This window comes from Lingula anatina, chromosome 5 (genome assembly GCF_051362555.1).
Source record: "Lingula anatina isolate TDL-2025a chromosome 5, LinAna3.0, whole genome shotgun sequence".
In the NCBI taxonomy this organism is placed as follows: domain Eukaryota; kingdom Metazoa; phylum Brachiopoda; class Lingulata; order Lingulida; family Lingulidae; genus Lingula; species Lingula anatina.
Window position 1 is genome coordinate 23,887,806 of NC_141771.1, and position 71,573 is coordinate 23,959,378.

Sequence of the window (71,573 nt, forward strand, 5' to 3'; positions counted from 1 at the left end):
ATTTTACGGATAGATAATTACAAAAATTAATTTCTGATATAATACCCCCTATTTCAGCGCCTATTCCTGGCTGCGTTAATTATGGGGGGGGGGTTGGAAAGTAATCCATTCGGACGCGGATGTGATGATTGCTACTCTTACCAACGGTACTTCACCGATCAACTACACTCAGCCACCTGAAGCAGAATCACCAACAAAAGACAAATTGGACTACATCTGCCTTCTTGATGAAACATCTTATGTAAAAAAGGCGATGACGGTCAAAACATACGTTCCTCGTGGTGTATTAAATGTTCATCGTATTTTTTCGTTCATTATTCTTATGAGTTAAGCAGCTTCACCTCCGTGACACCCTTTTTATTTATTTAAACCATTGTTAGATAAACCAAGGGTTTCACTCCAGATTTCACGATCGAGCAAGTGATCATGAGGAGAGTGTAGCATGCTATAGTAAACTACCCCAAATATACCCAACACCTCCAGGGTTTCACGAGAGAGGAGAGGAAAGAGTGTAGCAGAGAACTTCATTAATGGTCGTCATAATTGGTGGTTGCCTTGGGAAAATGAGTTACATGATTACATAATACAGATACGTGATAACATAAGATTAATACTAAACTTTTCCCTGATACAAAATCCCCTATTTCAGCGCTTCTTCCTGACTGCGTTAATTACGGGGGATTAGAAAGTAATCTGTGAGGACGCAGGAGGGATGATTGCTACTCTTACCAACGGTAAATCACCGATTTACTTGACTCCGCTGCTTGAGCAAAATCACCACGAAAAGACAAATTAGACTACGTTCGCCCTCTTATTAAAACAAAGAATGTAAAAATTTGATGTCGGTCAAAGAAGAGGCCTGGGCTACGTGCTTCATGGTTTATTAGATAGGCCTATTCATCGGATTTTAGTTCATTATTATAGCTTCACCTCGCGAAACCCCTTTTATATATATTTAAAACACAGCACCCCACGGGTTTCGCGATCATAAAGAAAGGGAGTGTAGCAAAGAACCTCATTAATGGTCGTAATAATTGGTGGTTGCATTGTAGGCCTAACCTTGTTCATTTTAGTCGACAGACTAAGCTAGAAGAAAGAACAGATCATTATCGCCTCTCTTTACTTAGGAACAATAACTGGCTAGTGGCAGCATTTATAAGTTCTTTTATTTAGAAACTTCCGATCCTTTGTCTGGGACTGCCGTTCAACGCCGTTTAAATGACGTTCGAGAAACGGCGATATATATATTATAACGACAGAGACGTCCTCGAACATTTTTGGACTCAGTGAAAAAAAAATCCGTTAAGAAGTAGCCTTTTAATGTCCTGGCAAATAACTTTGCGATGGCTCAGAGAGTTCTAGAATGAATGACAAGAAACGACATTAGGGTTAATAATAGACTAAAACTATCAGAGTGTAGGCCTGTCTTACTGCAGTACTTCATTTCTAAGACCATCTTGTGATACGAGTCATGCTACACTACAATAGAGGGGGTAGCAGTGGATGATTTAATACAGGGATACCATCGAAAGTTTATCAATAGAAAATCGCGATTCCCAAATGTTTTTTTAATTCATTAAATATAAACGGTTTTTTATCGTGCAATGGATCTGGTATAGTTGTATTGGCCTATCAGTTGGAAACACGTGGTTCGTCTACAATTGCAAATGGCGGAGGTGCCGTGGAAGTTATTGTCGTAAAATTAGCTGGATACGTGCACGTAAGAAAATTATTCATTTAATTTAGTTTTCAAGCGTCAGCTTAATCTGGTAAAATGCCGGACGAAAAAAATCATAGATAGAGCCTTATGGCCCACTGTAGAAGGATGCCAAAAAATACATCAACGACGAAGTTTATCGGCAGATAAATGTGTTTCTATTCTCGGCTGACTGAGGAAAGGTTTGAGAGAGCATTTAAAGAAGAGGCGGGCGAACCAATAGTGAGTAGGAAGTGTGCTGCAATCAAGACGAACAATACCGATCATAAGTGGACAGCTAATAACCCCTAATTAAGCCCGGGTTACGCACTGCTGTGTTGACTCCTTGCTGGGGAGCGGTAGCGGCCTCCTACTGCTGTTAGTAATCACGCATTGTCTTCTAACTTGCGGCTTAGTTGACTCCTTGCTGGGAAGGGGTAGCGGCCTCATACTGCTGTGCGTAGTCACACATTGTCTTCTAACATGCGGCTACACGTCGGTTGCATTGTATTATAAAGTAATACCTATTCATAAGGAAGGGGGCGGATGGTAATGTGACGAGTATTAAATCAGTTATCGATTAAACGCGTACCAGTAGTCGTGTTTTTTAATAGCTACACGGTAGTTATATATGTACTTGTGCTATTTCTTTCCGAGGGTTAACTTTACAAATAATATTAAACTCAATGCTATGTGCGAAGCAAGTCATATGTTAGGCCCCTACAGACCACGAATCCCACGAATCGCCAGGAATTGACAAATTTCAGGATTGGGGAGGATTCGTGAGATTTTGCCAATTTTCTGGTCTAATTCGACACACTCACCATTCAGTTACGATACAAGTACGATAGTGTTACGAATATTCGTGGAATCGTGAGGTTTTGCCAATTTTCTGGTCTAATTCGACACGCTCTACGATTCAGTTACGATACAGATGCGATAGTGTTACGAATATTCGTGGGATTCGGTTGGAATCGCACGAATATTGTCCAGAAATTCACTACGATTTTTTGGAATCTGGAGTTCGTGGCCAAAACTTTGAACAGCTCAAAATTTTTGCCACTAATTCCCGATTGATCAAGAATTGCAATAACTGACTACGATTATATACGAATCTGCTAAGAACTTCACGAACTGATTACGATTCAACCACGAATCCTGAAATTTTCAATTCCTGGCGATTCGTGGGATTTGTGGTCTGTGTGAAATAGGGGCATCAAAGTTTTTTGCCACCAATTCCTGTTGGTCAAGAAGTGCAAGAGCTGACTGCGAATAGATACGAATCTGTTAAGAACTTCACGAACTGATTGCGATTCAACCACGAATCGTGAAATTTGTCAATTCATTACCATACGTGGGATTCGTGGTCTGTGTGAAATAAGTGCTTAACATGGACAAAGCCTCCCGATTCTTGTTTTATTCAACAATTGTTGATATCTGGAATGTTTTTTAAAAATCTGAATGGTGTCTGGACATTAGGTTACATCCAAATAAACTCTGTGACTGTCAAATAAAGCCAAAACTTACCTAGCTATGTACATGTAGTATAGCAAGATTATGATGAACACACCCAATATTTTCTGTGTTTACAAGTTACTATCGACGTTGTTTTACTGAGTAGCCGATATTGATGTTTTGTTATCATCAGTTTAACTCGAGCATTAACGGCTGTGTCATGACTTTGTTAATAATGTTAAAGCAAACAACATTACGAAATTATGTCTACAGGCAATGGCAAATGAAATAATTAGTATTATTTTGTATAAAGATACCCGTATTCTGCTTAACATTTTTTTTTGTATTTGTATTTAAACCGTTTAAGATTATGCAGGCTTCTCTGAAGTAAATCATATAATTGTGTGTCTTTTTATGTACAGACACACAGGGTCGGATCCAGGATTATTCGGCCCATCCACCCCCCCCCCCTTCTTGGCGTGTGGTTCAGGGCCCGTTTAAGGGCCCAGATAAATGATATGTTAGAGGGCGAACGGTGTCTTTTTGTACAGTTTAGAACTATGATACAGCTAGTCAAAATTCTAATTTCAGGAGGGGACCAAGAGTGTGTGTTTATTTTCGACATCGAAGGGGGTTCATGGTTCCCCAAACACTGGCAAAATAGTGTTTAGCTCCAAAATACATGTCTTAGTGCCTGATCTCATTTTTACCGCGTCACTTGTTAAGCAAGTTTTACGCGCATTTAGCCCGAATGACGGGTTTAACGGCTTTATATTTGTTAAAACGGTACAAATTTCCAATAACACAAAGTTTCAACTCCACGGTATTTTGCTAGTGGGTGACCCTTTTCATTGATACACTGTCTTTTCTTTTATAAAAATGCATCTAGTTTCAACTAAGAAAATAATGCAAGAAAAGCAATGTGTAAGATGTGTTTGATGATGTGTTAACTAGTATTATGTAAAAAAAAAAAAAAAAAAAAAAAAAAAAAAACCTGGAGATTTTATCTACTTCTATAATTATGTGGCACTTTCTTTACTTTCTAGATTTGCACCGGGATTTTGCACTACTTTTACAATGGCAAACCGTTTACAATCCCGTCTACCCCATTTCGGCGTGACACGTGCTTTGACCGTATTATTCCTTGCCCTGGCACTACCCATGCTTGTGGACGGTTTGTGTTCCCTTCGACCAGGTTCCAAGGAGGAACAGTGTTGCCTTGAAAAGAACAATGATTGTAGTTATGGTGATAGTCCTAACAGGTGTTACTGTGATATTGGATGTTTCGTCAATGAAGATTGCTGTTCAGATTATGAGGAGTATTGCTTAGGGGACGCCGGCAGTCAGACAGGTAAATAGGGGAATTTCTTTGATTAATCTTATTTATTTATACATGAATCGCGTTCTTAAGACATATATAGTATGTAAAGTTGGCAATTCACTATTAAAGTATTATATGCTCACCTTCAGAAAACCATAATACGAAATACAGCGTATAACATGGGGAAAAAACATTCCAATTATATATATATATGTGGAGAGATTTACAAAGGAAATTACAAAAAAAGCTCTAACTCAGTTGTGAAATACAACTTCTTGTTGTGTTTACAGTCTTATCATAAACACTAATTACATGTATGTAGGCTACAATGTGCATCTCTAATTATGTGTAACATAGCATTGCGTTATTAAGATTTACAAAGAATGCACTAGGAGTTATCAAGTGGGGTTATTACCTTATTTCATTTCTTAAACGGTTTTATAAATTGAAAAGGGACTCAGATTATATTTGCTGTCACTATTAAATAATTTTCCATTTACTTGCTGGTGATCTTGTATCAACTTTAATGAGTGGTGTTTTACTAGAAAAAGGTCTCTTGGTCTGTTGTATACATTGGGCATTGAAGAATAAAGTGGTCCTCATTTTCAGTCACCCCTTGGGTACAGGCGATAGAATCTTTTACACCGTTCATTTTCCGGGTGGTGTACCGTCCACTTTCTGTTTGTAGATTATGATCACCAATACTTAGTTTAGTTAGGACTGATTAATTGTCGTTATTTGTACGACGTTGCATCAAGCAAGGGTGCTCCTTCACAAGCTTGGTTAAGCATTTACATCTTACTGTTGGATTTAAGTTTGCTATTGCTCACTTGGGTGTTGTGGCCTATTTGTCTCTGCAGTAAAATCTTGTTTACATTTTTAGAGGTGACTGACACAATAAACCACACAACCCCATGGTCAAATGTAAAGAGGAATGTTTGAATCCCCTTGGGGCACGACATGGGGCGTGGACTGTAGTTAGAACACAGGGTGTCAGCTAGTGATCTCATATATCTATATGCCTGTTTCATGAATGCGTCGTCAGATATTTACATAATCTTGTTCCAGATATTGACAGAAGCATACCGGATTGTAATAAAGAGGGGAAGGCGGCCTAACTCAGTGTACACATCATTGTTTGATGCGTTTCACTGGAGTCCAATGACTTGAACTCAAATGATATGGCTGACTGTATAACAAATGCAAAATGACTAAGCTGTTACACTAATATTTTACACGCTTTATTCCAGGTTGATTTTTATAACCAAGCATATGAACAGTTTATTCAAGCAGAACATGTAAAACACATGTTTACCAATTTTAAATTTTACATGCTGTAGATAATAAGACATCATAATTTACCAAACAAGGCCTATAATTCTTGTAGAGGTGTAATGAATACCATTTTACAATTTCCAGCGGGACAGTGTATAATCAGAGGGGACCCTCATTTTGTACAATTCGATGGGAATCGCTTCCTTTCGAATGCACTCTGCAGATATTTACTGTCAGAAACCCTGGCAGGAGCAGCCGAGCATTTCAACATAACCGGAAAATTTGTCTCCTATAAACCTGGGAGTAACAGGACCATGATCCAGCAAGTTTTGATGACAGTTCGCGGTGTGACCATTGAGATAAATACAGATGGAACAGTGAAGGTGTGTTTGAATGGGTTTAATTAACTGTTGTTACTAAAACCACCTGGATAACACACGCAAACCCTAGCAAAGTACTAATCAATGTAGAAGACGAAATAATACGTATACGCCAAATGCCCTTTGGTCAGTGTAAATCAGAGTTCATCAAACCATTTTTCAAGTATCAATAGAACTAATACACAAAATATGCAACGGCTACATATTGGACCATAAATCGGCCATAAAATGATAAAAATATAGGTTGCCATAAATATCAATGAATCTTTTATTATGTCCTGGATAGTTAACGGGCCATTACTTGGTGCCTTTCCACTCCAGGTTAACGGTGCAATAATTGTTGCAACAACGACCCCACAAGACGTAGGCAGTGGCGTGATGTTGTCTCAGGACCCAGAGGGCTTTCCAAGGACTGTTGTGGAGGTGTCTGGTGTTGTGAAAGTTGAACTCACCACCCCTGTTGGCGACACAAGACGTAAAGGACATCGAGCCATCATAACCGTTCCAGGTAAAATGGCAAACATGCAGGCGCTCATATAATATCATTAACAGGGACAAAGAGGGGGTGAGGGTGGGAAAAGATAATATGTAAAAAGTGACTGAGAGGTGACTAAAATGTCCATAAAATACCACCATGTAAAAAAAATGCGTGAGCGGTTTTGAAATGTTTTACTAATTAAAACAAATTCAATTTCACATGAGGGCTCATTTGTGGGCCTCATAAGAAGCAAATGTGTTCAAGTTGTTTGAGTTTGCTGCCCATAACTTATTCCCATGGTGATTCCTTTTCAAAGGCTACTCATTTCTCCAAAAGGTCCGAGTGAGTCTTTTTTTATCCTTTTAATGCATTGAGATGACTTATGGACTTCATTTTCGTGATTCCTACACCAGACAGGCACGTAGGAATAAATACTAGAGGATGATAATTGTTTATGTCAATATTGTAAAATTATCTAACTGCGTCACATGTTGTTCAGTTGTATTAAAATGTTTTTCTTTACAACAGAAGCATATGCTGGGCAACTAAATGGGCTGTGTGGAGATTACGATGGTGATTCTACTGACGATGCCAACCCCTGTTCTGGAGGCCCTCCTGCAGATTGCTTTGTGGATGACGGCAGGTAAGATATTCCCCCACTGTACCACCGCACTTTAATTATCAACACCAGGGTTGTACTTGAAAATTGACTATAGAAGTATCCATGTGTCCCTCTAAACCAATTGATTTTTTCATATAGAGTAAGACAATATGATGCCAGGAAAATGTCCAAATATGATGTTTATTTCTGCCTGTATCATATTATGATATTCAAAAGACATATTTTCTTTTGAATACAAGTTTTACTTTGTTCATTTAAGTTGCGGAGCCTAGAAGGAGACAAGACTATAAACACCATCATCCAGCAGAGTAAAACAAAGCCAAGAACAATAGAACGATTTACAGTCAAGATCTTAAAAAGTATAGGGTGGCGATTATTGATCAAATTGGGTTTTATCTTATTATATCTTAATTAATTGTACTCTACCTGTATTTAATCAATATTAATGGGTATCGTGCACTTTTATCCTAAGGTTAAAATAACCAGTTTTAAATAACGGTGAAATGCAGGTCTATATTTACAACTACAAATGAGAGCTTTTCTTTGTTTTTTAATTGCAAAATGTCAGGTAAATTTCCTTTAACTAAATTGTTATAATTGATAGCTTGAATGAAAACTGCACTTTGCTTTTAGATAACATGCTGCATATACTTTAATTGATTTTTTTCATATATCTGCATACCAAATGTGCTGCATTATTATTACTTGGAACTATTCAACAGACTTATGTGGTTATCATTCATTCACTTTAATCTGTTAGTGTTATTTCTCACCAAGGTGATGACGAATTATCTCGTTTGTTTAGACTTCAATGAAATGAAAAAAAAAAAGAACTTGTAGCTAATTCACATTAATAATTTGGAAAATAATTTAAAAACAGCGATGATGCTTTAGAATATTTTGTTCAAATACTATTACTGCATCGTGTTGTGTAATTAGAGGGACAGTACAAGTAAAAAGTCACAGGAATCATATTTAAATTAAATTTTATTTTAATTGTGTGTTTTGGAATATTTATATTTCGATGTAACAATCTTTTAAAATTTATGCAAACATCATGTTAATTGGAGTCTGTTGCGGATCCCACATCAAACAAACAAACAAATGACGGGAAATGTTCACACTTTATTTCACGCACACTGACATGGATATGGTGAAACTAAAAATAACAAAATAATGAAATATAAATACCAAACTAATTATACAAAATACACAAATATAACATAAATTGAATACAAATATAAAAAGAAATAATAAATTAATTATAAGAAACGGAAATGTTGTGCAAATGATTAACAATAGAATTGAATACAATACGTACAGAGAAATGTGGCTTTCCCGTCCAAATGTTGATCCACAAATTTTGCCTACTAAAACTTCAGACTCGGCGACCTGAGCCTTCGCTCGTCAAATACAACGTGGCCGCGCCCAGAACTGCTGCATACAGTATATATACAGAGTAAATGATTTGCATAATAATACAAAGCTGACTAGTGATACGATTGTAAACGCAAATTGTTGTCATAAGCGACAACACTCCCACTTAAACAAACAAAAAAAAAAAAAAAAAAAAATTATTTGTACAAACACACAAAAAAAAAAAACATTTATCTACCTCACTATATACTCAAACAAACACATATTCACTATATTATCTGTCACAAACAAACAAACAAAAATAAACAATATTGCTTATTCTTATTCAAATTTACTTACAATTTATTGTTTAAACAATGCCACTTAAACAATATTGTAACAATATAATACATATCTTTATAGTCTACTTATTCTTATTCAAATTTACTTACAATTTATTGTTTAAATAATGTCACTTAAACAATATTGTAACAATATAACACATATCTTAACAGTCTCCCTCTAAAAATACTAATTTTGTGATGGGTCTATTATAGCGAGACGATTTAGTACGAACCGTCGCGCTACGCACTAAGCTATCTCTCCCAATCTTAACATTTTCTACTACAGCTAGAGGCCATGAACCACGGGGCATAGAAGCATCAACAATAAGGACAAGGTCCCCCCTCTTTAAATTTCGCTTGATCTCCCGCCACTTGGGTCTAGACTGAAGCAAAGACAAATATTCCCTAGTCCATCGCTTCCAGAACTGGGAAACAAGAAATTGACAATGTCTCCACAACCGTCTATACGCATCTGCTATTTCAAAATCACCCCAAGGAAGAGAGGGATTGTTACGGAGTAGTAACAGATGGTTAGGAGTAAGAGCGTCACAGTCATTTGAGTCAGTGCTGACTTTTGTCATGGGTCTTCCATTTATAATGCTTTCGCACTCACATAAAATTGTTTGTAATACCCAATCAGATAATGACTTGGTAGACACATTTGACAACAGTGCTGTCAGGATTTTTCTGACAGTTCTTATCATGCGTTCCCAGATCCCTCCATGATGGGATGCATGTGGGGGGTTAAAATTCCACTCGACGCCTCTGCGTCTTGTTTCCCGAAGTATTTTACTCTTGTCAAGCTGACGTAAGCTTCGCGCTAGCTCACTTTGAGCACCAATAAAATTCGTGGCATTGTCACTATAAAGTTTGGAAGGACATCCTCTTCTCGCGACAAAACGGAAAAACCCATTGAGAAACGCGTCGGTACTCAAATTTTCCAACACCTCAATATGCAACGCCCGTGTTTTGAAGCAAGTAAAAATGCATCCATAACGCTTTACGTCAGAACGTCCTACTTTCACAACAAGGGGCCCGAAAATATCGATGCCGACAATATCAAAAGGAGCCCCCCCTGCGCTACACCTGTCCTCGGGCAAATCCGCCATTTTCTGCGACATAGGTAACGCGTAGAGCTTTTTGCAGATTATGCAGTTTTTGACGATTTTCCTCACCAAATTTCTTCCATCGACTATCCAGTATTTCCGCCGGACAATACTATGGGTCCACTCAGTTCCCATATGTGCTCCACCGTGAAAGTCGCGAATGATTGAAGAGCAAATTTTGTGAGATCTGGGCAAAATGGGGGGCTGTTTACATGCTAATGATGAATGAATAAGCCGACCGCCAACAACTAAAATCCCGTCCTTCACAATAGGAGATAACTTGTAGATTGCACTCGATCGCGAAATAACGCCGGACTCACTCAAAGATTGAATTTCACGACCGAATACTTCGCTTTGGACTGCTCTGAAAATGGAATCTTCAGCTTCTTTCAACTCGGATGCCGTTACGTTCGTTTTTATGATGTCTTTTCCACGAAGATGTCTTTTGAATCGTAAAAGCCACGCCACAGCTTTGCAAAGCTTGTAAAAACTGGAATAATGATTCCATAACTTTTGTAAAGGTGAGACATCTCTTTCGGATACAGCTTCCTCAAGTTGTTCACTGACAGTGCATGTGTGGATTTCAAGATCATTAGAAATGTCCCGAGAAGACTTTGGGCAGGACCATTTTGATCTGAATTCCGATAAAAACGCGGGACCGTTCATCCAAATTTCAGGCATTTCATCAACATTGCTTCCTCGCGATAAAATATCGGCTGGATTGGATTTGCCGGGAATCCGTCGCCATTGTTGCTCACTGGTATTTTGTCTTATGTAAGACACCCTATTTGCCACGAACGTTTTGAAACGCGTAGTTTCATTTGCAATATAAGCCAACGCGACCTCACTATCACTCCAAAATGTAGTAGGCAACAAAGATACATCCATTTCTTCGCGGATTAACCGATCAAGGTCAACAGCGACAACACATGCAGTAAGTTCCAGTCTCGGTATAGTGACTTGCTTTAAAGGCGCTAATCTGCTTTTAGCTACCAATAACGCAATACGGATTTTGCCATCACTACAGACTGATCGAAGGTATGCACAAGCTCCGTAAGCCTTTTCACTAGCATCACAAAAAATATGCACCTCGGAAGCATAACTCGTCTCCGAAATAACACACCTTGGAAAATGAAGAGTGTGTAAATCTTTCAAAGATTCAATCCAACGTTGCCATTCAAGACTCAAGTCACCAGGCACCGGTGTGTCCCATCCTTCGCGCAACCGCGTTACCTTTTGAAATATCATTTTACCGCGTGTGATGACAGGAGATATCAATCCAAGAGGATCATACATCGAGGCAACTGTACTGAGAATGATACGCTTGGTAACAATCGCGCTTTCTTTGAGTCTGAAGATGTAATAGAAATAATCAGGCATGACTTCCCATTTAATCCCGAGAGCTTTTGCATGAGAATCGAACGCTAATTCTTTCACCTCTTTAGCTCTGTCATCAACAGGAATAGCTTTATTTAATTCGAAGTCATTTACTACGAATTGAGTGAGATCGAATCCGCCGCGGCTCACCGCGCGTTTTGTGCCTTCAATGACCTCACGAGCCTCTTTTCTGGTTTTCACGGATTTGAGCAAATCATCGACATAAAAAGATTTCAACACGGTGTTTCTGATCAATTCTGTGACTTCATGGTCTTTTACTGTGCGTCTTAGAGCATAACAGCTTGCGCTCCCTGACCACTTTCCACCAAACAAATGGACGCGCATGCGATAGTGAACAAGATTTTCCCCGTCGCGCCATAAGAATCTGAGCGAATTTCTATCGCATTCGGGCACCATAACTTGATAGTACATGGCCTTGATGTCCGCCATTATCGCGTATTTATGTTGACGAAATCGTAACAAAATACCTAACAGCTTGTTTATGAAATCTGGGCCTTGTTTGGTCTGAGAATTTAGACTAACACCCTGACATTTGCACGCACAATCATAAACAACTCGCAATTTCTCAGGTTTTGAGGGATTCAAAACATGTCTGTGCGGAATATACCACACTGTGCCGTCGCGCAGATCAATTTCATCATCTGGGACTTTCTCAACATAACTATCGGAAATCAAATCCAATATGTTGTCGTGATATTTTTCGTATAACCCGTCTTTCTCCAGCTTACGTTCTAAACTGTGTAAGCGGTTGATCGCCACGTTCTTGTTATACGGAAATTTCGGACACCCTGTTTTCCACGGTATCGGTAACACGTAATGACCGTTCTCCTCACTAACAGTCGATTCCCACAGGGCCAAAACTTCTCCATCTTCTTGCGAGAAAGAAACCGCGCTCTCATTTTCGAGTCGCCATAAATTCTTAATATTTTCTTCAACCGAGAGAAAATTGACTGAAATGTCAGATGCCAACTTTTCATTCAACGGACCGTTCAATGTCCAACCTAAGCGCGAACGAGACGCGTAAAGTTTCAAATTTCCGCTTTCATCGCAACGTGTTTCTAACGGCATGATCAAATGCGCGTTGTCCATTCCAATAATAATATCTGCGTGACCCGATCCTGTGTTACTGAAAGGTATATCTTTCAAATACGGATACGCATCAGTGTTAACTCGCGAATTCGCTCGCACACGAATTTGTGGGATAACTAACACATTTGACAAACAATAGGAGACATTCAAATCATGAACAGGTGACACCTGAAATGACACAACGTGAGATTTTGTACTTTGTGAACAACTCAACGTGTTCATTTGATAATTCAAGCTTTGTGAGTGTTTGAGAGAAAGTTCATTTGCAAGACGTTCAGAAATAAATGTTGAAGTAGAACCATTGTCCAAAAGAGCGGAGGCTATCACGTGTCCGTTTACTCTGACGGACACAATGGGCAGATTCACATGATTGGAATTAGAGTGAACACTAGCGTTCGTCACGGTGTCTGAAATGCCGTTACTTGCGGTTTTGGAGGACGACTTCTCACTTTGACCGAAATGAATAAACTTTGAGTGTTTACGTCCACAACCTGGCACAGTACACACAGTATTTTTCCGACAATCTTTAGCAAAATGTCCAGCTGAAAAACAATTGTGACATAAGCGATTTTGCTTTATGATATCAAAACGAGCTTGAACGCTTTTTGCCTTGAAGACCTCACAATGAAACAAATCATGCGGCTGATGACAGACAACACATGGAGGGAGATCACGCTGAACAGGGGGTTCAGAAGGGGGGTCAATGGGCCCTTGGGCGGTATAGGTAAAAGTACTAGATGACTTACGGCCAGGATGATATACAGGACTGTCCCCATAAACCGGGTCATTGGCCTCTGTTGCTTGTTGTGACACAAAATCTACAAATTGTGAGAATGTGGGATACCTTTTCTCAACACTTTTGATTTTGAGTGCTTTATGTCGCCATTTGTCTACTATCTTTACTCTACACCTTTTCACAATATCTAAGATTGTTTTTTGATTCTCAACCTCGCTTAGCATGTCTAACTTTTCCAAAGTGACACTAGCAACTTGCAAATCATCTGCCAATTTTTGTAATTCATCTGGCGTATTTACAGTTTTGCCTGATTTGAGATCATTAATAATTCGCTGGGCTACTAAGTGATCATTACCAAATCTGGCCTTCAAAATTTCCCGTGCTTTATCATAACCCGATTCACCAATTAAAACACAATTTTTTATTGCATCTTTGGCAGCACCAGACGTGTATTGCAATAACCTGGTCAACTTGACATTTTTATCATCAATTTTGCTGTCAATAGTTTCGTCAAATACTGCACAAAAGCTATAGAAATCAGATGGATTTCCAGAAAATGTGTCTATTTCTGCCTTTGCTAATGAAAGTAAATTGATAAGCTTTTGCTCAGATAATTGTTCAGATTCACTTTCTGGTTTTAGACTTTTCATGTAAGTAACACCTGCTCCAATACCTCTTATGTAGCTATCTTGTACCTGAGAAAACCAAGCTTCACTGGTTTCAATGTCAGAGTCAGTTTCAAGTAGAGAATGATACGCATCATGACAGTTTTCAAAGCTTGTAAACACTTCTTTCAACTTACTAACGTTTGCGTCGACAGTCTTTGGTTCATCCGCGGCTATAGCACGCTCTATCACCCCAATCACTCGTGTAACAGCGCCCTTCCGTGCCCTACGTGCGAGTCGCAGCTTCTCGATTTCTTGATCCTTGCTTTCACTCATATTGTAGTTTCTTACATGGAGATGGTGTCGTCTTAGGGGAATTCAGTTGTCCAATGTCTAGATTTCTCTTTTCACTGTTGCGGATCCCACATCAAACAAACAAACAAACGACGGGAAATGTTCACACTTTATTTCACGCACACTGACATGGATATGGTGAAACTAAAAATAACAAAATAATGAAATATAAATACCAAACTAATTATACAAAATACACAAATATAACATAAATTGAATACAAATATAAAAAGAAATAATAAATTAATTATAAGAAACGGAAATGTTGTGCAAATGATTAACAATAGAATTGAATACAATACGTACAGAGAAATGTGGCTTTCCCGTCCAAATGTTGATCCACAAATTTTGCCTACTAAAACTTCAGACTCGGCGACCTGAGCCTTCGCTCGTCAAATACAACGTGGCCGCGCCCAGAACTGCTGCATACAGTATATATACAGAGTAAATGATTTGCATAATAATACAAAGCTGACTAGTGATACGATTGTAAACGCAAATTGTTGTCATAAGCGACAACAGAGTCCTTCTTTACTTTAATTCTGTTTTTGGATGCACCTGTAGTAATCCGGGAACATGTTAAATTTTCATGTTAATTGGTGGTATCTTAATTACTATAATTGTGAGTTTTGGTATATTTCAATATAGCTATCTGGGAAGATATTAATACTATTTAATATTTATTGGGGTTCTTTTCATTTTAATTGTTTGTTTTGGGATATTTTAGCGTAGAAATCTTGGAAGATATTGTGAAAAGATGGAAATAAAAATGGTGATGGAACAGCTTTGCATTTCTTCTTTCATTACACATATTTTTTTATAACAAATTGTGCGAGAACACAAAAAATAATGATTAATTCACACCAAGTTTACTAAGTAAAAAATATGCTTAGGATAAATGAACAGGTACTCACTCATTCTGTTCATCATATTTTTACCTAAATATTTGCTCACATTTAAAATATCGCTCAGTCATATTTACCAAATATTTTCTTGCTAATTTTTCCAATTTTAAATTTATAATTTAGACTTCAAAAACGTTTAAACCCTTGATGTTGTTATTACCTTATCAGCCTCGATGGTAACCAACGTATCTTGCATCTTGAAGAAAAAAAAAGCGTGTATATTATGCACAATACCAAGCGGCGTTCGAGCGTCTGAGTTGCCCTGTTTTAAATTCCCCACTAAGTTTGAGGCACGTACAAAAATCTGACACAAATCTTAAGAACTTACCTTGATACATTTTGAGAGATTTAAAAAACTTCCGTGCGGCTTTAAACAAGGTGGGTGCACCTGACACACTGACAAAATGAGGCCCAATCGGATTCTAAGGAAAAAAATTCTGAAGTAAGGTGATGCAAACCCTCAATGCTGACAAAAAAAGATGCAACCAAGTGTGCATGTGTAGATGTCGGAGGCAGAAAATTAAATACGCACGCGTGCCGGGAGAGGGGTGCTACGGGCTACTATGCATACTATAAGTTTATGCAATGATATGTCACTGGCCAACACCACAGCCATTCGATGCCCAACTTCAAGAACGTGATTTTGGCCTTTACGCCCGATCACCCCGTTTCAATTTTCATCCGAGCAATGTGGTATTTTGTTGTGGTTATATCCCCCATCTTTCTGCTACCTCAAATGTTACTTCCTAACTAGTTTTCTAGCTGAATTGCATTCAGTTGAGAAAAAGGCGATAGCTACTAGTGTGATAGTTGAGACGTAGATTTAGAGCGACAAATGGGTTAATGCTAACACAATGACATCGGGTCAGAAAAGGATAAACGGCACAAGCTTATCAGTTCATCGATATATATAATTGAAAAGAGAGACGCCTTTTTTAATTCAAAAGGAACGCTTAGCAAAATTCGCAACGTGTCTTCCGGTGTAATGCAAGTGTAAATTAAACCAAATGTTTCTTTACCATTATATTCAACTTGTCGCTGTTGGTCGTGTTTAAAGGAAGTAATCGAAGGAAATGATCGATATAGAATAAAAACGAGACATTGCCTGTAATGCAAGACTAAAAAGAGCGAGCATCTAATATATAATGTGAGGTGGCGCAAATCTTTGACAACAATGAAGGAACTATGTCCGCCGAGTAAAAAACTTCACAAAGCAGAACAAAAGTAAGACACAAAACACAGTTCATAAGTACTGCTGTGCAAAAGCCAGTGACAAAAAGACTGTTAATGTAGGAAAAACAACGAAAATAAGTATTATGAGTGCTATCATTATTTCTCATGAAATCTCACTTGATAAAACGTTAGCACGTGAGACATGTGATTGTCTAGTGTGATTCCAATTACACACCGATCTTCCTTAATTAAAAAAATGGGGATTACAGAAAACATTAAGGAACAAAAGCTCTGTCATTAACCTTTTTCCGACATCTGTTCACCTCTTCGTTTACAGGCGTTAACCCCACATATACAGTTCATATCTCTCTTACCCCAAAGGCTCAGAACCGCATATATGCGTATCTTAGTAATATCTTTTTTTTTCTTCTTTGAGCAGTTATTTATAAAATGGTTAAGACGTTTATTTCGATCTCTTTTTTTTTTTTTTTTTTTTTTTTGCCCTTATTTGAGCTATTTTCTGGAATGATAACATGTAATACCCCCGTCACACTAGAGGCAGAATGAGCAAGAATGCCGTCGGAAATACAATTATTTGTGCGTTCCTGGATATTCAAAGAGCATTCTAAAAATTCCGAGTGCATTTCAAATAGTTTTACCCATTCTTGTGGTCGGCCCGAATGTAAAAAAACTTTCGAAGTTCATTCCAAGTAGAAAATTATTGAATGGCATTTGAATAGTATTCTAACTACACTATAACTGCATTTTAAATATTCTCACGGTATTCTGGCAACATTCAAAACATTGTGATCACATGCAAGGGGTTATTCGAACTGGTACGTGACTTAAGTCCCCTGTCACACGTATCCGGAACCAGCAGGAATCAAGCAGAACCAGCTGGAATAAATTAATTGAAAAATTAGTTTGTCTAGAATGTAACACGATGTCCAGTGTGTATAAATAAAACAACTGAAATGGTAACTGATCAGAATGTTTCGAACGCTGTCGGAATGCCGTGAGAATATTTAGAATGCAGTCATAGTGCAGTTAGAATACTGTTCAAATGGCATTCGATAATTTTCCACTTGACATGAGCAAAACATTCGAGCCGGCCACAAGAATGTGTAAAAATATTTGGAATGCACTCGGAATTTTTAGAATGCTCCTCGAATATCCAGGAATGCACAAACAATTGTATTTCCGATACCAATCTTGATCATTCCGCCTCTAGTGTGACGGGGGTTTAAAATCCCTCCAGAATGTTTCGAATGTGCCTCGAATGAGCTGAAATATTAATTTAGCCAGCAATCGAACTACACTAGTACGCCATTCAAAGTATATTCTAAATATTCTGACTGCCTTCTGACAGCATTATATACACTATAGCTAATAAGTCCCCGGTCACTTTAATAGCACACGCTGTCTACATCAGACGCGCTAATGCGCACGTCCCCGACAGTGTTAATGATAGGGGGATTACGATGGACAGCGCATGTTGCTCACAGCAGTAGGCACTGCCGCCGAAGTTAAACCGGTAATTAAGTCTTTAACTTGACTAAACATGTTTTGCTTTGTAACTTGCGTCCTTCAGTCTTGCTGTTGCGGAAGCGCCGGCGGGACATATCTCCACCTTGCCGATATTTATCCCGACTCTCGACTTTAAAAGTATTATTTGTTTTGATTTTATCAAAGTCTTATTATATCAGAAAACCTGCATATTTTCATACGTTAAGAGAATTGTAGAAACTGTAGAAAAAGCTACTCGTACATCAGGGATAAAAAACAACACCTTGCAGCACTATTACCTATTATTCATCACCAGAAGTTACTGTTTCACTTTTTTCTCCCAAATTACAAAGTCTGATGACAACTGAAAGCCTTTAGCCATACCTCAGGGCAGTGGGAGATAGTCTGGATTTGATTAAATGTAATAAAAGTATATTTTGAAGAATTTTCCTAGCCTTCGGCAATTTCCGCAAAGCTTCGGCATGCGCGGCAATACAGAGCTGTCGATATCTGAATGCATGAACAATAGAATTGGTGGAACAACGGTTAACGTCGTTGAGTAGTCTGCAACCTACCCGACGGGAGTTCGTGTCCCTGTTGGTACTTTTGAAGATTTTGAAATTGTCATTATTATAAATATCTATTAATATATAAAACAGTCGTGGCTAATTGTTTTTGCAACGGAAAGCACAGTAGGAAGGTTTGTTGTTATTGTTAAAGTTATTATTACTGGGGACATAAATTAGTATGCTAATCTCTTATCATGGTATAATGATTGATACGATGGGTATCAAATAGTTTTCCTTTGATATAAACAACAAAAGAGCGGCCTTCCAAATATCTTTGCTGAATGTTTATAACGTAGGTACTATTATGCGCAAAAATATTGATACATGACGCAAACGACATTTACTAATTTTGGTAATATCAATTTTAATTAAAATCAAATTTAATTGAAATTAAAATTAAAATTTGTCTAAACGTGCATATTACCATTCACCTTGTTTAAAGGGTTCGCAACACTTTACATTCTAATACATTTTGCCAATTTTCATGTTTGCTAGTTTATTTTGATTTGAGAGAAAGCGAGAGAAGACCCTCTACTAGGGCCGCAAATTAATTATGAGTATTTTTCTTCAGTGCAAGAGACTGTGTAATGAAAAATCAATCTGTAACTCTGGTATAGGGTGGCCTTGTGTGCGTAATAATATACAAGTAGGGGCAGGGGTACAGTTTTATAGTACAAATAGTAATTTTATACATCTTATTGATCTCATCGTCGGGTCATTGTTTACAGTAGCGCTTTGTCGCTGTGCGTACCTTTTTGCATTTGAGTTAGACTCAGTCAGTAACAGCTGGTGATTTTGTCTTTTTTGCGTTTCATTGACAATATTTTGGCCACCTAAGTAGGGAAATGTGGCTCTTTGTTTTGAAATGACATTTCCATTGTTCCTTTGAACATGCAAAAGTCAACACACTTACGTCAACATACTTACTTTGTAATACCAACCCAGGGGAAGAAACTAAAGCCTCATAAGGTGTCGTCATTCACACTGTAAAAGGTGTTAATATCATGCTTCTATTGTTTGCCCATGAATCATTATGACAAATTTGAAGGGTTGCCAGATCACTGGCGCTTCATTCAATTCTCTATATCTGCCCTGCAGCCTGGGATGAGTGATACTTGACTGACCTTTGTTTACATCTGGAGATTTTCTTTATAATTCGATCAGTGTGCATAAATTATGATATTTTCCATCAGGAAAAATACGTGATAATGTTACGATTCTTATTTTATGGATACATAATTACAAAAATTAATTCCTGATTTAATACCCCCTATTTCAGCGCCTATTCCTGGCTGCGTTAATTATGGGGGGTTGGAAAGTAATCCGTTACGTTAGAACGCAGGAGTGATGATTGCTACTCTTACCAACGGTGCATCACCGATCAACTAATCTCAGCCACCTGAAGCAGAATCACCAACAAAAGACAAATTGGACTACATCTGCCTTCTTGTTGAGACATCTTATGTAAAAAAGGCGATAACGGTCAAAACATACGTGCTTCGTGGTTTATTAAATGTTCATCGTATTTTTTCGTTCGTTATTCTTATGAGTTAAGCAGCTTCACCTCCGTGACACCCTTTTTATTTATTTAAACCATTGTTAGATAAACCATGGGTTTCACTCCAGATTTCACGATCGAGCAGCTGATCATGAGGAGAGTGTAGCATGCTATAGTAAACTACCCCAAATATATATACAACACCTCCAGGGTTTCACGATCGAGCAAGTGATCATGAGGAGAGAGTGTAGCAGAGAACTTCATTAATGGTCGTCATAATTGGTGGTTGCCTTGGGAAAATGAGTTACATGATTACATAATACAGATACATAATAACATAAGATTAATACTAAACTTTTCCCTGATACAAAAACCCCTATTTGAGCGCTTATTCCTGACTGCGTTAATTACGGGTGATTCGAAAGTAATCTATGAGGACGCAGGAGCGATGATCGCTACTCTTACCAACGGTAAATCACCGATTTACTTGACTCCGCTACTTCGAGCAAAATCACACACCACCAAAAGACAAATTAGACCACGTTCGTCCTCTTATTAAAACAAAGAATGTAAAAATGTGATGTCGGTCAAAGAAGAGGCCTAGACTACGTGCTTCATGGTTTATTAGATAGGCCTATTCATTGGATTTTTTTATTTCATTATTATAGCTTCACCTCGCGAGACCCTTTTTTATATATTTAAAACACAGCACCCCACTGGTTTCGCGATCATGAAGAAAGGGAGTGTAGCAAAGAACCTCATTAATGGTCGTAATAATAGGTGGTTGCATTGTAGGCCTAACCTTGTTCATTTTAGTCGACAGACTAAGCTAGAAGAGAGAAAAGATCATTATCGCCTCTCTTTACTTAGGAACAATAAGGATGGCTGGTGGCAGCATTTATAAGTTCTTTTATTTAGAAACTTTCCGATCCTTTGTCTGGGACTGCGTCCGAGAAACGGCGATAACGACAGAGACGTCCTCGAACATTTTGGACTCAGTGCAAATAAAAAAAAAAAATCCGTTAAGAAGTAGCCTTTAAATGTCCTGGCAAATAATTTTGCGATGGCTCAGAGAGTTCTAGAATGAATGACAAGCAACGACATTAGGGTTAATAATAGACTAAAAACTATCAGAGTGTAGGCCTGTCTTACTTCATTTCTAAGGCCATCTTGTGATACGAGTCATGCTACACTACAAAAGAGGGGGTAGCAGTGGATGATTTAATACAGGGATACCATCGATAGTATATCAATAGAAAATCGCAATCCTCAAATGTTTTTTAATTCATTAAATATAAACGGTCTTTTCTCGTACAATGGGTCTGGTATAGTTGTATTGGCCTATCAGTTGGAAACACGTGGTTCGTCTACAATTGCAAATGGCGGAGGTGCCGTGGTAGTTATTGTCGTAAAATTAGCTGGATACGGTGCACGTGAGAAAAATATTCATTAAATTTAGTTTTCGAGCGTCAGCTTAATCTGGTAAAATGCGAGACGAAAAAAATGATAGATAGAGCCTTATGACCCACTGTAGAATGATGCCGAATAATACATCAACGACGTAGTTTATCGGCAGATAAACGTGTTTCCATTCTCGGCTGACTGAGGAAAGGTTTGAGAGAGCATTTAAAGAAGAGGCGGTCGAACCAATAGTGAGTAGGAAGTGTGCTGCAATCAAGACGAACAATACCGATCATAAGTGGACAGCTAATAACCCCTAATTAACCCCGGGTTACGCGCTGCTGTGTTGACTCCTTGCTGGGAAGGGGTAGCGGCCTCCTACTGCTGTGCGTAATCAAACATTGTCTTCTAACATGCGGCTACACGACGGCACCCTGAGCTTCAGAACTAACTTGACACCAACCTTTTCACTGTAGCCTATCTCCATCGTGTCAAGTAACCTCTGACCAGATTCGATTGCCTCCGCCGCCCGCCAATCAAATTTAAAAGCCCGCACTCAATGACTCATTAAACGATCTAGCCAATGAACGCGAACGAGTCAAAGCGCGCTTTGTTAAAATCCGGACCAATCAAAGATAAGGCTGAATATCAGGGACTTGCCGTAACCTGTGGGCAGCAGGCAAATAACATCGTCTCTCAGTAGATAATGATGCAGGGCCTCAAACTGCTAGACCCTATGGTTTCAATTCCGATTTACTCATATTTTGCAAAGAATCAAGAGATAACTTAACACATTCTTTTTCGTAGTCACTCGCCTTGCTTTCTTTGTGTACGGTAATACACTCGGAACTACTCGGATGTCTCCGCACTCGACAATAACTATGTTGTTAGTATGGAGCTTGCGGAATCAGCCGAAGATTGCCGATTGACGGTTAACTAATCAGCGTTTTCACCAAACTTTGGTGAAAAATTTTGAAACATGGATTTGATTGGCTTATATAAACTAGGTCAAACTATTTTCGTCAGAGGTTACTTGACACGATGGAGATAGGCTACAGTGAAAAGGTTAGTGTCAAGTAAGCTCTGAAGCTCAGGGTGCACGACGGTTGCATTGTATTAATAAAGTAATACCTATTCATAAGGAAGGGGGCGGATGGTAATCTTACGAGAATTAAATCAGTTATCGATCATACGCGTACCAATAGTCGTGTTTTTTTTTTAGCTATACGGTATATTCCTAGTTTTCCAACTAGATTTGAACTGCATTTGAGAGCTAATACAGCCGAAATGTGCACGAATCATTCCATGCGAATTCAAGCGCATTCTGAGTATTCCAACTGTACTCTTACAAGAACTAAGGTCAATTTGAACTTTTTTGCCGAATGTGGTGCGAGTTTTAAAATGTCTTCATTCGGGCTCATTCTGCTTAATTCCTGCCGATTCCGAATAAGTGTGACGGGGGCTTACGAGGAGTGAAGAAAACATGCTGTTATAGCGCTTTCCTGCAAAAATTAGTGACAATATGGCGGCTGCTGACTACCTCAAATTTTACACAAAATACCAGATTGTTTAAAAACTACAAGGAGGATTATAATGAGCTTTTTGAGAAAACGAATGATTTAGGACCAAAGAAGTTAATACGCCCACTCCATAGAGGTCCTGTGCAGATTTCTAGGTCAGCATTAAATGCAACAAGTGATTTTATTCCAATACAACCTGCATAAATACATTGCAAGAGAAATCAGCAAATAATTATCATTTCAAACTATATGCCATTCAAACTCTGTTAGAATAATGATACCCAAAACTTGCTGTCGTAAAAGTAGGAACGATTGTCTTGTACTCTTAATTTTCTTAAATTCTCTACTTACTATACATATAATTTTCCATCAAAATAAGAACGATTGTAAACAACAATAAACAATTTCAAAAGTGATGATTTTATGTATGCATTGAACTGATTTCAAGTCATCGCTTTGTTCCAAAAATCACGCCTGTATTGTATGGATTACAATGTAAATCTTGGATGAAACTATTCAAAAATCGACAAATCAGGTAAATTAAGAATGAGTGTTTTCTATCGCCCGTGGAAGTTCGTATGAATTGCAATCGCTGCTACATATCGGGGGTACTGCTTTTGAAGTCTACGCAACACGTGAAGCAACCTGGGTGGTTCTATGGTACCGGAAGTGGATTAAAGCTGAAACTGCTATAAGCTGGCGTTAAAGTCATCCTGTTGAGCTATTTTACTTTAGCTCGATGCCAAGGAATCTACTGCGCAAATTGAGGTCGGGAGCTGCACTTTCCTAAAAAAAATTAAAACGAGAAAAACGGGTTAACAAGAAAGCTAAAGCAGACATATGGTTCGTTAGTTAACACTAAAATAGGTCCATAAGTAAACTCAGCACATGCGCTATATTGTATGTACACATTTGGGATGAAGCAAAAGACAAGATATGAATACACTCCATGCGTATATATTATTATTAAGTATGCTCTGTCCAACCCCTTGATACTTTCTTCAAAGGACCAGATTGACTATGGTGCGCATTTTTACATAGTGTTACTTACATCGTGTATTCTAACTACACGCAGGCCTGTAGCTCCTCCTTGAACACTGTCCCCAGGGGACAAGGTCTGAGGATAGCCACGGGCCGAACGTGACACTGCCAGTAACATGTCTCGTCTTCAGAGTAAGCGAAGTACAGCTTTTTACTCGGTCCGTAGGTGACAGTTTCAATTCTGTATCTGAAAAGTGTTAATTACCAAGCGACGATGAAATATGAAATGTTGGCCAACTGAAGTGAAGGGTTAAGGTAATACACACAAAATATGGTGTGTTCAAATAAAGTTTGTTCTGCATTCTTTTATTAAGATTGTCCCAATACCCTAAGCCGATTGTAAAAAGACTTCGTTTTTTTTTCTCTTAATAAGATCACATTTGAACACTATGCACACTTGGCTGTAATATTTTTACTTTGGTAAAAAAATAACTTTTTTATATTTAATCAGATGATATGACGATAGATGCTACTTCGGTAAACAAAACTCGGCCTCTTAGTCACGAATTAAGAGAACATGACTATAGAAGATATGTTATCAACCAACCCAGCTGTCTGTCCATGATAACCCTTTCCTTTTATTGGGACTTTCTGTGTAAAAGACCCCCCTGGCAAGTACTCGTCACGGCACACGGCTAGAATGGAATAAAATAAATACATATACTGATATATCTAAACAAATTGGCAAAAATACCATGGGAAAAATTACTTTTAATTCACTAAATTGATTTTTTTCATTAAAGGGATAATAACTCTTCGAATGAGATCTATGTTTCACAATAAAAACATTGTAAACAACTCAAAGAAATATAATATATTCCGTTTCACAACAAAAACGGCAGTTACAGCTATTATTCTGATATCTGAGCTCCATTGATGGCTATACTCTGTTATAATATCTTAAGAGATTATGAAAAAAACAAGGAATGTAAAAATGGATTCATTAACCATTGGTAAGTATGAGAAAAATTGTTGTTTACTCCAGGAAAATTCAATTTTTGTCCACAACGAAGAGTTATTATCCCTTTAAACTTTAAGACTTGTTGGCATTTTTGAATGTACACATTTATTAATAGCTAAGTGTGTGGAGTTATATGTGTAATGAGTATATAAGTCGTGTTTGTTTTTGTCCTGGTATTTTTGTTTGAAAATATTGAAAGTGGGAATCCAGTTCTAACACTGAAATTATAAGGTCTACAAAACTGCCACAAACTCGGTTCTATAAGTTATGCTTATAGTGATAAAGTATGATTTAAAACATATACCGACACTCTGCAGATAGCACTGCAGATTAAAATGTTTATTATATTCTTACTGAATTTCCAGTTGAGTAAGCTATCACACAAGTGGAGGGCACAGAACTAAGATAGGTGTTATAAGTAGAACGGAACACTGGGACTCCTTGTATGGCTGCGTGTTGTGGTACACGGGGCATATTGCAACCAGGAATGCGGCGTTTTTTACAATATTGTGTATGTGTGTCGTTGTGCTTATGTGTGTGTGTGTGTGTGTGTGTGTGTGAGAGAGAGAGAGAGAGAGAGAGAGAGAGAGAGAGAGAGAGAGATAACGTACATGGTTTCTTTGTGTGAGTTCCAGCACATCTTTTGGTCATCATCGGTTTTTGTCTGAAAAACAAGACAAGGCTTTTTAACTGCACCTACTCTTTTACAGATGAGCATATGAAAATGTCCCGATGCCGATCAATATTTATGAGGCTGTTTCGAAAACAGCGCCTAACAAAGACACCTTTTGAACAATGGCTACTAAAGTAGTAAATTGTTATACATATTTATCATCCAACCATTCGTCATTCAATGCTTATATAAACTTAAATTATGAAAAAAAGGTATGTTCTCCATTATTACCTAAAAAGGTATTATAAATACTATGAATAAAGTTGTAAGAAATGCATGTTTATTTACATCGTAGGGTGCTATCACTGACTGAGCCTGCCAATACTGAGTGTTACTTAACATCAAAAAAGCAACCAATTTAAACAGTACAGAAAAGAGAATATGTAATCACATACCCGGACATAACATTTGACGAAGCACTCAAAATGTATAACAATGGGAAATCTGTTGGCAGAAAGGATTAGCAGTCGAAAAAAAATCACCCCACAATGTACTAAATACCCCACACTACAGCATCTGATATAAATGGGATATACTTTGCGTCTAAGGCAAAATATACCGTACCAAAAACTGAGAACTATAAGTTCTTAAAAATGCACGGAAAAACCTTCAACCTTTTACTGTGTTTTCAATTAACCAGCCATTGCAAATAAATTAGAAATATCTACAAGGCATTTTATATCTACTGTATTATCCCTTTTTACTGTAAACCATCCCAACGACAACAGGTCATATTGCATCTTGTGCATTGATCCCGATTATGGATGAGCGTCATTCTCAAAACCAAGCGTTCGCAAACCGATATCGAGGTTTCTTAAAGTCTGGGTCAGGCTGCGCTTGCAACCTTTTGGCAACCTCTTTGCAACCTCAGTGATCGCATAAGGTTGCTAACAGGTCGCCTGCGATCGTTGACACATGAAGGCCATTTTTGTGCACCGACAAGCAGTGCGACTAAAGATGAAAAATATCGGTATCCTAAAGATTGCCAAACGGTCTCTGCTTGGTTGTCAGTAGGTTGCTATAACCAGTAGCATACCACTTGCAACTGCACGGTCGATTTACAGTATTTTGTCGACTGCTCGCTTACAAGTTTTTTTTTTATTTTTCAGTCGCAAGTAGTCGGCATGAGGTCGCTAGGTTGCAGTTGAAACTGCATGGTCGATTGACGCTTTTTAGTCTCTTGGTCGCTAACGTTTTTTTTTTTTTTTTTTTTTTACCGATCGCAGGCATTCGAAACTATGTCGCAGGAAGGTTGCAAGCGACTACAATAAAATTGGGGTTGAATGGTGGTCTGTTTGGGCAAATACTTTTTTCCATAACTTCTCATGTATGCCTTCTAAATATAAAGATCTTAAATTATATTATTTTAAACAAAGAAAACAAAGCATTTGCTGGCAAGATTTTATACTAATTGCCAAGGTTTTCATATACCACGTATTTCAAACTTACGAAACCGAAACAAAAAAAAAAAAAATAATAATAATATGAGGCTAAAAAGCAATGTACGGTTTTTTGACGCTACGCTTATTTATTTTATCACTTTGCGAAAATCATAGGTAAAATGCCGAAAACCTCAATTATGAATCGCTGGATGTCATTAAAAATTTGTGAAGCCATTTTATCAAAGTAAACAATGAAACAAATTCACGATGCAGCGAAAACGGAAAATTATTTAATCAGCAATGTATAATTGCTATTTAATATCATAATTTTAACCATCAACATTATCCCATAACTAATTGAACAGATTGTTAAATGTGTCCAATATTCTTAAACAAAAAGTTTCAACACAAACAATTTAACATCTTTCCAGTGCTTGGTATCCTCAATAAAAGGATGAGAGTATAAAAAAGGACACGGTGCGCACGTAAAAAAGGACACGGTGCGCACGACCTATCACGATTTAATTAGACTGTATTGTAAGTGGCAAACGCCCGGGGTTACAAAGACAAAGGGAAATCACACATTCGGTTGCAAATCAGTTACAAAGCAGTCGGCGACCTGTACAGCCACGGTAACAACCGGACGAACGAATTTTAGGCTAATGCGTCCCCTGCGGTCGTAGAGGTAGACGAAAGTTTGCCTTGCGAGTTGCAAGGGCCAAATGAGATGTTCTTTTTTTAGCAGGAACGCTTATTGCAAGGTGCAAGGTACAGGGCCGTGAAAATTGTACTCATTTCTTGAGTTTGTTTTGCTACCTGTACGTAGCTCTCACTCACCACTATTGAGGAGAAAGCAACGCACGGCGAAAGTAGTTCCATTTCGCTTCACATTTGCCTCACACCCTTGTGATGACCGCGTACGTCAGTTTTGCCTAGCGTTCTCCTCTTCTTTCTTCTTCTTCTTTCTCCCTTCTTTCCTGCTCTCTAAGGTTTTTTTATTCTTGTGCGACCTTGTTGCTACCAGTTGACAAGCGATTGCTACAGTCCGGTTTTCAATCACCAAGTGGTTGCTGAGAGGCTGTATATGGGTGTGCGACTGGTAACATGTAACTTGAAGATGGTCTATAAGAGGTTGCAGATACCATACTGCAACCTTGTTGCAACCTGTTTGCGACTGCTTGCCGATCAAATTTCGACATAGCTTCATAATTAGCTTGCAAAGTGATTGCAAGCAACCGCAAGATTTTGTGGTTGCAAAAAATGTTGCCAAAAGGTGGCAAGAGCAGTTTGACACAGCCTTAACACAGCACAAAAATTTATCTTTCTGAATTTTCGAAATCTGCAGAGTGACGTGGGGATAGTGCAAGCTGGGCTTTACAAAAATGTGACTGAACAAATTCACATTGTATCCTGGCCCCAATAATTCATAAGCGTTATTCTCAAAACTGAGCATGCGCAAGGTCAATATGGAGTGATCGTCCCATATGACATCACACTGAAGAAGATCACGAATGTGATCGAAAACTCTGTCAGGTACAGCTCTATTTTAAAAGTGTAGAAATTGAAAAGTTTAATACTTGAATCAAATCTGCTAGATGTTAATTCAAAACTGAACAAAAGGTCTTTTATTTCTCCCATTGTTGGATATAATATTTTAAAGTCCCATGCAATATATAGAAAAATCAAGACGTACATGTAGGTCCTGCAAAAAAGAAGCGTGTCTTGATTTCAGCTGTTAATATCTCTTAAGTTAAAACTCATATATTTAGAGTGCACGGCACTAACGGTTTGATTTCATGGTGATTATTCGGGTACGTTGGAAATAAAATTTATGCTTCATAAACAAGACAAACACACACACGCGTGTGTTTATGTGTGTGTACATGTATGTGTGTGTGTGCGTGCGCCATGGCTATTTAGTACAATCGGCGATTGTCCATGGTCAGTTGCTGATTATACATACATCAATTTGCATTTCTCAGCTAGTATAAATGCAAAACAGGCGATGGTATCAATAATGCCATTGTTGTTAAAATGAATCTGCACATTTTAAATCAAAGACACCCAGGTGTGTCATTCATTTAAATTAAAACATTTAGCACGTCAAACTGAATATTTTATACAGTATGTTTCTACTCACAGGCGTAAATCAAAGTCATGTCATGTCATGTCACATGTGTTATTGTCCTATCCTTCGAAGTCATCAAGACATAATGGAAAAGTAATCACCACAATATCTCCAGATAACACAACGCCTCTTTGTTCACTGTCACAACACCCAGGAGATATAAATGTAATGACAATAAGGAATACTTACATGGAAACTGCCAGACCTACAAGACATAGAAACAATGCAATCTTCAACATCTTGGCGTCTTTGTGTCGTCGTGAGTTCTCCAGTCTTTTCTTGATGCTATGAAGTGTTGCGTCGGGCAGCTTTCAGTCCCCTTTTTATTGCAAAGTTCGTTAAGCGCTCCCTCTTTTTTGTTAGTTTTATAGCTGTGTTAACATGTTTATCTTGCAAAGCAATTGCGCAACATGAATAAAGATACGTTTTTAAGCCACCTAAGGGTTCTGTTTTATAGCATCCAGTTCCACATAAAATGTGGCAGGCAGGATCTCTGTCGAGTCAAGCAATCATAAAGCAATTTCACTGTAGATCGGAATGTTTCTGTCTTTCATTCGGAGTCAAAAGGTCGTTTGGTAATAGATAACGACCTTTTGACTCCGGAGGCGTTTCTGGTTTCTTTTACATTACAGACATCCCAACATTGAATAGATGAAGATTATTTTTTTTAATTTGACTCTTCTTTCTGGCTTTAAACAGATAACATGGGCCTCAAATCGAATGATTAAAATACGCTCAAGTCATGCGACTTCAATATTTTATACTTGTTGGGATAGAGGTATTTAAATGCTAGATTAAGAATTGTGTATACAGGCACCTGGCTTCACGAGAATTTAAACTTCTCAGGTACGAGAGGTGGATGGGTATAAATTATTATCAGGGGTTTGAAAAGTGATCTTACGGGTACAGTGCTTGTAGATAATGGTAATTTAGTTTGACCGCTTGACGAGCTGGTTCTCTCCTCCGGGAGGCTTGTATGTCGTCACCGGTCACATGTGATCAAGTAGCTCATTACTTCCAAGACTTGCGAAAAATGATTTTTAGCTCAAAATTTATTAAATGAGTTTCCAATTTGTGCATTTTCATTAATATATCATTAGTTGGGCGTTTATTTCTGATGCGTCCGCTCCGTTTAAGCCATTCTGTTGCAAAAATTTTAAGGTCAACAGCTTAATTGTTCATATGTGAGGCTTGTTATGTTAAAAAGTCGTTATGTCTTTTACAGGAGGTGACATTGAGCCCTTGGGGAATTAATAGAATGACAATTAGAAAAGCACTTCGAGAGCGCAGACCTCCGCCAAGACAGTATTCTTTTTATTATTGATAATAGGTTGATTATTGATCCGGATCACCACCAAAAACTTATCACTTCTAAGTTAACCCATTTCTGACCTAACCTGAAAATTTCATCAAAATCGGTCCATAACGTTATGAGTTATGTTGATGATTGATTTTTTATTATTGATCATTGATTGATTTTTGATCCGGATCACCACCAAAAACTAAATATCTCTTCCTTGGTCCGTGCGACGCATTGTTATACATTGATCCTCTTACTTCCTATCCATTACTTCCGGTGACGTGATATATAGGGCAATCTACATGTATATGCTACTTCCGGACTTGGTTTCTAGATAAATATGGGTGCATTTGGCAGTGATAAAAGATATGACGGACACTATAGTGTGTTAGTTGCGCCTCATATTTTCTCCTCATAACATCTCTGGGGGAGAAATGCCATTTTTTTTAAAATAATAATTGCTCAGTAGTGGAGTGCTGTATAAATGTGAAGGAATATCAACGTATAAACATATATGATCGCATGTAGGCAGACAATTGCATGTTAGATAGAATAAAGCGTCTCACACGCAATGTAATGCCGTAATATTTGATGCGCTTGACGTCACTAGGCCAGGCATATCTTGAGCAATATCGTTTTAAATCGGTGTTTTAGAGTAAAGGAAAAAAATCACCAAATAACTTTACTTCGGCACAAATTTCATACAAAAAGATTATTCTAACCACCTATGAAATTTTTAATTTCCCACTTCTTTTGTCACATAAAAGATCGCATAGCAAAAATAAATGGTTCTCAGCTGTGTTAAAAGAGATGCTTTAAAATAAAATGGTTTGTAAGTGCAATGCGACTTAGAATAGAGGGTATTTTATCACTCATTATGTTTCTGAAGGCTACAGACATTGACATCATGCACCATTTGTAGAAGCAGTGTTTTATTCCAAGACGTGAATACAAACATTATATGAGAAGCTTAATGAATCAAAGAATTATTATAATTTCAAGCTGTTTTACTCTTTGTGTTTCCTTTCAACCAGCTATGTAAAGGACGACACCAGATACTCTTTATCGACACTAAAATTATTGCAATCATGTACTGAAGAAAAATTAATGATTTTTCTGCAAAGCAAATGTCATCCATTTTAGCCAAGAAAATTTTTCAAGTCGTCCTGTGTGAACCATTGTCAAGTCTTCATTTTGTTCCAGAACTAATATATAATGTGTAGTAGAGCGCCTTTTTCTATTTTGACTTCATCTGTCCAAATATTCGACCTCAACTTATATTGAACGTTTCCTGCTGTCCACCGGATGCCGATAATTTTACTGAATAAGTTCTGTTTTGTAAATTGTGTTTCATCTTTCCTAGAAATAATGAAGCCAGAAATAATTAGCAAGCAAGCTAAAGGTGACACGTGTACAGGTAGTTCGAATCTTAGCTCAGTTGGTAAAACATTGCTTTAAGGTCGAGTGTAACAGATAACTAAACTGTTGTCAATTCCTGTATTTCACGCCTATGATTAAAAGTAAAAATAACATATCTTCCTATTTCTTGACTTGGGTAAAATGTTTGGTAAAATATTTGCAATATACACAATTGTCACCCAAGACTCCATAGACTAACGGAGTTCAACTTGGATGATTCAGGACCCAAGACGTCACAGTTATTGAAATATTGAAAAAAATGTCATGAATAGCAGGAAATCGTCCTGTTTCAAATTTGATCTGTATTTAAGGATAAGGATGAGTAATTTTTCATAACGAAACCTGATGAAATGCTAACGAACCTAGCTTAAGTAGTCCAGAGAGAGAGAGAGAGAGAGAGAGAGATCCGGATATCCGGAATATGTTCTACCTACAATATATCATATATAAAGCAATATACATTGTATATAATGTATAAAGTTAAATTGTTGGTGGCATCCAAAACGCCAATGTTACTTACATAGCTTCTAATATCGCAGACAGGTCTGCAGATTCTCCTTGAACACAGTCTCGGCGGGGCAGGGTCTGAGTGTGGCTACCCCCTGACTGTCACACTGCCAGTAACATGTCTTGTCACCATCGTAAGCAAAGTACAGCTTTTTACTCGGTCCGTAGGTGACGGGTTCAATTCTGTAGCTGAAAGGTTTTGAAGACCAAGTGATGATAATATGTAATAATGGTGCAATTGTAGTGCACTTGTGCGAACTTTACATATAATGGGTCTGTTTGCTGAATTGCAGTGTATCAAGAACCACATCAATATTCGTTTTTCTCCAAACATTCACTTTTATCTATAGTTATATTTAGTTATATTCCTAGACGGAGCGATCTCAGGTTACACAAATCTTATGCACCGTGAAGCAAATATTTTCGTCTTGTGAACGTCCCACTGATCCAAAGCCGAGATTTTCTTTTACATGGTATTTTCAGTGCTGTCCCAACACCATAATTAGGCTATACATTTGGTGCGTGCTATATGACCTCTCCTTTTTCTTCCGACTAAGATTTTTTCCGATTTAGAGCACATTCAGAGCAGATGATCCTCGGACTAACTGATTCGCAAGCTTGATATGGCCAACCCCAATTAAAAGCGATGTCGCTGAATTTCTGATGGTATCCCTGCATGATATGGGCTTTTTTCTATTAAGAAACTCAAATTTCACCAAAGGTTTGTTTTGGTGAAAAAAATAACAAATAAATAAATAAATAAATAAATAAATAAATAAATAAATAAATAAATAAAAAGAAACCTCTTTGTTCACGAACTGAGAAAATAGACGATATCTTATAAACCAACCTGGAATTATGTTCTTAACCATTTGGAGATATGTAGACAATCTGATTCTATCATACTACTTATCTACCGCATTATAAAATGTTCCTCTCTGTACAACCGTATTTTGGCGTAGAAGTGCTGTAGGCTTTACTGCATCTGTATAATAAACTTGCTCCACATCACTGCTGCACTAATTCTTTTTTACGCTACCTCGATACTACTGTATTTTCGCTTGGGTAACCATTGGGATTTTTCACTGGAACCTTTTGGGTAAAAGAACCGCCAGGCAAGTATTCGTCAGGGCAAACAACTAAAATGCAATAAAATACAAATGTTTTTACCTTTCCCAATAACATGACAAGGAAACCATACGATATTCACCTATACAGAATAAAAATAGGTTATCGTTTTTTTAACAGTATGTGCCTTTCCTGGTAGGTATAGTTATTGGTATTATTGTCGAAAGATCGGGAATTACTAGGTCATGATTTTGGATATGCTGAAATTATATGCTGGCATTTGATCGGTTTTTGTGGTAAAAAATTGACTTTTATGTATATTTTTATATATCTTTAAGTGTATATTTTCTGCCACTTGTCGGGTATGCGCCAATGACCAATAACTACTATTTAACTCTAAAATAGGACAGACAGAAGAGAGAGATAGAGAGAGGAGGGACAGAGATAACGTACATGGTTTACTTGAATGATTTGAACCACATCGTCTGCCCATTACCGTAGCACCTGTGCATTGTCTGAAAACAAAGAAATACGCATACTTGTATATTTCCATTTCCTTCCAGTTTAACACATTTCATATACGTAGATTTGTGAGTTCAATAGTGACATTGACTTTCCAACAGAGAAGTTATTGTGCATTTCATCCAATTCACAGACTGTGAGCATATATAATCAAAATTATATGGAGCAAAGGTTTATAATTATTCATCATTGTTGTTGTTGCTCAGCCTAAGGTAAAATACGTAAAGAATGAATTCCAAACGCAAAGCCAAATGCTACTGCATCTTCAAGTGAACTTCCAGTATAGAGAGTGTATATAAGACCCACTGGTCTTAGTGACTGTCACACATGCAAATAAACAATTAAATACTAATTCAGGCCAAGACTGGGTTCCCATCCATAGATCGATCTAACAGGATCGGTCCATCTCCACGGGGACTCTCGCTAAGTTGCTTTCAGCTCAAGTGGCTTAGACGTCTGTGACGCCTACTAAAGCTGCTATAAAATATATTGCCCCCTATCAGCTTCAGTAGGCGTGACAGACATCTAAACCGCCCAATGTAATTGCAATTAAGCGAGAATCCCCTTGGAGGTAGTTCGATTCAAAGTTAGTACGATAGGGTCTGGGAATGGCCTCTAAGTCTAGCCCCTTACAAACTTTTTAATCCATGCGTGCCTCTCCAGAAATTAAATTGGTAATTACACGCTGTAGTATAAGTCTGTGGTAGTACCATATAGGCCTACATGTGTATAGCATATAATATCCGCAGGATAACATCACAAACATCCATTCAGATATAATTGAAATATAATAAACAATTCACATTTACCCAGCAGCTAGAAACAGGCATTTTTCTTACTGAAATGAATATTATACTTAATTTGCCAATTTTTACAGGCTGTATAGTAATCGAAAAGAAAAGCTTTTTGCATTTAGAGCAGCGTTTCATTAATGAAGTACGCTGTAAATACAGTGTTTAGCATTTAAATACATACAACACACGTTAGGCACGTATACGCATTTAGAAATATGTGTGAAAGCTAAGCACGTATAGCTTTTCAAGCGTTTCACAGAAGAAAAAGCTAGACACGTTGGCGGTGTTACACGTTCAGATACGTGTTAAGCTTCACCAGCATATGATTCTATAACAAGTCTATCACAAGCTAAGCACATTGGCTAAGCAGTTCCCCTGCTTAGCGCGTGAGGCTGCTAAACATATGGAGCTGCTATAGGTGTGGAAACTCCATGTGGAGCTGCTGAACAACACGTTTAGCTTTTCAAGCTTGTCATAGAAAAAATATATACACTTCACAATCCCATGTATACGATCCCATAACAAGTTTATTACAAGACTCAACAATTTGGCTTAACACTTCCCCTTGTAAACGTATGGAGCTGTTGGAGGCTTGGAGCAGCCTGCTCGAACGCGTTGTGTCCTTCCTTGCAGTAACGTGTGATTATCTAAAATAGGACTATTAAGTAATAATCCAAATAACAAATTAACGACGTTATCAGCTGGTTACATGATAGTGATGGTATAGAATAACGTTATGGTAACGTTATGGATGTTTTTAACTCCATGCAAAATGATGCCCCTGCGGTTTTATAAGCGTTTTATAACATTCTAGAAAACATTATTTAATGTTTTGAAAACCTTTTTTATAAATAACCAAAACACGTCTTATGCTGTACTAAGATCTAATATATCCGTTTATTAGATCTTAGTGCTGTATGGACTACAGTTAGCGGTTAATTCCAAATTGGGCTTGTTAAATATATGGACTATCTTTACCAAATTAACCAGCATGCGATGAAAGCTTAAATAAACCATTATAGTGAATACCCCACCATCATCCTGATGTTCTATTGTTCATTACTTCCGGAAAAAATAAATAGACACCAATACCGTAACGCATTTTATCAAAATATGAAAAAAATAATAGCAGTTAAACGTGACCGTGACTTCGCTACGACTTAGGAAACTCACAGGTAAGCTGCCACAGCTACAACACAGAGAAACAGAGGAATCTTCATCTCTAGAGTTTCCGGCAATCTTCGTTGATTCCTTTCGCAGTGAACACCACAGCTCTAGCTGATCCCAATAAGTATACATCAGGAGGGTGTCTGTTTCCCTTTTATAGGGGATCTTTTAGACCCCTTCTCTGTAAAACACTCCCTTGGACGTCAATTTCAAGTCTCGGCTCATGTCTGTCCTGAGGTAATTTACAATTTAAATATCGACATCGATGTTGCGTAGGGCACAGTCTGGTCTGTTTTATGGCACAGAATATAAAGAAGCGTTAAATGCCGGGAGCTAGATAAAGAAGAAGCAGAAAAACACTTAAAAAACGATTACATAGTTCGCATTGCCTTTTGTTTTGCCCTTCATGGGCGAACTTCATTTCCTGTGACCGTAGATAAAAATGTCCGCAGATCGTAGTGACGTCCCTCTGTGACTTCTTTTACATTACAGTCGATAAGGCATTGAGGTACCATTCCCAGACCCGATCGTACTAACTGTGGATCGATCTATCCCCGAGGGGATTCTCGCTTAATTGCAACTTAAGCGGTTTAGATGTCTGCCACGCCTGCTGAAGCTGCTATGTGGTAATTAACTATCGTTAAGCAGCTACAGTAGGCCTGCCAGACATCTAAGCCATTTAAGCTGAAACAGTTTAGCGACAAACCTCAAGGAGATGGGTGGATCATGTTAGGTCGATCTAGGTATGGGAACCCAGTCTTAGTCTCACATCGGTATCTTCGGGCTCATTTCCATTGAAACTATCGGTTTTTGTAGATCGATCCAACTCCGCTGGGAATTTCCCTAAATGCAATCAGTTTAATAGATTAAAGGGATAATTACTCTTCGTTTCGGTCAAAGAATGAATTTTCCTGGAGTAAACAACAATTTTCCCATACTTACCAATGGTTAATAAATCCATTTAGTCCCTGTTTTTTTTTTTTTTTTTTTTTTTTCTAATGTTTGTTTTTCTGTTAAAATATAGCCATCAATGGAGGTCATGTGGTCTAAAGACAAGTTCAGATATCAGAAAAATAGCTATAACTGCCGTTTTTGTGGTAAAACAGAATATATTATATTATTATGAGTTACTCACAATTTTTTTTATTGTGAAATATAGATCTCATACGAAGAGTTATTATCCGTTTTTCTTTTTCGTGCCGTTCGGTACATGTAGAATCGTAAAAATAGCTGATGAAATAGTAAGTTGAAACCATGCTGTCTTTGTCTTTACATACAGATATTAACATACTTTTAACATTTTATTGTCCTGAATATAATTAATGGCCCTAAAATACAGAATCAGTAATTAGACATACAATTTAAAAGCAATTGCACGTTTCATAACATTGTTAGAGACTTGTGTGTCTTCCGCCGGCCCACTCTGTGTCCTGTGGCAGAAAATATAAATTTCTAACATATTCTGGAGCCGTTTCCGACTTTCGTCACTTTACAATCGATCGTTCTGACATTAAGTTACCTTCCTGTAAACATACTAATATCCCCATTGTTACAAGTGCTTGTTACTTAGGGCACATTCGGAACAAGTTGATCCGAACCACATGAAAGTAAAGCCGCATAATCCCCTAATGACCTCCCCGCCCCCACACATACCTCACTGCATAAGTACAGCGATTTGATTTTTTTTTTAAATTTTAATTTGAAAAATTCAACCTCACTTCGATCATGGAGTAGGGAACAAAGCATCAGAACGAATTTTACCCTGTTATGTAGCTCTTGCGTTGTGTATATGGTGCAACGTTTTTTTTTTTTTTTTTTTCGCTTCTGTTATGTAACTATAAAACAATTGAATAATAAACGTTAATTGGACAATAAAAAAACTTTTGCAACCTGTATGCATATATTGTAAAATATGCCAGTATGATTGGGGTAAACAGCCTCACCACTGATGATTTCAATAGGATCTTTACAGTTTTATTCCTGCTGTAGTCGAGCCTGGGTGACATATTCTGCCCTATTTAAGTATACAATCTTGAAATAAAGGGAGTCATGAAGACTATTGATATTAATAACTTATGGAACGAACCAACGGAATGGTTCATCCTATTCGTATTCTTACTTAAATAAGATTTTAAAGGACGTTTCTTTGATTTACGTACCGGTGCTTGAATATATATATATCATTATTTTTATTTATATCAAGGTGTGCTACTAGACAAATGTTGAGCATGTAATGTTAGTAAGTGACAGCCACGAATGAACAAGGAGCAGGGAGTGTTTAGTAGTGTAACTTGACTTGATTGACAATACTGGCATTTGAATGGTTTTTCTCCACTGTGAATCATTTCATGCCGTATACAATTGTTTAATAATAAAACTCTTATCACAATACTGGCATTTGAATGGCTAACCATGGCCTCGTAAAATTCGCTGCTACTATGCACTAACAGCGTCGCTTTCGTTGCACAGTTCTTATAGATTATCGCCAGACGTCCAAACTAATATTATTTGTGCACGCAAATTTGATCTGTACAATTTGAGAAAGGCTTTATTATTATTATTATCATTTTTTTTTTTTTTGTTCCTCAAGCTCCGCCGGCCTCAAAATGGCCAAAATAGAAAATAAAATTGAAACCAATTTTTTTCACCGACGTCCGACTGATCGTACTGTTCGAGAAGAAACACGAAACCTCTCAAGTTTCACAGGACTCCCGCGTCACATGACTGCCTACAAGTTCAAAACGAAGGGTATTTAAACCAAACTAATCGATTGGTTCATATACCCCAGCCTCCGGTTTTTAAGCCAATCAGTGCTTTGTTGATATTTTTCAATGCATGTGTCAAATTAATGCTACATGGCGGGAAAAGTTTACTTAAACAGGAATTTGACCACTGCCGTGTGGCTCAGTGTTATAGTGAAGGAAGGACCAAAGATATTCAGGGCCGTAGCCTGAGCAAAATGCCAGGGGGTGGGGGCAGTAAGCGGACAGGAGGGGGGGAAGGTGTGGGAGGGGGTGTCCCACTCCCACGGTGTGGAAAAATTAAAAAAAACTGTTATATAATACTGCATTCTGGTGCATTTTAACTGTTAATCATTTTAACGATTATTTTTTGCACCTCAAATCCCAGGGGGGGGGGGGGGGGCAGATGCCCCCCCCTGCCCCCCCGGAGGCTACGGCCCTGATATTATGCAAAAAGGTCTGTCCGGCCATTGTTACAGACGTTTTAGGCTGTTTTGACTGGTTACTGTCAGAAATGAAAATGTCTACTGCAACACTTGCCACGTGTGGAAGGTTTCAACAGTGAGCCAGCAGCGCCAGGAGCAAGAAAAGGCCCTGAACTGAATGTAAGAATGCCGGTCACTACTAGATATTGACATTAAGTACATTCAGATATAATAACAGTTGGCAGTGAACACCAAAGGAGGCAGGCTCAACTAAAGTCTCCGAGAGCCTCCAAAAACAGAGCCCATTGGATGTTTTTATGCAGCATTCGCGTACTTCTGAAAGTCTCCGGAAATGATGTGAGTATTTTTTTTCATGGGGGAATCAGATTTTCATTATGTGCACATTTTTAATTTTCTTATTTTTTCATTAAAATTTTCACCTGAAAACTACAAAAAGTGCCAATGTATCCTCCATTTTACATACTACAAGATCACAGTCATATACTCAAAATAAAATAAGATTAATGAAGTTTTGTGGAGGGGGAGTCAAATTTTCATGGGGGGAGTCAGATTTTAATCATGAAAATCTGACTGGAGGAGTCAGATTTTCAAGGGAGTCCGATTTTCATGTTACACCGGGCCTAATCTTGAAGCTTTTCGTGAAATGTCAACTTTTCGTAAATATCCATATTTCACAATAAATACATTGTAAACAACTCATGGAAATATCAATATTCTATTACTACCAAAACGGCAGATGACCCAATTATTTGAAAATTGTGCTTGCCATTATGTCACGTGACCTCCATAGCCAGCTACGCTCTGTGGTAATCTCTTAAGAAAATATTACAAAAAGCACACTTTTTTTTTTAGAAAAAAAGGGACCAACTTTGAATTTGGGGATGGATTCATTAACCATTGGTTAGTATGGGAAAATTGTCCTTTACCCCAGGAAAATCCATTTTATTTTATTTATTTATTTATTTATTTATTTATTTATTTTGACCAAAACGAAAAGTTGTTATTTCTTTAAATTATAGAATTTCAGGACATTCAGTTAAAAATCATTAAAGTTTTCTTTACACCGTGCTCCTCCAGCTTAAAGTGGTCAGCTAGCTCAACTTCCTAGAAAGTTTTTTTTTTTTTTTTTTTTTTTTTTGAAAGCTATAGGTAATGTCTCGCAAAGTTTGGGGCTTGTGAAGGAGTTTTTAAAATTCCATTAACTGAATTGCAGGCCATTACAATATTGGTTCAATAAAATATTTTCAGTGTAAAGATGCTCCCGTAGTTAAGGTGTATGTGATTCCAGAAACGTGACTTTGGAAAACATTGGTGTATTGTTTTCAATATTGCTAAATGTGTGGAACATGAGAATTGCATATAATTGCATGTGGCAGTAGGACAGGTCCAATTTTATAAACGTCTATCCATTTATTACAGACGCTGTGCCACATGACCACGACAAACTGTTGGAGGGAAGATCCCATAGAGAAGATACAACAGAGGATGCCTTGAGCTCATTGACAGCACCAACAAAAAGTGGCAGATTCGAAATTGTGCAAGCGGAGACCGCCACAGGTTTAGAAGAAATTCAAGATGAGCGCAGTAAAAGTAGTACGGGTGATGTGTCTTTGCTTGGTGGCATACGTGATTTACATTTAGCCGCAATAAGAGATAACTATCAGGGTATTAGCAGTCTAATTGATGAAAGGGTTAGTGTCAATTCACAAAACAACAAGGGCAGAAGTAGTTGACATTTAGCTGCAGAGAAATGCTGCGTAGAGGCTGTCACATGCCTGAATGACAAGGGGGCTGATAGCAATGTACAAGACAAGGAAGGTAGAAACAGTTTACATTTGGCAGCAGATAATGGGTGCATGGAAGTTGTCACATGCCTAATTGACAAGGGGGTTCATGTCAATGTACAAGGCAATGAAGGCAGAAGCAGTTTACATTTGACAGCAGAGAATGGGCGCATAAAGGTTGTCACATGCCTTATTGAAAAGGGGGCTGATGTCAATGTATTAGACAAGGAAGGTAGAAGTAGGATATGTTTGGCGCTAGAGAACCGTCATAGTAATATTGCCGCCAAGCTGTTTGATGCAGGTGCAGTACTACCAGACGAGGGGGATCTTCTTCCCAGTGAAATTAAAAGAGAAATGCGGCGCATAATTCAAGAGGAAGCAAGTGTTTTGGCAAATAAGCACAGTAGTCTTTGTGGGATAACCATATCTTGCATAGCCAATGGGAGCACTGCAAATTTGGTACCTTATTTTGTGGTTACTTGCAATGACAAAACCCAAAAAGCGAATTTCCCCAGTAAACTAAGAGGTTATGCCATTCTTGTCAGGGAAGGCTAAGTCACCCTTTTCGGTGGTAATGGGGGCCAATCGGGTGCAGGAGAGACACGTGAGCTGTCAATAGGTTGTTGTATAGGTTTAAGTGACACATGTGGAAGTCTTGGGGTGTTCACCAACATAGATAAGCCGCGTGGTGCTTTCCGGCCAAGAGCGACCAAACCACATGCCTTTTTAACATGTTATCACGTTGTTGGGACTTACGATGATCACGTAGATTCCAAAAAGCAAGGTAAGTCTGGGATCAATAAGGACGTTTTCGCGAGAAATGTTAATGAGAAGTGGAATTGCGGTATAGTTTGTGATGCTTTTTTCGGAAATTTTCCATGTGAGGATGGTGAAAAGTATGGAATAGACGCAGCGCTTATCGGTCTTAAACCCCTAGCCAAAACGAACCTGAGCCATAACACCCAAAGCAACAAAAATATATCATTTCAGTTTGGAGGTTGCTTAGATGTCCAAGTATATCGTCTCACAAAGACTGATGTAGTACACAAATTTGGTTGTGCAACACAATATACATCAGGTTATTTCTATGATGATAGCGAATGCATCCGTATTAACCATTATGATACAGGTCCAATTTAGTTATTTAATATGATAGTGGTATCTAGCGACTCCGATGTACCTTTCAGCAGGAAAGGTGATTCTGGTGCTGCTGTATATGTAATAAAGAACGGTTTCCCTTATGTCATAGGACTCATAGTTGGAGAACGCGAATGGAAGAATCAAGATGGAAGCAAATGTTTATACACTTGTCTTTCTAGGATAGTCCCTGCGCTGAAGTCAGTGTCAGCTCAGATTTACGCCATTAGCGAACCAATGGATACTGATTGAGAGATGTAAGAATTGTACATTGGTAACATCTGTAAAACTTTTCTGTAAACAACTTTTTTTTTACCTTAGATCCACTGAAACACTGAAACACATGTATGTCTTACAAGATGCCCTTCTCAGGGAGCGAGACTAAATCAGCCCCAACCCACCACAGTTAACCCACATATTTTTCCATGAAATTTAGATATTCAGGGTAGTTACTGAAATATGTCTGCCTTCATTGTCTGCACATGATGACTTCACAAAATTGTGTTCTATTGTTGGTCCATTACCACATACACACACTAACACACACACACACACACACACTCACACACAGGTGCGCGTTTCTTTTTGGCATTTTGCCGCAGTAAGGTCGTATACACTGTGTGACTACTAAGTCATACTATATCAGGCATTAAGATTAATATTAATATACCCCCTGTGTGCACGCCTATAACTTATGTTCAGCAGACTAGGCTTTGAGTGCGTCATGGCTCTTTTAAAAGTTGTTTTATAGCCCAATGGACAACATTAATGTCAGATACAATTGTTCTCTATCTATATCCCCACTGGGCGAGGCAGTGTTACACTCATCCAATGAAGTAGATACAAATTCTAACTATGGGTTTTTCTACCCTCTACCAGGGCGACTGATAGATTTTTACGGATATTCACAGTCTGACTTAGAGTTAAAATGGCAATCTATCTAGCTAGAGACATATCTGTGAATATCCGTAAAAATCTATCAGTCGCCCTGGTAGAGGGTAGAGTTTTTCTATGTATAGGGTCATTCACGTGACTATTCTTTGTCAAACTAAATAACTTTAGACTGTAGCATAAAATGTTCCTTCCAGAGGCCCGTTTACTCCACGTGTATCCTTGTGTTATATAATTTAGTTTGTACCATGCGGTTGCAGTCGTTGTTTCTTTGGTGACATGATGTACATGGGTCGTCAAGCGCTTTAGTGGTTATTGTGGTGATCAGTTTATATATAAGTGACAATATGGGCATCTCATTACTTTACAGAAGATAATTGAGTTCATTCCCCTTATTCATATTTTGTAAAGATATGAAGCAATGTTTAGCTAATGGTATATACATGTAGAGTCATGTTAGATCTGAAATATGATGGTTGTAACAGCCTTTGCCTAAAGTAATGACATTTTATTTCATTAATCTGACGTAGATGGACAGCCACATCTGATTTCAGTATGAATATAGATCATGTAAAGTTATGTTTTGATATTTTCCGAACCGTATGATCATTGTAGCGTTGATAGCAACATTGTAATAACCAAGGTTTTATAGTCATATTCCATAGTCCGTATTATACCATGATAAACCGTACAATCATATTTATATTTTAATTACCTTCTTAGTATTAAGGGGTATTTAAAAAACACAGGAAGAGGGGCTAGCATCCTTTTCTCTCGGTAGTGACCATTAGTTATAGGAATTAGCCATCTGGAATTAATTAGTAGTTAACTTAACCCCTAGCTCCTAGTGACCAATAGTCACGTGAAAAACAACCTAGATAGCCTGTCCAATGATCATCCAGTTGCGTAACTAATTAAGACAATAGACCAATAGCAACAAGCCTTAACTTCAGCCCCCTTTTCAAATAAGAAGGGATATCAGTTGAGACCGCAGCGACGCAGCAGTACAGAGCGTCATGAAACTTTCTCGAACGTATTAATAACCAGCGAATTTTATTGCTTTCCCTCCCTCCCACCCAATGAGAATTACAATTACAAAATAGATGTTATCGTTAGGGGACAATTACAACACAGATGTAATTGTTAGTTTTCTATTACTGAACCTTCTCTGGGAATATCTTGAATAATCCGGATATTAAGATTGTGATATGTTTTGGTTTTCATTTTAAGTACTCATATACCTTAGGAAATAGTTATGTATGAATAAAGTTTTTATAAGCCCGAATCTCTGTGTTTTTTAAACGTGATTTATAAAAAAATATATATGGAATATAAAAACAATGTACTGTAAAATATTGTTTCAGTATTTTAGAGATAGTATAGATAACGTACTATTTGGTAACCCTTTAAATATCTTATCATACTATTATCTGGGTGTTTAAACTTATAAAACACAGTAACATCTGTGGGCTGTTAAGATTGGGTTAATTATTATTGGTAATTTCATTGAATGGTCTTATTCTTAGAACCATCGGTGAAATACAAAATGTTTTTTAAGGGGGTTGCGTTAGGAAAATTCGATATAAGTGTTATTGTGGACTATACCGTTATGATTTGTTCATTTTATAAATTATGTGTACCGTATAATGGCTAACGGTATAAAACTGTTTCACCCTGCGTTTTATAATTATCATATGTGATCCAATTACGAATCAAATGAACATGTTTAATCACGTATCTTACAACAGGTTTATATTATTGGTATTCAGTACCGTAATTGTGTTTAAAATATAGTACATATATAAAAATGAATACCTTGTAAATAAAAACGGTGTAGCTGAAATTTAGTATTTTATGTAATTGCTGTAGACGTTTTTCCTGTATTTCAGGTAATATACGAAATAGTAATTCCTTATATCTTTATGATATATAGTGCATTATAATGGTTATTATTTTAGGATAATGAAATATTTGTTACGTTATTTGTTTGAAGTATTAAAATGTCATTTTAATTGAGGTGTCTACGTAAACTTTTGAATTGCTGCGAGTTTTGTGTTTATAAGTCATAACGTAATATTTGAAGCGCTTGACGTCAATTGGCCGGACATATATTTGATTAGATTTAAATCGGTGTTTTAGAGTGACGAAAAAGATCACCAAATAACTTTACTTCGGTACAAATTTTTAGAGTGAAGAAAAAGATCACCAAATAACTTTACTTCGGTACAAATTTAATGAAAAAAGATTATTCTAACCACCTTTGAAAATTTTAATTCCACACATCTTTTGTCACATAAAAGATCGATATTGCAAATATAAATGGTTCTCAGCTGTGTTATAAGAGATGTTTTAAAATAGTTTGTAAGTGCAATGCGACTTCGAATAAAGGGTCCCATTATTATGTTTATGTAGTCTACAGACATAGACACCATGCACCATTTGTAGAAGCATTTTTTTTATTCCAAGACATCGTGAACACATATTATGAGAAACTTAATGAACCAAAGAGTTATTATAAGTTAAAGCTGTTTTACTAATTGTGTTTCCTTTCAACCAACTATGTAAAGAATGATACCAGATACACCTTGTCGACACTAAAATTATTGCAATCATGTACTGAAGAAAAATTAACGATTTTTTCTAGAAAGCAAATGTCATTAATTTTAGCCAAGACAGTTTTTAAGTCGTCGGTCAACGTTTGTACACGCCTCTGTGAACCATTGTCAAGTCTTCATTTTGTTCCAGAAATAAAATACAATGTTTAGTAGAGCGCCGTTTTCTATTTTGACTTTATCTGTCCAAATATTCGACTTCAGCTTATATTGAACGTTTTCTGCTGTCCACCGGATGCCGATAATGTAACTGAATGAGTTCTGTTTGTAAATTGTGTTTCATCTTTCCTAGAAATAATGAAGCCAGAAATAATAACAAGCAAGCTAAAGGTGACACGTGTACAGGTAGTTCGAATCTTAGCTCAGTTGGTAAAACATTACTTTAAGGTCGAGTGTAACAGATAACTAAACTGTTGTCAATTCCTGTATTTCACGCCTATGATTAAAAGTAAAAATAACATATCTTCCTATTTCTTGACTTGGGTAAAATGTTTGGTAAAATATTTGCGCTATACACAATTGTCACCCAAGATCATAATAAACTCCATAGACTAACGGAGTTCAACTTGGATGATTCGGGACCCAAGACGTCGAAGTTATTGAAATATTAAAAGGAAATCGTCCTGTTTCAAATTTGATCTGTATTTAAGGATAATGAGTAATTCTTCATAACGGAACCTGATGGAATGCTAACGAACCTTGCTTAAGTAGTCCAGAGAGAGAGAGAGAGAGAGAGAGAGAGAGAGAGAGAGATGTATATAATGCATATAGTTAAATTGTTGGTGGCATCCAAAATGCCACTGTGTTACTTACATAGCTTCTAATATCGCAGACAGGTCTGCAGATCCTCCTTGAACACAGTCTTGGTGGGGCAGGGTCTGAGTGTGGCTACCCCCTGGCTGTCACACTGCCAGTAACATGTCTTGTCACCATCGAAAGCAAAGTACAGCTTTTTACTCGGTCCGTAGGTGACGGTTTCAATTCTGTAGCTGAAAGGTTTAGAATGCCAAGTGATGATAATATGTAACAAAGGTGCAATTGTAGTGCACTTGTGGCAAACTTTACATATAATGGTTCTGTTTGCTGAATTGCAGTGTATCAAGAACCACATCAATATTCGTTTTCCTCCAAACATTCACTTTTATCTATTGTTATATTTACTTATATTCCTAGGCGGAGCGATCTCAGGTTACATAAATCTTTTGCACCGTGAAGCAAATATTTTCGTCTTGTGAACGTCCCACTGATCCAAAGCCGAGGTTTTCTTTTACATGGTATTTTCAGTGCTGTCCCAACACCATAATTCGGCTATAAATTCGGTGCGTGCAATATGACCTCTGCTTTTTAGAGCGCATTAAGAACAGATGATCTTCGGACTAACTGATTCGCTAGCTTAATATGGCCAACCCCAATTAAAAGCGATGTCGCTAAATTTCTGATGGACTCCCTGCATGATATGGGCTTTTTTCACTTAAGAAACTCAAATTTTAACATGCTGAATATGTATGATACTGAAGCTTTGTTTTGATTAAAAAATAAATAAGAAAAAAAAAAAAGAAAAAAATAGTTCGTTCACGAACTGACAAAATTATAGATAATATCTTATAAACCAACCTGATTTTTTGTCCATAACCATCGGGACTTTTTATAGGAACCTTTTGGGTATAAGAACCGCCAGGCAAATATTCGTCAGGACAAACAACTGGAATGAAATAAAATACAAATGCTTTGACTTCCGTAATACAATGGCAAGGAAATCACACAATATTTTTCTATACAGAATGAAATTAAACTATCGTATTTTTAACAGTGCTTGCTTTTCCTAGCAGATAAAGTTATTGGTATTATTGTCGGAAGATCGGAAATTACTAGGTCATGATTTTGTGTGGGATAATCAATATATTAAGTGTATATTTTCTGCCAGTTGTCAAGCATGCGTCAATGGTTATTAAATAATAATGAACTCTAAAATAGCACAGGCAGATGAGAGAGAGAGAGAGAGAGAGAGAGAGAGAGAGAGAGAGAGAAAGAAAGGATGGAAAGAGATAACGTACATGGTTTATTTATATGATGTGGACCACAATGTTTGTGATTTAGCGCACCTGTGCATTGCCTGAAAACAAAGAAATACGCCCACTTGTATATGTATATTTCCTTCAAGTTTAACACATGTCTATACGTATATAACCAGAGGGACACTGGAAGAGGCAGACCTAAGACCACATGGAGAAGGACTGTCGTAGCAGGATCGAGACAACTGAAAGAAAGCTGGGGAACCATCAAAAATCTAGGTCATCATAGAGCAATGGAAGATTTGTCCGCATCCTTGATTTTATATACCAGCTCCCCACGGGCCGCCACCATGGGTGGAGTACTTTTTCATGGTGTATTGACTTAATTCTCCGATATATATATATATATATATATATATATATATATATATATATATATATATATATATATATATATATATATATATATCATTGTTTTTTGTTGCTCAGCCTGGGATAAAAAGAAGTAAAAATAATGCTGCTGCATCTTCATATGATCTTCCAGTATAGAGGGTGTATATAAGACCCACTGGTCTTATAGTGACTACCACACATCCAAATGAACAATTATATACCAACTCAGGCCAAGAATGGGTTCCCGTCCCTAGAATGATCTAACAGGATAGGTCCATCTCCACGGGGTCTCTCGCTTAATGGCTTTCAGCTCTAGTGGCTAAGACGTCTGGGACGCCTACTAAAAATCGATAAACGATAGCTAATTACCCCTTATCAACTTCATTAGGCGTGACAGACATAATTAAGGGAGAATCCAATTGGAAATAGTTCGATCCAAAGTAAGTACGGTCTGGGAATGGTCTGTAAGCCGATAGCCCTTTAACGAACTTTCCAACTCATGTGTGCCTCTTCAGAAACCAGTAATTACACGCTGTAGTACAAGTCTGTGGCAGAACCATATAGGCCTACGTGTGTATAGCATTTGATATCCGCAGGAGAACATGTAGATTCTGTAAATCACATTCCTTTTAAGATAACTAAAATTATCATTACATGCAAATTAAGCTGAACATCACAAACATCCATTCAGAAATAACTGACATAGGGCCTATATAATAAAATGCTCTCATTTACAAACCCAACAGCTAAAAACAAGTATTTTTCTCACTGAAATGAATACTATACTTAATTTGTCGATAATTACAGGTTGTAGTAATCGAAAAGAAAAGCCTTTGCATTTAGAGCAGCGTTTCATTAATAAAGTAATGTTGAAATCACGGGTACTGTCTCGTAAGCATTAAGACCCCTTAGTACACGCCATCAAAACACACGCCAATAAGCTACGACTTAGGGAAACTTACAGGTAAGCTGTCAGGGCCACAACGCAGAGAAACAGAGGAATCTTCATCTCTAGAGTTTCCGGCAATCTTCGTTGATCTCTTTCCCAGTGAACAGCTCTTGCTAATCCCGATAAGTATACATCAGGAGGGTGTCTGTTTCTCTTTTATAGGGGATCTTTTGGACCGTTTCTCTGTAAAACACTCCCTTGGACGTCAATTTAAAGTCTCGGCTCATGTCTGTCCTAAGATAAATTACAATTTAAATATCCACATCGATGTTGCGTAAGGCACAGTCTGGTCTGTTTTATGGCACGGAATATAAAGAAGCGTTAAATGCCGGAAGCTAGATAAAGAAGAAGCAGAAAAACACTTAAAAAACGATTACATAGTTCGCATTGCCTTTTGTTTTGCCCTTCATGGGCGAACTCCATTTCCTGTGACCGTAGATAAAAATGTCCCTCTGTGACTTCTTTTACATTACAGTCGATAAGGCATTGAGGTACCATTCCCAAACCCGATCGTACTAACTGTGGATCGATCTGTCTCCGAGGGGATTCTCGCTTAATTGCAACTTAAGCGGTTTAGATGTCTGTCACGCCTGCTGAAGCTGCTATGTGGTAATTAACTATGGTTAAGCAGCTACAGTAGGCCTGCCAGACATCTAAGCCGTTTAAGCTGAAAACAGTTTAGCGACAAACCTCTAGGAGATGGGTGGATCAGGCTCGGTCGATCTAGGTACCCTGTATGGGAACCCTGTCTCAGTCTCACATCGGTATCTTCGAGCTCATTTTTAATTGAAACTATCAGCTTTCGTAGATTGATCCAAATTCGCTGGGAATTTTGCTAAATGCAACCAGTTTAATAGATTAAAGGGATAACAAATCTTCGTTTCGGCCAAAAAATGAATTTTCCTGGAGTAAACAACAATTTCCCTATACTTACCAATGGTTAATGAATCCATTTTTACATTCAAAGTTAGTCCCTTTTTTTTTTTTTTTTTTTTTTTTTTTTTTTTTTTTTTAATGTTTGGTTTTTTGTTTAAATCTCTTAAGAGATTTTAACTGAGTATTGCCATCAGTGGAGGTCATGTGGTCTAAAGACAAGCTCAGATATCAGAATGATAGCTATAAATGCCGCTTTTGTGGTAAAACATATATATATATTATATTATATTATTATGAGTTATTGTTTTTATTGTGAACCAGAGATCTCACACGAAGAGTTATTATCCCTTTAACATGTTTTTTTTTTCGTGCCGTTCGGTATAATTAGAATCGTAAAAATAGGTGATGAAATGGTATGTTGAAAACTATGCTGTCTTTGTCTTTACATACAGATATTACTTAAGACCGGAACATTTTATTGTCCTGAATATTATCAACGGCCATAAAATACAAAATCGGTAATTAGACATACAATTAAAAAGCCATTGCATGTTGCATAATGTTGTTAGAGCCTTGTGTGTCTTCCGCCGGCCCACTCTGTGTCCTGTGGCAGAAAAGATAAAATTCCTGTGACTGGAGCCGTTCCAGACTTGTGTCACTTTACAATCGATCGTTCCGACATTAAGTTACCTTCCTGTAAACATACTAATGTCTCCATTGTTACATGCGCGTGTTACTTAGGACACATTCGGAACAAGTTGATCCGACCCACATGTAAGTAATGCCGCATAATCCCCTAATGGCCGCCCCGACTACCACACATGCCGTCACTGTATAAGCACAGCGATTTTTTTTTTTTTTTAATTTTAATTTAAAAATCTCAACCTCACTTCGTTCATGGCGTAGGGAACAAACCAAGCATCAGAACGAATTTTACCCTCGTATGTAGCTCTTGCGTTGTGTATATGGTGCAGCTTTTTTTTTTTCTTCTCTTCTTTTATGTATTAAAAAATTGAATAATGAACGGTAATTGGACAAAAAAAAAAAAAAAAAAAAAAAAAAACAGGGTACCCCACCTGATATGCAAATACTGAAAGATATGCCAGTATGATCGGGGTTAACAGTCTCACCACTGATGATTTCAATAGGATCTTAACAGTTTTATTCCTACTGTAGTCTATAAACATGTCTCGGTGTCCTAGACTAGGCGACCCTTTCTGACCTATTTTAAGTACACAATCTTGAAATATTCATTAACGATAATGGGCGCCATGACCACTTTTGATATTAATAACTTAAGACACGAGCCAACTGAACGGTTCATCCTATTCATATTCTTACTTTAAAAAGATTGTAACGGGAGTCTCTTTGATTTACGTACCGGTACTTATACGTCTATCCTTCTTTTTTATTGATATCAAGGTGTGCTAAAAGAAAAATGTTGAGCACACGGAATAGACACATGGTTGCTTACAATTGGGGTAATTATTTCGACAAGTCATAAAGTGTCATATAAATAACTTGATAACTTGGATAAAGCCTCCGCGGCATCAATGATACATGTTGAACTACTGCAGCTTTCTACTCTGTGGGTGTACCGTGGAACGGATACGAATCGCAACGGTTTAAGAACATTTCAGGGTACCTTTAATCCCACACACCCAGGAGGAATTATATTACACTGTTTTCAAACAGTTACACTGGCTCTATGATACTTAATTTATTTTATTAATTTTTTATGTAGGCATTTTTAATCAATCAACACCTCGTACCTACTGGAGTTAGTCAAACTTTACCTCATCATACCTAATTCAAGATCACTCCAACAGTAATTGACGCCATATAATGCTACCCTGAGTGTCAGAGCTAGATTGTTAACTATTGAAACGTTTTGACGCGATAGCTTCACAGACGCTCTGACGAACAGCGGCCATGTAACATTTCCGTCAATCAAATAAAACTGCTCCGCAGTGAATCTGTAGTTGAATGTCATCAGACCAAAATGAAACGTAAAACAGATTTAATTCTGCTTTATTTAATTTTATTTACTGTATTTAAGATATGTAAAATAAAAAAAATAAATAATATTCTTCCAAGAGAAAAGATATATCCAATGTTTTTGAATTTTTTGCTTATCAAAAAACATTTGCCCCTGGAGGTATGAACGCGTCCTTGTCGTGTGCTAAGTTTGACAGCTACACTGTTTGCCCGATACCAATATAAGGGCTGCACAATGGCTACTCCAAAATCAGTTTTTAAAGCAGAATGTTGCTTGTATTGTGGCACTGACCATCTAACTCCGCGTCAGCCAATTTGCTTCTTGTCTCGTCTGCACGAGATAACGTCAAGGCAAGGCGGGAAAGGTAGCTCCATGCGGCCAAACCTGTGGCGTACGAGACTTGTGACTTCCAAAAATTAAAGCGCCCCAGGCAAAATTTTGAAGAAGAACGCCTACGGATTGTCGTTATTCGCTAGAGGTTGGTATTGCTGATATGGGTTTTATATGAAATCAAGATCGAGCTGGCAATACCGGAATCTAAAACCTAGGGCATATAATGCCAAATTCAAAACCTTAGTGGGAACTAAATCTACAAATTCATCGACAGATGTACGGAACATTCCTCCCATTTACTTATAAACAGCAGAGAATGAGGAAAAAATAACTAAAATGTTTTATCTTTTATTAAATCGTTTATGTTTACTAAGAAAAATATCACTGTAATTCAGTTTCATTTGCAGCCATGGATTTGCTAAAATTATTTGTTTTAAACCATCGGAGCTATTTATTCTGATTTCTGCCAACTTCCATACAAAAAATAATATTTAAATAAAACATAAAATGTCAATGTTTTGACATCAGTCATTATTGTTTTGTGTCAGGCATACAATAATTAATATTATACTTTAATATTATACCCATCTAAGACTTTGACTTATGTTATCAGACATCAAACGCCTGTGTCTGCAAACACATTTCTAAACATTGCTACTGGATAGATCTCTGGTCTCACTTCTGGAGCATTGTAATCATTTAACTCCATTTTGACTTCGGCTTCTGTATAAGATTCCACCTGTCCTTTTGTCCCATGTTGCATATAATCATCTTGGAATTCCTTTTTTATAGACTGTGGTGAAAGTATTGTCCTATTCAGTTCATTCCTTCCTTGAAGTTCCTTTCTTACAGGCGGAGATGAAATTCCAGTGTGAACCATTTCATGTCGTTTGCAAACCTTTTTGCAACTAAAACTCTTTTTGCAATGCTGGCATTTGAATAGTTTTTCTCCAGTATGGGTAATTTCATGTTCTATACAACTCCGTTTACTGCTATAACATTTTTCGCAATGCTGACATTTGAATGGTTTTTCTCCAGTGTGGGTCATTTCATGTTCTGCACAGCTTTGTTTAACCCTAAAACACTTTTCACAATACTGACATTTGAATGGTTTTTCTCCAGTGTGAGTCATTTCATGCTGCCTGCAATTCCATTTTTCAATGAAACCTTTTTCACAATACTGACATTTATATGGTTTTTCTCCTGTGTGGATCATTTCATGGAGTTTACATTTATCTTTGGCGGTAAAGCTTTTTTCACAATACTGGCATTTGAATGGTTTTTCTCCAGTGTGAATCATTTCATGTCGTTTGCAAACCTCTTTGCAACTTAAACTCTTTTCACAATGCTGGCATTTGAATAATTTTTTTCCAGTGTGAGTCTTTTCATGTTCTATACAACTCCGTTTAATGCTATAACATTTTTCGCAATGCTGGCATTTGAATGGTTTTTCTCCAGTGTGGGTCATTTCATGTTCTGCACAGCTTTGTTTAACCCTAAAGCACTTTTCACAATACTGACATTTGAATGGTTTTTCTCCAGTGTGGGTCATTTCATGCTGCATACAATTCCGTTTTTCGATAAAACCTTTTTCACAATACTGACATGTATATGGTTTTTCTCCTGTGTGGATCATTTCATGTTGTTTACATTTATCTCTGACAGTAAAGCTTTTTTCACAATACTGGCATTTGGATGGTTTTTCTCCAGTGTGAATCATTTCATGTCGTTTGCAAACCTTTTTGCAACTAAAACTCTTTTCACAATGCTGGCATTTGAATGGTTTTTCTCCAGTATGGGTCATTTCATGTCGTGTACAATTATATTTAATAATAAAACTTTTTTCACAATGCTGGCATTTGAATGGTTTTTCCCCACTGTGGATCATTTCATGTTTTATACATGTGTTTTTGACACTAAAACTCTTATCACAATACTGGCATTTGAATGGTTTTTCTCCAGTGTGAATCATTTCATGTTTTATACATGTGCTTTTGACACTAAAACTCTTATCACAATACTGACATTTGAATTGTTTTTCTCCAGTGTGGGTCATTTCATGTTGTTTACAGTGACTTTTGAAATTAAAACTCTTATCACAATACTGGCATTTGAATGGCTTATTCGAACTGTGGATCATTTCATGCCGTTTACAATGACATTTGAAAGTAAAGCTCCTTTCACAATACTGGCATTTGAATGTTTTTTCTCCAATGTCATTTAACCTTGAGTACTTATTTTTGTTATTCAATCTCGTATCACATCAACTACATCTGCATTGTAGCTCTCCACTTAGTCTAGCATACCCCCCTGATTTCTGCAGGTCCATGTATTATGTAGTGTTACTCATGGATGACTTGTCACAGAACTGGATAGTGTCTGTCTCCTTTCTTCATAGTGAAAACAATAACTGCTGCTGCTACTGAATGTCTTGTTACAAAACAGAGATCTGTTCTCATAGTGGTATGCATTAAAGAAAAGGCAATCCTTCGGTGGTAGTTCCTTGAATTTCTAAGACTTTTATTGCAGTCACTCAGGTTTGAATTCCTGGTTTTCCTATTATAATGTCAACTTTACTTCCATCAATATACGACCTTTATGATGCTCCATTGTTAAGCAAACTGAAAAAAAAAAATAATAAAAAAATGAAGTCAAAGTACCGGTATTTGTACCTTCTTTTAGAGCAGCAATGAATGAGGGTAAAAACTTACCGCACAAGACCCGGTGTTGCGTATGCTGCTTGGAGCGTGAACCATCGGTTCTGCTCATGCGCACAAAGCACAGGCAAATCTGAAAGACTTCCTGTATGTACAGCCAGTCTCTATCGAGTCATCAATACATTCTTAGCCTGTAATAAACATGCTCTGTTGAGAACATACTGCAAATTCAAATATAATCTTTAGAAGTATTCATATCTTATAGTCTTATAGATGTTTACATCTACTGGGATTTCCCTCAGCTAGCCATATATCAACATACTTGCCTATTAAAATCAATACTAAAGTAGTACGCCGACAGCTGAATAACGACGGTCGGTCCATGGTAGGTTCATCCGTGCGTTGAACTGTAGGCCTAACCTAATATGACTCTGGTTCTCTTTCAAAATTATCAATTAACAAATGAATCACACCTCGAAATATCCCCATCAAAGTTAATGTATAATGAGGTAGAAAATTGAACAAGCCGAATATAACAGTAGGCCTATAGGTGAATAACAACGGATCATTCGCGGAACGTCGCGTCCGCTGCGTGTAGAATCGGTCAGGACGGATGGTTCACGCAGAACGGACAGTACACGTGACACCGTATTTGAATGCTGAAATAAATGACACTAAGCTCCCCTGCCCTGGGGATATAAATAACAACTGCTCGGAATGAATTGCTTATGGTATAACTGTTAGCTTGACTAAACTTACTGACGAACTTACTCCTAAACTTCTTTCAGTAATTCACCGTGATGATATTCGACCCTTTTTGCTTATAATCGTAAAAAAATAATTGTACTCTCTTCTTCTCTGTTACAAAGAGCCGAGGTGTCGAAAAGGGTATACCACTCGTATTCGATACTATCCGTCTCATTAACTCCAGGACAAGCCACATTGTAATTCATCAGCGGGGTGTCTCAGGATTGCGGACGTACGCTAGGTTTAAAGCGAAGAAAGGTTAGATAATAAAACATAAAAAAGAAAACTCCCTACTTCTCCAATGACCTCCGCAATAAATTGATTTTCGTAAACAAACCTTACTCAGGCCGATAGCCGAATTTGGGGGGGGGGGGGGGGGGGGGGGGGGGGGGGGGGGGTAGGGGTTAGGGGGGGGACGAACCTTTTTTTTTTTTTTTTGCTTTGATCAGGGAAAAGATATACTTATAATAAAACACAATGATTACAAGTATGAAGATCTGCATAGCAAAACAAAGTAATAATCCCATCCGTAGGCCTATATGTCATAAATATAATGCATCATGAATTTCCTTTTGACAATCAGGCCAACTGTAGGCCTACAATGTACTTGTCCAGCATTTTGTTGAATACTCGTTCATTTCACCTACTGCATGGTACATGGTCATCATCATCACTGTAAGACCTCACTATTTATTATCATGGCTTAGGTTGCATGTATTGTTGATAAGCCATGTTTATAAGAAAACATTTCATCTTCTTATCTTCTGCTACTCGAGACATAATATATAAGAATTAAAGAGTGCAGTTCAACACGTCACAATCTTCCAACAAATGGATTACAATCATTGCGTTAGGAGTGCGCCTGAAGAACAACTAAGAAATCATAATGGTCTGTGCTATTAGGTCTACTACCGCGGTGAGCATAACGTCACCTACACAAGATGTACAAGTTTGAAAGTCTAACTTTCTTAAATTAACAAGATTTTGTACTTATGTAAGAAGGTTAAACCTACGGGACATAACGACATGGTTATAATTGAGGTGTTTATTTAGAGAAGTATTTGTGTGTCAAGATATTTACTATAATTTAGGTCTACTGAGAAGTACAGAAATATCCACGACATGCATGGAGAGAACCTGAAGGTAACATAAACTTGGAAGTAAACTTGATAATAACGTAAAACACACTTGGTTAGCTAAAATGTGACTGCAGTGGCCGAGACGACAAAGTTAATTTTATAAACTGACGGTTTACATGATAAGTTAAAATGTGCGCATAACTTTATATACACAGACTGCCTCAGCACATTTGGGCCACCCTCCCGATCAGAAATTACCTCTACCTAGACCGCATATTATATTATATTTTATGTGTGGATTTAGATGTACCTTCAATTAAACCAGAGGCATAGGTACAGTGAAATATCAATCTGCGACTGGTGGAGGATAGTGAAATACACCAAATTTGACAGAAGTAAAAAAAGACAAATATAGGTACATATTTTAAGCTCTCTGATATTCCCTAATGTTGTATTTGAATTACTTGTAACTAAATTTAGGAGAAAAAAGTGTTTCTGTCACCATCATGGATCAAAATCATCGCACAGTTAACCCAGTTACAAATACCCAATGGCATAGTAGAAAAAGTTCATCAGGGCTCTATCATCTTGTCCTTTCTAGTTTGAACAAAAAAAGGAATGATTACAATAAGCCAAGAATGCTAGGAATATTTATGAATGATATTAAGAACGCAACCATAGGCACACAGGATATGTGAACGTAACAATGGAAGCTACGAGTACACGTGTAGTTAGATTATTAAAATCGACGAGATAGGTAGACTTTATTATCTACATGTTTAGTTGGTTCGAAAAGTTTAATTGGAAAGACCCCACCCCCACCCCCACCCTTTGTTGTGAAGATAAAGACCGCTTCATATGTTACTGTTTTTAGTAAATAAATCAGAATACAAATAAAACACATATGTTATGGAGTTCATACGCGTGGATAACGAGTTTTTCAGCATCCTCACTGTTTCAAAAAGCTACAAGTTCACGAAGAATGATGAATGCTTTTAATAATAATAATAATAATAATAATAATAATAATAATAATAATAATAATAATAATTTATTAGATAGAATTGCAACCCTAAGGTTCAAGTTGTACAAATAATTTTTAAAAGAAATTTGACAATAAACTTTAAATTATAAAACAATAAATTATTCTTAAAATACTACAAATTAAAAAGGCATCCATAAATTACTACAAGTTAAAAAGGAAATAATTAATAAAGGGATTTTTAAAACGTTCCGTCTTCATTTTTGGTTGTAAGAATTTGGTGTTGTTTCGTAAAGGGCGGGTGTTACTTGGAAATATACGAAACTTAGAGGATACGAATATTACTGGGGTATTTTCAAACATATGGAAAAAGAACCCAGGATATCATTTTGGGGGGTAAAATCCCAGAAAGTGTTCATTTAAAGAGATGGCATTAGCATGCATCGAAAACTATTTATGGAAATAAAATATATTCATTTTTAACACCACAAAAGACGTAATTATTATGGAATGTGTGCTTGCCATCGGATCACTTGACCTCCATGGATGGTTACCCTCTACAAAAATGTGAAGAGATTATTGATAAAAAGAAGCCTGATTCCTTATGTCGGAACGGACTCATTAACCATGAGGATTTCTCCCTTTTTAGACCAAAATGAACAGTTGTGATCCATTTAAGTTAAATATTTGTGGGTAGAGGTATACTGTTAGAAAGTGCGGTTGCTGATTTAGGCCTGGTTAACATCGCGCTGCATTCATCTCCCTGATTCACTTCAAGACCTGCAAACCATAAGCCGTAATATGTTTTTATGTGAATTTCATTTTTTTTCCTCAAGTTTTCGGACCACTCAAACAGTGAAATAATCAATGGGGGGAAATGTCAATGTAATATAAAATGTCAAAATGTGTATCCAGTTAATTATTGATATATCAGATTTTACCATGATGTTCAACCTTGCAGCTGATACATTTATCAAAATCTATAGTAAGTCAATGTACGAACTAGGTTACAGATAAACCAGGTGGTTTAAAAGGTAAAGTAAAAGCAACAGAGAATGAGAAAGAGATAAAGAAGATAACTGTTGACCAACCGTACTATTCCACTGTTCAATTCCGTTTTAAGGACCTGACTTTAATTCAGATTTGTGAACACGAGAAGTGTTTTGGTAAGTTGACTATATTTATATTTTTGAAAATGAATAAGTAAATGTTTTAGAAAGTGGTGAAGTGACCTGGTTGTACCAGATTCTACTAAAGTGTTATTATGTATCCATAAACAGATGTGTTTTACACCCCATTTCCATAGATTAGATCGACCTACTTTAGATCGACCTAACTCCCTGGGGGTTCACGCTAAATAGCTGTCAGCCGGGCGGACACGAAAGTTAATTACCCCTTACAGCTTGTTGTAGGCGGGGACGGACACTTAAGGGGGATTATCTGACAGTAATCTAGTAAGACTCCCCGCGGTGATAGATCGATCTAAAGTTGTGGGAATAGACCCTTAGTCATTTGTTATTTATGTTCTTGCATACTGCAATTCAAATGTGAACACCGCCTGAATCAAACCTAAAATGATATTTAGTAAAATTCGAAATATTTGTTTGGCTTAAGTCTTCTCCGGTTACTGTTGACCTATGTTGAATAGACCAGTAGCGTTTCTGCACCTAATGCAAATTCATTGGTATCGTAAATCGAAAAAAAAAGTGCATGTTAGATAGTAACGTCTCACACGCGATGCAAAGCCGTAATATTCTAAGCGCTTGTCGTCACTTGGCCGGATATACTTGGCACTTAGATTTAAATCGGTGATTTGGAAATCAACAAATAACTTTACTTCGGTACAAAGATTATTCTAACCACCTTTGAACATTTCAATTTCCCACATCTTTGGCACATAAAAGAGCACAAATGCAAATATAAATGGTTCTCAACTGTGTTAAATGGTTTGTAAATGCAATGAGACTTAGAATAAAGGGCATTTTATCACTCATTATTTATCTGTAGTCTACAGACATTGACACCATGCACCATTTGTAGAAGCAATGTTTTATTCCAAGACATCGTGAATACAAACATAGTATGAGAAGCTTAATGTATCAAAGGATTATTACAATTTCAAGCTGTTTTACTTGTGTTTCCTTTCAACCAGCTATGTAAAGAATGATACCAGATACTCCGTGTGAACACTAAAATTATTGCAATCATGTACTGAAGGACAATTAATGATTTTCTGAAAAGCAAATGTCATTAATTTTAGCCAAGACAGTTTTTAAGTCGTCGGATAATGTTTGTACACGCCTCTGTAAACCATTGTAAAGTCTTCATTTTGTTCCAGAAACACGATATAATGTGCAGTAGAACGCCGTTTTCTATTTTGACTTCATCTGTCCAAATATTCGACCTCAGCTTATATTGAACGTTTTCTGCTGTCCACCGGATGCCGATAATTTTACTGAATGAGTTCTGTTTTGTGAATTGTTTTTCATGTTTCCTAGAAATAATGAAGACAGGCAAAACAGTTAGCAAGCAAGCTAAAGGTGACACGTGTACAGGGAGTTCGAATCTTGGTAAAACATTGCTTTAGGGTCGAGTGTACGTTCTAGATACCTTTAACTTTTATCAATTCCTGTATTTCACGCCCATGATTAAAAGTAAAGATAACATATCTTCCTATTTCTTGACTTGGGTAAAAAGTTTGGTAAAATATTTGTAATACACACAATTGCCACCCAAGCTCATAATAAACTCCATAGACTAACGAAGTTCAACTTGGATGATTCAGAGCCCAAAACGTCGAAGTTATTGAACATATAGAACATATGGAAAAGAAATCATGAATAGAAGGGGATCGCCCTGTTTCAAATTTTAATCTAATTTTAAAAAAATATGTATTTAAGGATAGTGAGTCATTTTTCATAACGGAATCTAATGGAATGTTAATGAACCTTGCTTAAGTAGAGAGAGAGAGAAACCCGGGTATCCGAAATACATTATAGGTACAATACATAGCATATAAAACAATATACATTGTATATAATTGTTGGTGGCATCCAAAATGCCACAGTGTTACTTACATAGCTTCTAATATCGCAGACAGGTCTGCAGATCCTCCGTGAATACAGTCTCGGCGGGGCAGGGTCTGAGTGTGGCCACCCCCTGACTGTCACACTGCCAGTAACATGTCTTGTCACCATCGTAAGCAAAGTACAGCTTTTTACTCGGTCCGTAAGTGACGGTTTCAATTCTGTAGCTGAAAGGTGTTGAAGACCAAGTGATGATAATATGCAATAATGGTGATATGTAGTGCATTTGTGGCAAACTTTACATATAATTGGACTGTTTGCTGCAGTATATCCAGAATCACATCAATACTCGTTTTCCTCCAAATGTCCACTTTTATTTATATTTACATTCCTAGGCGTAACGACCCCAGGTTACACAAATCTAATGCATCGTGAAACATATCTGTGAGCGATCCATCGATCCAAAGCCCCGTATACAAACGCATTTTCTTTTGTAGGACATAATCAGTGCTGTTCCAACCCCGCAATTTGGCTATAAATGGTGCGTGTACTATGAACTTGGCTTTTTTTCCGACTTTAGGGCATTCAGAACAGATAATCCGCGGATTAACTGATCCGCTGGCTTAATATGACCGACCCCACTTGAAAAGCGATGCCGCTAAATTTCTGATGATATTCCTGCCTGATCTGGGGCCGGTTTCACAAAGCAGTAGTTAGTTAGAACAACTAACTACTGAACTACCTCGCTAACGAGCAAACTTAGCGATTTTGGAGGGGTGTTTCACGAAGCAGTCGTTAACTCATCGCTAAGTTCAGTCGTAAAGTTCGGTCGTTAGTTCTCTCGTTACTCACCGTAGTCTCGAAACCGTCTGCCGGAAGTGGAACTCTTGCGTAAATGTGTCACGAAAGCACTAACTCTCCAATTTTTGGTGGCTGAAAATGCATAAGAACGTCTGCTTTGAGGTCGTCGTAAAGGATCTCCACCACCTTTTTGCCGCTCTTTTTGTCACAGCTAGGCGCAACCTCTCGTAAATTGCATCATCGTATGTATATTCTAAATAGATTCTGCCTTTCATGAAAACGTCGTAGTCTACGTTGCCGTCTGGAGGTACGGATAGCAAGAAAAGTAGCCGCCATATTGGATACAAAGACAAACGACAGACAACGGTAACTAAGCAACCTTTTTATTTCACTCATTACGCATGCGTACGATGAAACTCTAGAGTTAGCGACTGGTCTGACCAGTCGTTAAATATCCAAGGTAACAACGAGACAATAACGAGCGAGAGAACTAGCGACTGCTTCGTGAAACGGCACTATAACTAGCGAGAGGCTAACTACCGATCGCTAACTAACTACTGCTTTGTGAAACCGGCCCCTGGGCTTTTTTTCCACTTATGAAACTCAGATTTTAAAATGCTGAATATTTATTTTGCAGAAGCTTTGTTTTGGTTAAAAAATATAAATAGATAATAAAAAAGAAAAAAGTTCGTTCACGAACTGACAAAACAATAGATAATATCTTATAAACCAACCTGATTTTTTGTCCATAGCCATCGGGACTTTTTATGGGAACCTTTTGGGTAAAAGAACCGCCAGGCAAGTATTCGTCAGGGCAAACAACTGAAATGAAATAAAATACAAATGTTTTGACCTTCCGTAATACAATGGCAAGGAAATCACACAATATTCATCAATACAGAACGAAATTAAATTATCGTATTTTTTCAACAGTACTTGTTTTTCCTAGCAGATATAGTTATTAGTATTATTGCCAAAGATCAGAAATTACTAGGTCATAATTTTGTGTGAGGTAAACAATATATTAAGTGTATATTTTCTGCCACTTGCCGGGCATGCGTCAATGGTTAAAACTGATAATAAACTCTTAATAAGACAGACAGACACAGAAAGGAGAGAGAGAGAGAGAGAGAGAGAGGGAGAGGGGGGGGGCAAAGACAACGTACATGGTTTAGTTGAATGATTTGAAGCACATCGTCTGCCCATTACCGTAGCACATGTGCATTGTCTGAAAACAAAGAAATACGCATACTTGTATATTTACATTGCCTTCGAGTTTAGCACATCTCAAATACGCAGATTTGTGAGTTCAATAGTGGCATTGACTTTCCAAAAGAACAGGATCAGTCCATCTCCACGGGGTCTCTCGCTAAATTGCTTTCAGCTCAAGTGGCTTAGACGTCTGGGAAGCCTACCAAAGCTGCTATAAAATATAATTAATTGCCCCCTATTAGCTTCAGTAGGCGTGACAGACATCTAAGCCGCCCAAAGTAATTGCAATTAAGCGAGAATCCCCATGGAGGTAGTTCGATTCAAAGTTAGTACGATAGGGTCTGGGAATGGTCTTTAAGTCTAGCCCCTTACAGACTTTTCAATCCAAGTGTGTCTCTGCAGAAATTAAATCAGTAATTACACGTCGTAGTACACGTATGTGACAGTACCATATAGACCTACATGTGTATAGCATGTAATATCCGTAGGATATCATGTAGATTCTGTAAATCAGATGTATTAATTGGCATCACATGCAAGGTAAGCTGAACATCACAAACATCCATTCAGTTATAAATGGAATATAATAAAAAAATTACGGTACATTTACCCAGCAGCTTAATTTGCCGGGTATTTACACATTGTAGTAATCGAAAGAAAACGTTTGTTGCATTTATAGCAGCGTTTCATTAATAAGGCAATGTTGAAACCAAATGTACTGTCTCGTAAGAAAGAAGACCCCTTAGTACAAGCCATCAAAACACATGCCAATAGGCTACGACTTGCGAAACTTACAAGTAAGCTGCCGCAGCTACAACACAGAGAAACAGAGGAATCTTCATCTCTAGAGTTTCCGGCAATCTTCGTTGATTCCTTTCGCAGAGAATACCACAGCTCTTGCTGATCCCAATAAGTGAACATCAGGAGGGTGTCTGTTCCCTTTTTATAGATATTTTGGATCCTTTCTCTGTAAAACACTCCCTTGGACGTCAATTTCAAGTCTCGGCTTATGTCTGTCCTGAGGCAAATTACATTCGATGCACGTCGATGTTGCGTAAGACACAGTCTGGTCTGTTTTATGGCATAGAATATAAAGAAGCGTTAAATGCCGGAGGCTAGATAAGAAGAAGAAGAAAAAAACTTAAAAAACGATTAAATATCAGGCATGTTTGTTTGTTTTGCCTTTCACTGGCTGACTTCATTTCCTGTGACTGTAGCTAAAATTGTCAGCAGATCGCGGTGACGTCCCTCTGTGACTTTTTTTACATTACAGTCGACCAGGCATTGAGGGACCATTCCCAGACCCCATCGTACTAACTGTGGATTGATCTATCTCCCAGGGGATCCTCGCTAAATGACAATCAACTTAAGCTGCTTAGATGTCTGCCACGCCTGCTGAAGCTGCTAGGTGGTAATTAACTATCGGTAAGCAGCTACAGTAGGCCTGCCAGACATCTAAGCTGTTTAAGCTGAAAACAGCGACAATTCTCTAGGAGATGGGTGGATCATGTTAGGTCGATCTAGGTATGGGAACCCTGTTTTAGTCTCACATCAGTATCTTCGGGCTCATTTCCATTGAAACTATCGGTTCTCGTAAATCGACCCAACTCTGCTGGGAATTTCGCTAAATGCAACAAATTTAATAGATTAACATGTTTTTTTTTTTTTTTTCGTGCCGTTCGGTACACGTAGAATATAGAAAAGATGGTGATGAAACAGTATGTTGAAAGCCATGCTGTCCTTGTCTTTACATACAGATATTACGTAAGGCAGGGGCATTTTATTGATAATTAATAGCCATAAAATTCAGAATCAGTAGTCAGACATACAATTAAAACGCAATTGCACGTTCCATAATATCGCTATCTAGAGACTTGTGTGTCTTCCACCGGCTCACTCTGTGTCCTTTGGCAGAAAATATAAATTTCCAACATATTCTGGAGCCGTTCCTGACTTCTGTCACTCTACAATCGATTGTTCCGACATTAAGTTACCTTCCTGTAAACATACCAATGACTCCATTGTTACAAGTGCGTGTTACTTAGGACACATTCGGAACAAGTTGATCCGATCCACATGTAAGTAATGCCGCATAATCTCCTAATGGCCGCCTCGCCTACCACACATGCCGTCACTGCATAAGCAGAGCGATTTGATTTTTTTTTTAAACAAACCAAGCATCAGAACGAATTTTAACCTCGTATGTAGGTCTTGCGTTGTGTATATGGTGCAGCGCTTTTTGTTTTTGTCTTCTTTTATGTATTAAAAAATTGAATAATGAACGGTAATTGGACAAGCCGGTATGCATACACTGAAAGATATGCCAGTATGGTTGGGGTTAACAGTCACACCACAGATGATTTCAATGGGATCTTAACAGTTTTATTCTTGCTTTAGTCTACAATCAGCTCTCGGTGTCCGAGCCTGGGTGACTTATTCTGCACTATTTAAGGTAGATCGGTCGTTACATGTTCCAACGTTCGAATTTAAAAAAAAAAAAAAAATTGTTTGAAGAAACACCCAAGTACATTAAAAATTTGCAAAAAAAAATTGGGGGTCACCGACCAAATAAGAGAACTAGCCCCAAATATGATACACCCTGCATATCGCACTAGTCCCCATTCAAATCAATGGGAAAATGGGTGTTTTCTCACAAAAGCATTATTTTTTATAACTTTCTGACGTTCGAATTTTAAAAAAAAAATTTTTGTGTAAAGAGGCCTCCAAGTACATTTGAATTTTACCAAAAAAATTTGGGGTTACCAACCAAATAAGAGAACTACGCCAAGTTGAAGTGCGCTACACCCTGCGTGACGCACTAGTCCCCATTCAAATCAATGGGGAAATGGGTGTTTTTCACCAAAACGTTATTTTTTATGATTTTTCTAACGTTTGAATTTAAAAAAAAACTTTTTTGTGTAAAGAGGCATCCAAGTAGATTTTAATTTTGCCAAAAAAGTTGGGGGTCACCGACCAAATAAGAGAACTACGCCAAGTTGAAGTGCGTTACACCCTGCGTGACGCACAAGTCGGAAGTCCCCATTCAAATCAATTGGAAAATGGGTGTTTTTCACTAAATCGTTATTTTTTATGATTTTTTTTTATTTTTATTTTTTTTTTTTTTTTTTATTTTTTTTTTTTGTGTGTGTGTGTGTGAAGAGACATCTAAGTACATTTAAAACTTTCGTTATGTTTAACAGTTGAAGTGAGTATACTCAGCTATTTTCAGATTTGTCAAACTGATGAGAAGGTGTAAGCCATTAACTTTACAACAAAATTATTGAAGAGAATAATAAGGGAAATACTCATGCATATGAAAATAGTTTATTGCCGTTGTTATTTATTAATGAATATAACATGAACGTGACATCGTAAACGCTGTGTTGTCAAGTAAAATGAAGCGTCTGATACAAAGTATCAAATGCGGCATTCACGTGCTTGCTTGCGGTGCGTTCAGTACACTTTGTTTACACTGACAAGTCAAGGTCAGAAGTGCACAATTTTTCTGTATAATATAACGCAGTTTCAATTTTGATTAGTGAATTTTCTTCAAGCTGTAGACCCTATGGCCATTTTCTGAACATTTGTATAAGCTACGAAATATTTCTCAGTCCAAATTTCCAAATGAGTGGCGTTACGACGCACTTCCGGTTTTCGTCGAAATCTAAACTACAGCAGCACATTCAGGGCGTTCTACCTCAAAATGTACGCAGCCGCTTTGATTGGAATTTACAACACTTATTCTTTACATGACATAGCACCTACGTGCATAATTTGTGAGCTTTAGCTGTCATACATTTTCTAGTGCCAATTCAAATTGGAAAAGGAGCTATTCCGACGATTTCTTGAAGGGCAAGTCTATGAACGTGCTACAGTTGTCGTATGGAATCATAGTCGACAAACGTTGTCGAAAATCTGTATCGATCATACAGAGTTACAGACAAGTTGATAATGTGTGTTTATCTTATAGATAATTGTTTTATTTCCTTAAATTAATAAAACAGACTGAAGTGTCGTTAGAGACGATTGACGATGCGCTGAAATTGCGCAAATCGTCAAATTACGTAACGACCGATCTACCTTAATTAAGTATACAATCTTGAAATAAAGGGAGTCATGAAGACTATTGATATGAATAACTTATGGAACGAACCAACGGAATGGTTCATCCTATTCGTATTCTTACTTAGATAAGATTTTCAAGGGCGTTTCTTTGATTTACGTCCCTGTATTTGAATATCTATCATTATTTTTATTTATATCAAGGTGTGATACTAGACAAATGTTGAGCATGTTATGTTAGTAAGTGACAGCTACGAGTGAACAAGGAGCAGGGGGTGTTTAGTAAGGAGCAGGGGGTGTTTAGTAGTGTAACTTGACTTGATTGACATGACCTTGTAATGTAAACGAGGGAGAACGCTGTAAGAGGTTGAAGGGAGAGGAAAACATTGTAGATAGAGTAGTTACGAAGTAATAATAAAGGTTATGAAAGAACACGAAATTGTTTAGTTTTACCCCGCGCATCAAGTAAGACAAAGTCAATATCGCCGTCACAACCATGAGGAATAGACACATGGTTGCTTACACTTGGGGTGATTATTTCGACAAGTCATAAAGTGTCATATAAATAATTTGATGACTTGGATAAAGCCTCCGCGGCAACAATAATACATGTTAAAATACTGCAGCTTTCTACTCTAGGGCTGTACCGTGGAACGGATACGAATCGCAACGGTTTCAGAACATTTCAGCGCACCTTTAAATCCCACACACCCAGGGGGGATTATATTACACTGTTTTCAAACAGTTACACTGGCTCTGTGATACATAGTTTATTTTATTAATTTTTGTAGGCATTTTTTAATCAATCAGCACCTCTTACCTACTGGAGCTAGTCGAACTTTACCTCACAATACTTAATTAAAGATCACTCGATCAGTTATTGCTGACGGCATATAATGCTACCCTGAGTGTCAGAGCCCCTGTCAAGCTAGATTGTTTACTATTGAAACGTTTTGACGCAATCGCTTCACAGACGCTCTGACGAACAGCGGCCACGTTACATTTCCGTCAATCAAATAAAACTGCTCCGCAGTGAATCTGCAGTTGAATGTCATCAAACCAAAATGCAGCGTAAAACAAATTTAAATCTGCTTTATATAATTTTATTTACTGTATTTAAAATGTAAAATGAAAAAATAAATAATATTCTTCGAAAAGAAAATATATATCCAATGTTTTTGTATTTTTTGTTTATCAAAAAACATTTGTCCCTGGAGGTATGAACGCGTCCTTGCCGTGTGCCAAGTTTGACAGCTACACTGTATGCCCGATACCAATATAAGGGCTGCACAATGGCTACATCAGAATCAGTTTTTAAAGCTGCGCGAGATAACGTCAGCGCAAGGCTGGAAAGGCAGCTCCAGGCGGCCAAAACCTGTGACGTACGACTCATGACTTCCAAATATAGATCCAGGCGGATTCAGCTGTGATGTGTGACTTCCAAATATGGAAGCGCCCCAGGCAAAATTTTGAAGAAGAATGCCTACGGATCGTGGGTATTCGCTAGAGCTTAGTATTGCTGATATGGGTTATATATGAAATCAAGATCGAGCTGGCAATACCGGAATCTAGAACCTAGGGTACATAATGCCAGATTGAAAACTTACTAAATCTACAAATTCATCGACAGAAGTACGGAACATTCCTCTTATTTGCTTATAAACAGCAGAGAATGAGTAAAAAATAACTAAAATGGTTAATCTTTTATTAAATCGTTTATGTTTACTAAGAAAAAATATTACTTTAATTCAGTTTCATTTGCTGTCATAGATTTGCTAATTTTTTTTTGTTTGTTTGTTTGTTTTTTTTTTTTTTTTGTTTTTTTTTTTTTTTTTTTTTTTTAACCTATCACCCATCTAAGACTTTAACTTATGTTATCAGACATCAAATGCCTGTGTCTGCAAACACATTTCTAAACATTGCTACTGGATAGATATCTGGTCTCACTTCTGGAGCATGGTAATCATTTAACTCCATTTTGACTTCGGCTTCTGTATAAGATTCCACCTGTCCTTTTGCCCCATGTTGCATATAATCATCTTGGAATTCCTTTTTTATAGACTGTGGTGAAAGTATTGTCCTATTCAGTTCATTCCTTCCTTGAAGTTCCTTTTTTACAGGCGGATATGAAATTCCAGTGTGAACCATTTCATGTCGTTTGCAAACCTTTTTGCAAATAAAACTCTTTTTGCAATGCTGGTATTTGAATGGTTTTTCTCCAGTATGGGTCATTTTATGTTCTATACAACTCCGTTTACTGCTATAACATTTTTCGCAATGCTGGCATTTGGATGGTTTTTCTCCAGTGTGGGTCATTTTATGTTCTATACAACTCCGTTTACTGCTATAACATTTTTCGCAATGCTGGCATTTGGATGGTTTTTCTCCAGTGTGGGACATGTCATGTTGTGCACAGCTTTGGTTAAACCTAAAACACTTTTCACAATACTGACATTTATATGTTTTTTCTCCTGAGTGGATCATTTCATGGTGTTTACATCTATCTTTGGCGGTAAAGCTTTTTTCACAATACTGGCATTTGAATGTTTTTTCTCCAGTGTGAATCATTTGATGTCGTTTGCAAACCTTTTTGAAACTAAAACACTTTTCACAATGCTGGCATTTGAATGGTTTTTCTCCAGTATGGGTCATTTCATGTCATTTGCAAACCTTTTTGCAACTAAAACTCTTTTCACAATGCTGGCATTTGAATGGTTTTTCTCCAGTATGGGTCATTTGAATGGTTTTGCTCCTGTGTGGATCATTTCATGTTGTTTACATTTATCTCTGACAGTAAAGCTTTTTTCACAATACTGGCATTTGAATGTTTTTTCTCCAGTGTGAATCATTTCATGTCGTTTGCAAAGCTTTTTGAAACTAAAACACTTTTCACAATGCTGGCATTTGAATGGTTTTTCTCCAGTATGGGTCTTTTCATGTCGTTTTTGCAACTAAAACTCTTTTCACAATGCTGGCATTTGAATGGTTTTTCTCCAGTATGGGTCATTTGAATGGTTTTGCTCCTGTGTGGATCATTTAATGTTGTTTACATTTATCTCTGACAGTAAAGCTTTTTTCACAATACTGGCATTTGAATGGTTTTTCTCCAGTGTGAATCATTTCATGACGTTTGCAAACCTTTTTGAAACTAAAACACTTTTCACGACGCTGCCATTTGAATGGTTTTTCTCCAGTATGGGTCATTTCATGTCGCGTACAATTATATTTAAGGATAAAACTTTTTCACAATGCTGGCATTTGAATGGTTTTTCCCCACTGTGAATCATTTCATGCTTTATACATGTGCTTTTGACAGTAAAACTCTTATCACAATACTGGCATTTGAATGGTTTTTTTCCAGTGTGAACCATTTCATGTTGTTTACAGTGACCTTTGAAATTAAAACTCTTATCACAATACTGGCATTTGAATGGCTTATCCACAGGACTGGATAGTGTCTGTCTCCTTTCTTCATGGTGAAAACACTAACTGCTGCTGCTGAACGTTTTGTTACAAAACAGAGATCTGTTCTCATAGTGGTATGAATTAAAGAAAAGCCAATCCTTCGGTGGTAGTTCCTTGAATTTCTAAGACTTTTATTTTAGTCACTCAGGTTTGAATTCCTGGTTTTCCTATTATAATGTCACCTTCACTTCCATCCATAAATGACCTTTATGGTGCTCCATTGTTAAGCAAACTGAAAAAAAAAATAAATAAAAAAAATGAAGTCGAAGTATCGGTACTTGTACCTTCTTTTAAGAGCTGCAATGAATGAGGGTAAAAACTTACCACAAGACCCGATGTGGCGTGTACTGCTCGGAGCGTGAACCATCCGTTCTGCTCATGTGCACAAAGCGCAGGCAAATCTGAAAGACTTCCGGCATGTACAGCCAGTCTCTATCGAGTCATCAATACCTCTCAGCTAGCCATATATCAACACACTAGCCTAGTAAAATCAATACTAAAGTAGTGCGCCAACAGCTGAATAACGACGGCCTGTCCACGGTAGGTTCATGATTCTCTATCAAAATTTTCAATTAACACATGAATCACACCTCCAAATATCCCCATCTTTGCTTTGATGTGAGATGAAGAACGCTTCCTATGTTACAGGGCCGTAGCCTCGGGGGGGGGGGGGGGGGGGGGGGGGGGGGGGGGGGGGGGGCAGCTTGAGGTGCCAAAAAATAATCGCAATTTCTGACTTCTAATTGAGCAATAAGTAACAGTTAAAATGCACCAGAATGCAGTATTATACATAGTTTTTAAAAATTTCCACACCGTGGGAGGGGGACCTCCCACACCCTCCCCGCTCGGGGGCTTCGCCCCCTCGTGTCCGCTTACTGCCGCCCCCTGGCATTTTGCTCAGGCTACGGCCCTGTATTGCTGTTTTCAGTAACCAAATCAAAATACAAATAAAACAATTTAACACACATACTGTGTAGTTCATACATTTGAATAACGAGTTTCAGCATCCTCATTGTTTCCTAAAGCTACAAGCTCACCAAAAATGCTGAGTGCTTTTCTGATTACCCTAGTTAAAAATGACTGACCAGTCTAAGTAATGACATCTGTCGTCACGTGTATTGCCTCGTTTTCGCACGATAAAAAGGTGGGGGGGTTGTATCGCAGCCCTGGCCCGTGTATAATGCTGACGCAACAAGCTGACAACGGCTACCTATAAGGAGGCCAAGAAGATAACAAAATATACATACCTAGGGATGTTATATGACCGTGGCGATATGATGATCACTGAAGCCTGTCCATTTAGCCAAGCTTCAGTGAAGATCGAGGGCAACCTCGAGCCGCTACCCAAAAATATCTCGCTTCACTCGACATTTCTGCGTAGCGTCTCTCGGAAAACTCGGATTTTACCTCGATGTAGTCTAGAATTTCACGACTACATCTTGGTTAAATCAGTCGAGGTCTCTTAAATGCTGAAAGCCAAAGACAGAGTGATCATGTGACCATCTTGGCATCAAGAGAATAGTGACGTTGCTTGCGTTATACACCTACCATTAGACAAATTTAAAATCTCTCACACTCTTGAAAAATTAGCATAAACTTTTAACGTTTAACAATTATTAT

The 71,573-nt window shown here is 37.5% G+C and overlaps 7 protein-coding genes across 11 annotated transcripts in view; 1 reads left to right on the top strand and 6 right to left on the bottom strand.

The window, feature by feature from the left end:
* Positions 1–8,293, top strand: part of LOC147761952 (zonadhesin-like) — a 10,404-nt gene extending 2,111 nt beyond the window's left edge. Inside the window, exons 2-6 of the mRNA XM_087013507.1 lie at positions 4,198–4,502; positions 5,892–6,130; positions 6,449–6,635; positions 7,134–7,248; positions 7,487–8,293. Of these exons, the coding sequence (XP_086869633.1) occupies positions 4,229–4,502; positions 5,892–6,130; positions 6,449–6,635; positions 7,134–7,248; positions 7,487–7,499 (828 nt within the window). The 5' untranslated portion in view covers positions 4,198–4,228 and the 3' untranslated portion in view covers positions 7,500–8,293. The remainder of the gene's footprint in view (positions 1–4,197; positions 4,503–5,891; positions 6,131–6,448; positions 6,636–7,133; positions 7,249–7,486) is intronic.
* A 4,378-nt stretch (positions 8,294–12,671) lies between these two features.
* On the bottom strand, positions 12,672–14,197 carry LOC147761953 (uncharacterized). Its single transcript, XM_087014103.1, has 2 exons — positions 13,267–14,197; positions 12,672–12,688 (listed from the first exon to the last, which is right to left on the bottom strand). Exons 1-2 carry the CDS (start codon positions 14,195–14,197, stop codon positions 12,672–12,674), a joined length of 948 nt encoding a protein of 315 aa, XP_086870229.1.
* Positions 14,198–22,949: 8,752 nt separating this feature from the next.
* On the bottom strand, positions 22,950–29,409 carry LOC106160249 (uncharacterized). Its single transcript, XM_013536792.3, has 5 exons — positions 29,162–29,409; positions 25,401–25,453; positions 24,376–24,463; positions 23,839–24,015; positions 22,950–23,573 (listed from the first exon to the last, which is right to left on the bottom strand). Exons 1-4 carry the CDS (start codon positions 29,209–29,211, stop codon positions 23,853–23,855), a joined length of 354 nt encoding a protein of 117 aa, XP_013392246.3. The 5' UTR covers positions 29,212–29,409; the 3' UTR covers positions 22,950–23,573; positions 23,839–23,852.
* A 1,773-nt stretch (positions 29,410–31,182) lies between these two features.
* On the bottom strand, positions 31,183–35,893 carry LOC147761954 (uncharacterized). The gene is made up of 5 exons (XM_087013774.1): positions 35,756–35,893; positions 33,720–33,781; positions 33,238–33,337; positions 32,212–32,387; positions 31,183–31,631 (listed from the first exon to the last, which is right to left on the bottom strand). Exons 1-4 carry the CDS (start codon positions 35,800–35,802, stop codon positions 32,219–32,221), a joined length of 378 nt encoding a protein of 125 aa, XP_086869900.1. The 5' UTR covers positions 35,803–35,893; the 3' UTR covers positions 31,183–31,631; positions 32,212–32,218.
* Positions 35,894–45,183: 9,290 nt separating this feature from the next.
* Positions 45,184–48,894, bottom strand: LOC106160248 (uncharacterized). Of its 2 annotated transcripts, XM_087013775.1 has the most exons (5): positions 48,728–48,885; positions 47,415–47,473; positions 46,975–47,062; positions 46,174–46,349; positions 45,184–45,648 (listed from the first exon to the last, which is right to left on the bottom strand). In XM_087013775.1, exons 1-4 carry the CDS (start codon positions 48,772–48,774, stop codon positions 46,181–46,183), a joined length of 363 nt encoding a protein of 120 aa, XP_086869901.1. In that variant the 5' UTR covers positions 48,775–48,885; the 3' UTR covers positions 45,184–45,648; positions 46,174–46,180. The 2 variants fall into 2 exon arrangements, with proteins under 2 accessions (XP_086869901.1, XP_013392245.2); XM_013536791.3 differs by lacking the exon at positions 45,184–45,648 and having other exon boundaries at positions 46,169–46,349; positions 48,728–48,894.
* A 3,360-nt stretch (positions 48,895–52,254) lies between these two features.
* On the bottom strand, positions 52,255–55,506 carry LOC106168836 (uncharacterized). Of its 4 annotated transcripts, none has more exons than XM_087013523.1 (3): positions 55,351–55,487; positions 54,634–54,770; positions 52,255–54,543 (listed from the first exon to the last, which is right to left on the bottom strand). In XM_087013523.1, exon 3 carries the CDS (start codon positions 54,060–54,062, stop codon positions 52,539–52,541), a length of 1,524 nt encoding a protein of 507 aa, XP_086869649.1. In that variant the 5' UTR covers positions 54,063–54,543; positions 54,634–54,770; positions 55,351–55,487; the 3' UTR covers positions 52,255–52,538. The 4 variants fall into 4 exon arrangements, with proteins under 4 accessions (XP_086869649.1, XP_086869648.1, XP_013403503.3 ...); XM_087013522.1 differs by having other exon boundaries at positions 55,339–55,486; XM_013548049.3 differs by lacking the exon at positions 54,634–54,770 and having other exon boundaries at positions 55,351–55,506.
* Positions 55,507–59,415: 3,909 nt separating this feature from the next.
* Positions 59,416–63,483, bottom strand: LOC147761955 (uncharacterized). The gene is made up of 5 exons (XM_087013524.1): positions 63,222–63,483; positions 62,381–62,442; positions 61,949–62,036; positions 60,465–60,640; positions 59,416–59,881 (listed from the first exon to the last, which is right to left on the bottom strand). The coding sequence occupies exons 1-4, from the start codon at positions 63,266–63,268 to the stop codon at positions 60,472–60,474; spliced, it is 366 nt and encodes a 121-aa protein (XP_086869650.1). The 5' UTR covers positions 63,269–63,483; the 3' UTR covers positions 59,416–59,881; positions 60,465–60,471.
* Between the last annotated feature and the right edge of the window lie 8,090 nt (positions 63,484–71,573).

Bases quoted from the DNA above. Each gene is read 5' to 3' on its own strand.
- LOC147761953 (XM_087014103.1), bottom strand. From the start codon at position 14,197: ATGAGTGAAAGCAAGGATCAAGAAATCGAGAAGCTGCGACTCGCACGT.
- LOC106168836 (XM_013548049.3), bottom strand. From the start codon at position 54,062: ATGATCCACAGTTCGAATAAGCCATTCAAATGCCAGTATTGTGATAAG.
- LOC147761955 (XM_087013524.1), bottom strand. From the start codon at position 63,268: ATGAAGATTCCTCTGTTTCTCTGTGTTGTAGCTGCGGCAGCTTACTT. The intron at 62,443-63,221 runs GTAAGTTTCGCA...CTTTGTTTTCAG, and splicing joins GTAGCTGCGGCAGCTTACTT to ACAATGCACATGTGCTACGG. The intron at 60,641-61,948 runs GTTGGTTTATAA...AACACCTTTCAG, and splicing joins GGCTATGGACAAAAAATCAG to CTACAGAATTGAAACCGTCA.
- LOC106160249 (XM_013536792.3), bottom strand. From the start codon at position 29,211: ATGTTGAAGATTGCATTGTTTCTATGTCTTGTAGGTCTGGCAGTTTCC. The intron at 25,454-29,161 runs GTAAGTATTCCT...CTTGTTTTTCAG, and splicing joins GTAGGTCTGGCAGTTTCCAT to ACAAAAACCGATGATGACCA. The intron at 24,016-24,375 runs GTTGGTTGATAA...AACACTTTTCAG, and splicing joins TATCATGGACAGACAGCTGG to ATACAGAATTGAAACTGTCA.
- LOC106160248 (XM_087013775.1), bottom strand. From the start codon at position 48,774: ATGAAGATTCCTCTGTTTCTCTGCGTTGTGGCCCTGACAGCTTACCT. The intron at 47,474-48,727 runs GTAAGTTTCCCT...CTTTGTTTTCAG, and splicing joins GTGGCCCTGACAGCTTACCT to GCAATGCACAGGTGCGCTAA. The intron at 47,063-47,414 runs GTACGTTATCTC...ATTTCATTCCAG, and splicing joins ACATCATATAAATAAACCAT to TTGTTTGTCCTGACGAATAT.
- LOC147761954 (XM_087013774.1), bottom strand. From the start codon at position 35,802: ATGAAGATTCCTCTGTTTCTCTGTGTTGTAGCTGTGGCAGCTTACCT. The intron at 33,338-33,719 runs GTACGTTATCTC...ATTGCATTTTAG, and splicing joins AAATCATTCAAGTAAACCAT to TTGTTTGCCCTGACGAATAC. The intron at 32,388-33,237 runs GTAGCGTAAAAA...AAAACCTTTCAG, and splicing joins GAAAATACAGTAGTATCGAG to CTACAGAATTGAACCCGTCA.